At 43.6% G+C, this 65,830-nt stretch overlaps 3 protein-coding genes across 4 annotated transcripts; 1 reads left to right on the top strand and 2 right to left on the bottom strand.

Moving 5' to 3' along the window:
- Window positions 1-10,725: 10,725 nt before the first annotated feature.
- Window positions 10,726-15,143, bottom strand: LOC111951936 (ras-related protein Rab-38). Its single transcript, XM_023970306.2, has 4 exons — window positions 14,351-15,143; window positions 11,963-12,093; window positions 11,491-11,640; window positions 10,726-11,032 (listed from the first exon to the last, which is right to left on the bottom strand). Exons 1-4 carry the CDS (start codon window positions 14,541-14,543, stop codon window positions 10,820-10,822), a joined length of 687 nt encoding a protein of 228 aa, XP_023826074.1. The 5' UTR covers window positions 14,544-15,143; the 3' UTR covers window positions 10,726-10,819.
- A 918-nt stretch (window positions 15,144-16,061) lies between these two features.
- On the top strand, window positions 16,062-20,736 carry rab39bb (RAB39B, member RAS oncogene family b). Of its 2 annotated transcripts, XM_023970325.3 has the most exons (5): window positions 16,062-16,214; window positions 17,743-17,976; window positions 19,195-19,375; window positions 19,561-19,686; window positions 19,997-20,736. In XM_023970325.3, exons 2-5 carry the CDS (start codon window positions 17,762-17,764, stop codon window positions 20,114-20,116), a joined length of 642 nt encoding a protein of 213 aa, XP_023826093.1. In that variant the 5' UTR covers window positions 16,062-16,214; window positions 17,743-17,761; the 3' UTR covers window positions 20,117-20,736. The 2 variants fall into 2 exon arrangements, with proteins under 2 accessions (XP_023826093.1, XP_023826085.1); XM_023970317.2 differs by lacking the exon at window positions 16,062-16,214 and having other exon boundaries at window positions 17,266-17,976.
- Window positions 20,737-36,893: 16,157 nt separating this feature from the next.
- vbp1 (von Hippel-Lindau binding protein 1) lies at window positions 36,894-57,737 on the bottom strand. Its single transcript, XM_023970337.3, is given in 7 exon segments — window positions 36,894-37,028; window positions 37,677-37,758; window positions 37,761-37,816; window positions 55,881-55,983; window positions 56,764-56,830; window positions 57,146-57,270; window positions 57,601-57,737. Coding segments are annotated over 7 exon segments (591 nt in total). The 5' UTR covers window positions 57,682-57,737; the 3' UTR covers window positions 36,894-36,951.
- Between the last annotated feature and the right edge of the window lie 8,093 nt (window positions 57,738-65,830).

Consider the following 65,830-nt stretch of genomic DNA (forward strand, 5'->3'; position numbering starts at 1 on the left):
GGTCGCCCTCCTGTCCGGAGCTGCCAGAGTCGCCCTCCTGTCCGGAGCTGCCAGAGTCGCCCTCCTGTCCGGAGCTGCCAGAGTCGCCCTCCTGTCGGCTCGGTCGCCCTCGTCCGGAGCTGCCAGAGTCGCCCTCCTGTCCAGGGCCTGCTGCGAGGGTCCCCAGTCCGGGGTCGGCGGCGAGGGTCTCCGCTCCAGAGGCGCCACATAAGTGGGCCAAGCCTAAGGTGGAGCGGGGTCCCACGTCCCGTGCCAGAGCCGCCACCGCGGATAGATGCCCACCCAGACCCTCCCCTATAGCTTTAGGTTTTGCGGCCGGAGTCCGCACTTTTGGGGGGGGGGGTACTGTCACGCCCTGACCTTAGAGATCCTTTTTATGTCTCTAATTTTTGGTTTGGTCAGGGCGTGAGTTGGGGTGGGCATTCTATGTTGTGTGTTCTGTTTTCTTTTTCTGTGTGTTTGGCCGGGTGTGGTTCTCAATCAGAGGCAGCTGTCTATTGTTGTCTCTGATTGAGAACCATACTTAGGTAGCTTTTTTCCACCTGTGTTTTGTGGGTAGTTGTTTTCTGTTTTGTGTTGCTGCACCTTACAGGACTGTTTTGTTTCGTTCACTCTCTTTGTTTTTTTTTTTGGTGTTTCAGTGTTCAGTTTATTTATTAAATTAAAATGAACACTTACCACGCTGCGTTTTGGTCTCCTCCCTTAGACGATCGTTACAGCACCTCAGAGTCTACAAATTCAGAATGCTCACGAACCGCCGGCTATTACAGTCGATTGGCTGGTGGCAGCAGAGTTGAGGAAGCAAGCAGTGTTACACACATCCATGATACTGTCCCGTATTCAGTCTCTAGGCTTCATAGGAAACTAGAGAAAGAGGTGTCTAACTCCATCTCAGCGTATTCCATTTCTGGGTCTCGAGGTAGTCTTGATTCGGGGGTATAGAGGCAACTTGATTCGGGGGTAGAGACAGTGGTGCAGAGTGCACTGCATATCATTTACCTGGAGCTCCTAACGGTGTATCTGACGCTCAGACCCTCCTAACCTTGGCTCGCTCCCCATTGCTGCAGAGCAGTGCGCACATGCTCTTTCTTCGGGGTCCCACGTCCCCAATTGCATCAACTCCGGTGCAGATCATCTATCCWGGGGGGCCCTCTCTCCCATGAATGAAGGCTACACCCCTGGGTGGTCTCCCAGAGATGGCAAATGTTCGCAGGGCCGACATAGATCTTTATGCATAGCGAGAAAACACACATTATCGTCTGTTTTTCTCAAAGAGGGACCTGAGTGCTCCGTTGTGAATGGACATACTGGCACTCCAGTGGCCTCAGACCCTCCTTTACACATTTCTCCTGTGGAGTTGATTCAGCCGTTGGAGAGGGTGCGCCTGGAGGGTGCGCCGTTGATTCTTGTGGCTCCTCATTGGCCCTATGGGCCCTGGTCAAAAGTAATGGGAACAGGGTGCCATCTTGTAAAAAACGGGAACAGGGTGCCATCTTGTAAAAAAAGGGAACAGGGTGCCATCTTGTAAAAAAGGGAACAGGGGGCCAGCTTGTAAAAAAAGGGAACAGGGTGCCATCTTGTAAAAAAAGGGAACAGGGTGCCATCTTGTAAAAAAGGGAACAGGGTGCCATCTTGTAAAAAAAGGGAACAGGGTGCCATCTTGTAAAAAAGGGAACAGGGTGCCATCTTGTAAAAAAAGGGAACAGGGTGCCATCTTGTAAAAAAAGGGAACAGGGTGCCATCTTGTAAAAAAAGGGAACAGGGTGCCATCTTGTAAAAAAAGGGAACAGGGTGCCATCTTGGATGCAGACAAAGTAGAATAATGCCAAAGCAATCAGAAAATGAGTCAGCAACATTTATTTATGATTGAACGATGTGTGGTATTATGTACATCCATCCTTGGATTTGCAGATTTGTTTTGTTAATCGTACTATTGAATGCAACATGACTCATCCGTGTGCTGTCGCTGTGTGTGTGTGTGTGTGTGTGTGTGTGTGTGTGTGTGTGTGTGTGTGTGTGTGTGTGTGTGTGTGTGTGTTGTAGAATCATTGGAAACATGTATCCCAATTAATTATATTAGTGGAGCTGTGGTTATTTTCACACCTCTACAGTTGTGAGGGTATAGATTATGAGTATTCATTTTTGATTGTTCATTTCACTTCTGTTTATTATCTATTCCGCTTGCTTTGGCAATGTAAACATGTTCCCCATGCCAATATAAGCCTTTTGAATTAATTTTAATTGAATTGAGTGGAAGGGGAGAAAGGGGGGAGAGAGGGGGAGACGGGGAGACGGGGAGTGTGAGTGAGAGGTACAGAGAGGGGAAAGAGGCAGGGTAAGTTGAAGTGGGAGAGTGGAAGAGAAAAAGGAGGATCTAGCACAGCAGCAGTGAGTTTGTAATTGGCAAAGTAAAGAAAGAGAAAGTGAGAGAAAGATAGAGGATAAAAGCAGGAGAGAGAAACCAGAAAGAAGCAGACAGAGGAAGAGAGAAAGTAGGGAGAGAGAGAAGAGTATAGAAAGAGAGACAAACAATGAGAAAAATAGCAGACGGAGAGAGAGAGAGAGGGTGAGAGAATGAAATAAAGAAATAGGGAAAGCAGAGGGAGTACTCGGCACAGCAGGAGAGTGACTACGTAATTAGCAATGTAAATCCCTCAGCCCAACTGGAGCATATATTAATACCTAAAGAGATGTCAGACCACACACACACATGATTATACATATACAAAGAGACACAAGGGGACCGACTCGTTATTACCTAGATAATTAGTGAACACTCAGTGACCAATTTACATGCTAAGCATACTCGTACTGACAAACACACACACACACACAAACCGACACAAACATAACAGAATACAAATATGTGTTAGTCATGTGACAATAAAGAACCCTTACAATACACAACAAAAGTCACTGCACTTGATCTGTACCACACATTCACACACACACACACACACACACACTAACACAAGCGCGTACATAATTACACAACTACACTCAGTGGACAATTTATTCGGTACACCCATCTAGTACCGGGTCTGACCCCCCTTTCCCTCCAGAGCAGCCTGAATTATTTGGGGCATGGAAACGTTGTTCAGTTGGATTCAAGGGACCTAACGTGTGTCAGGAAAACATTCCCCAAACCATTACACCACCGCCACCAGTCTGTACCGTTGACACCAGGAAGGATGGGGCCATGGACACCAAATCCTGACTCTACCATCAACATGATGCAATAGGAACAGGGATTCGTCGGACTAGGTAATGTTTTTCCACTCCTCAATTGTCCAGTGTTGGTGATCGCGTGCCCACTGGAACCGCTTCTTCTTGTTTTTAGCTGATAGGAGTGGAGCCCCGGTGTGGTCGTCTGCTGCAATAGCCCATCCGAGACAAGGGCAGACAAGTTGTGCGTTCTGAGGTGCCGTTCTGCACACCACTGTTGTACTGTGCCGTTATTTGCCTGTTTGTGAACCCGCATGTTAGCTTGCATGATTCATGCCATTCTCCTTCGACTTCTCTCATCAACAAGCTGTTTTCGCCCACCGGACTGCCGCTGACTGGATGTTTTTTGTTTGTCGCACCATTCTCMGTAAACCCTAGACACTGTTGTGRGTGAAAAGCCCAGGAGGCTGGACGTTTCTGAGATACTGAATCCAGCGTGCCTGGAACCGACGATCATACCTATCCAGAAGCTGTGTGCCAGAAGAAAAAATAACTTATCCTGGCCATGAAAGCTGCCAGAGTGCATAGGGATATTGCTTAAATCCGCTGTGAGAGGGTCATTGTCCATCCTCGCTTCCAAAAGCCTGGAAAGAATGAGAGAGCCACGCCTATGGGTTTGTTGCTTCAACCCCGCAGCGCACACACACACACACACACACACACACACACACACACACCAACTGATTAATGGACTGCTGAATGTTTTTGTTGTCTCTTGCTTTGTTTGATCTTTTCCATATGATGTCCATCTCTGAAAAGCTACCCAGGAAAGGGCTGAAAATTGCCCATATTGATATATGTAGCCTTAGAAATAAGGTTAATGAAATCAATAACTTAGCTAACATCCGATAACATTCAGATACAATATTAGACATTTATGAGACTCATGTAGATAATTCCTTTGATGATACAGTAGTAGCAATACAAGGATATAACATCTATAGAAGAGACAGAAATGCTTATGGGGGAGGTCTTGCTATGTGCTGTATATTCAGAGCCATATCCCTGTAATGCTAAGAGAAGATCTCATGTCAAGTGTTATTGAAGTGCTATGGTTGCAGTTCACCTGCCTCATTTAAAGAWTTTTTTMGGGGTGTTGCTATAGGCCATCAAGTGCTGACAATCAGTATCGCAACGACGTGTGTGAAGTGCTTGATAGTATATGTGTTGTAAACTGAGAGGTCTACTTTCTTGGGGACCTGAATATTGACTGGTTTCCTTCAAGCTGTCTGCTCAAGAGGAAGCTTCTCACTGTGACCAGTGCCTATAATCTGGTTCAGGTTATTAATCAACCTACCATTACCATTAAAAATGGTGTTTGACCAAATAGAATGCTATTTCTCTGTAAACAAACTGTCAACAGACTTTCAGCATGCTTTTAGAGAAGGGCACTCAACATGTACTGCACAGACACAAATGACTGATTATTGGTTGAAAGAAATAGATAATAAAAAGATTGTGGGAGCTGTACTGTTAGATATTATTGACCATAATCTGTTGTTGAGAAAACATATATTTTACAGCTTTTCAACCTCTGCCATATCATGGATTTAGAGCTATCTATCTAATATAACTTTTTATTTAATGGAAGCTTCTCTATTGTCAAACATGTAGGGTGTGGTGTGCCACAGGGCAGCTGTCTATGCCCTCTACTCTTTTCTATTTTMACCATAATCTGCCACTGGCATTAAACAAAGCCTGTGTGTCCATGTATGCTGAGGATTCAACCATATACATGTCAACATCTAAAGCTAGTGAAGTCACTAAAACCCCTTAACAAGGAGTTGCAGTCAGTTTTGGAATGGGTGGCCAGTAATTAACTGGTCCTGGACATCTCTAAAACTAAGAGCATTGTATTTGGTACAAATCYTTCCCTAAGCTCTAGACCTCAGCTGAATCTGATAATGAATAATGTGGCTGTTGAACAATTTGAGGAGACTAAATTACTTGGTGTTACCTTAGATAGTAAACGGTCATGGTCAAAACATATACAGTGCAATTGGAAAGTATTCAGACCCCTTAAATTTTTCCACATTTTGTTACGTTACAGCCTTATTCTAAAATTTATTAAATATTTTTTCCCCTCATCAATCTATACACGATACCCCATAATGACAGAGTAAAAACAGGTTTTTATTATTTTCTGCTAATTTATAATAATAAAAAATACAAAAATGAAATATCACATTTACATAAGTTTTTAGACCCTTTACTCAGTACTTTGTTGAAGCACCTTTGGCAGTGATTACAGCCTTGAGTCTTCTTGGGTATGACGCTACACATCTATATTTGGGGAGTTTCTCTCATTCTTCTCTGCAGAGCCTCTCAAGCTCTGTCAGGTTCTTTCTTGGGCTCCCGAGAGGCGCAGTGGTCTAAGGCACTGCATCTCAGTGCTAGAGGCATCACTAGAGACACCCTGGTTCGAATCCAGGCTGTATCACAACCGGCCGTGATTGGGAGTCCCATAGGGTGGCGCACAATCTACAGCATTGTCGTCCGGGTTTGGCTGGGTAGGCCGTCATTGTGAATAAGAATATATTCTTAACTGACTTGCCTAGTTAAATAAAGGTTACATAAAAACAAATAAATAAAGGTTGGATAGGGAGTGTTGATGCACAGCTATTTTCAGGTCTATCCAGAGATGTTCGATCGCGCTCTGGCTGGGCAACTCAAGGACATTCAGAGACTTGTCCKGAAGCCACTCCTGCATTYTCTWGGCTGTGTGCTTAGGGTCATTGTCCTGTTGGAAGGTGAACCTTCACCCCAGTCTGAGGTCCTGACTGCTCTGGAACAGGTTTTCATCAAAGATCTCGCTGTACTTTGTTCTGTTCATCTTTGCCTCAAACCTGACTAGTCTCCCAGTCCCTGCCACTGAAAATCATCCTCACAGCATGATGATGCCACCACCATGCTTCATCGTAAGGATGGTACCAGATTTCTTCCAGACGTGATGCTTGGCATTTCATCAAAGAGTTCAATCTTGGTTTCATCAGACCAGAGAATCTTGTTTCTCATGGTCTGAGAGTCTTTAGGTGCCTTTTGGCAAACTCCAAGGGGGCTGTCATGTGCCTTTTATTGAGGAGTGGCTACCATGAAGGCCTGATTGGTGGAGTGCTGCAGAGATGGCTGTCCTTTTGGAAGGTTCTCCCATCTCCACAGAGGAAGTTTAGAGCTCTGTCAAGGCCCTTCTTCCCCGATTTCTCAGTTTAGCCGGGCGGCGAGATCTAGGAAGAGTCTTGTTGGCTCCAAGCTTCTTCCATTTAAGAATGATGGAGGCCACTGTGTTTTGGGGACCTTCAATGTTGCAGAAATGTTTTGGTACCCCTTGACTTATTCCTAATTTTGTTGTCTTACAGCCTGAATTCAAAATGGATTCAGTTGTGTAACGTCTGCTTCCAACTCACACCCTCAAACACGTAGATCCCCTGAACGCAGCTCACTTTCCAGCCCACTTTCCAGCTCACACTCTCAAACACCTAGATCCCCTGAACGCAGCTCACTCTCCAGATCCCAATCACCTGAATTCTGATCACCTGTTCAAACACCTGTATGTCATTATCACACACTATTTAGTTCAGTTCTTTGCACCCCATCKCTGAGAGGTATTGTTTGTTTTGTGACACATGTCTTTCAGAGCWCTGTTTTTCCCGTGAGTTAATCCTCCCGTGTATGATAATTTTTGCCTTCCTCACTAATGCCTTTTTGCCTATTCCCTGCCTGTACTTTAGCCTATCGCATTTCCTGTTATCTACCTATTGCCTGATCTCCCGGACGACGTTACTAGCCTTTTCCCTGCCTGTACTGTTGCCTTTTTGGACCCCCTGTGTATGACCTTCTGCCTGCCCCTGGACCCAGCTACCTGCCTCCTCCTGTGGTCCTTTGCAATAAACACCTGCTGTGCCCTGCACTTGAAACCAGCTCTCTGTCTCCCCTCGTGTTCATTACAAAATTGATTATTTTTCTAACCTATCTACAAACATTACCCCATAATGACTAAGTGAAAACATATTTTAGGAAATTGCAGCAAATTTATTGAAAATTAAATACATAAATATCTCAATTACATAAGTATTCACACCTAAGTCAATAGAATCACCTTTGATCCGATTACAGCTGTGAGTCTTTCTGGGTAAGTCTCTAAGAGCTTTTCACACCTGGGTTGTACAATATTTGCACATTCTTTTTTTTWAATTCTTCACGCTCTGTCAACTAAGTTGTTGATCATTTCTAGACAGCCATTTTCATGTCTTGCCACAGATTTTCAAGCCGATTTAAGTCAAAGCTGTAACATTCAATGTCGTCTTGGTAAGCAACTCCAGTGTATATTTGGCATTGTGTTTTAGGTTATTGTCCTGCTGAAAGGTGAATTTTTTCCCAGTGTCTGTTGGAAAAGAGACTGAACCAGGTTTCCTCCAGGATTTTGCCTGTGCTTAGCTCTATTCAGTTTCTTTTCATCCTTAACTCCCTACTCCTTGCCGATGACAAGCATACCCATAACATGATGCAGCCACCACCATGCTTGAAAATATGAAAAGTGGTACTCAGTGATGTGTTGTGTTGGATTTGCCCCAAACATAATGCTTTTTTTATATATTCAGGACATAAAGTGATTTTCTTTGCAGTCTTACTTTAGTGCCTTATCGCAAACAGGATGCATGTTTTGTAATTTTTTATTCTGTAGAGGCTTCCATCTTTTCACTCTCTCATTTAGGTTAGTATTGTGGAGTAACTACAATGTTGTTGATCCATCTTCAGTTTTCTCTTATCACAGCCATTCAACTCTGTGACTGTTTTAAAGTCACCATTGGCCTCATGGTGAAATCCCTGAGTGGTTTCCTTCCTCTCTGGCAACAGAGTTAGGAAAGACGCCTGTATCTTTTAGTGACTGGGTGTATTGATACACCATCCAAAGTGTAATTAATAACTTCACCATGCTCAAAGGGATATTCAATACAGTGGGGCAAAAAAGTATTTAGTCAGGCACCAATTGTGCAAGTTCTCCCACTTAAAAATATGAGAGAGGCCTGTAATTTTCACCATAGGTACACTTCAACTATGACAGACAAAATGAGAAAAAAAATCCAGAAAATCACATTGTAGGATTTTTAATGAATTTATTTGCAAATTATGGTGGAAAATCAGTATTTCAGATTCACACGTACAATTACAGATAATTGTACGTGTGGGGTACAGAGATGAGGTATTCATAAAGAAATCATGTTAAACACTATTAATGCACACAGAGTGAGTCCATCAAACTTATTATGTGACTTGTTAAGCCCATTTTTACTTCTGAACTTTTCAGGCTTGCCATAACAAAGGGGTTGAAGACTTATTAACACAAGACATTTCAGCTTTTCATTTTTATTAATTGTAAAAAATTCATATTTTTTTTATTCCACTGACATTATGGGGTGTTATCCAGTGACACAAAATCTAAATGTAATACATTTTAAACTCAGGCTGTAACACAACAAAATAAGGAAAAAGTCAAGGGGTGTGAATACTTTCTGAAGGCACGTTCTAACTAAGGTTGTCTCAAATGGCACCCCATTCCCTACATACTGCACTACTGAATAGGGCTGGGAATTGCCAGGGACCTCACAATATGATATTATCATGATACTTAGGTGCCGATAAGATATGTATTGCGATTCTCACTATTCTATATGTATTGCGATTCGATACTGCGATTTCATTGCAATTTGATGTTTTAAACCTATGTCTGCTGCAGAGATGCAAGAAAGAGATACTAACATTTGTTTTGATCAGTCATGGAAGTAATAGTGCTGAAAACATGTCTCACTATTTAAAAAGAAGATGGAGAAAAATCTATAGGATAACAACACCGTAATTTTGGTGCAGGTACAGCTGACTAATGTTAGCTAACGCTACCTCGTAAAAATAAATAAAAAATCCATACTTGGAGCCAATTAAAGTATCGATATAATATCGGCCAAAATAATAATGTGATATGTAACTGTATTAAAAAAAATCCAGACCACTACTGCTGAATAGGGTGCAATTAGAGACACAGACTAACTTACACCTTTCAGCCTCCCGATTTCATTATCACAGACGAAAGGCGTCCGCATGCTAGGTTGGTTTGCTCCTAGCAGAACTCAGCTAGGCGAAGTGAACGTCTGTGCCTAACATACTCCCTTAAAATGATTTTTCCTTCAAAATATTACTGTTTGACCCTCTTGAGACACCGTAACAACAACATACAGTAACACTTCCTCAAAATAGTAAAAATCTATTTAATAAGATAAATCAAGAAATCTGTCAAATGTTTACATTTTTGCTGAGGTCTTAGTCACCCAATTTGACAACTAACTAAGATATTTGGTGCAGTTTTTCTCAAGTGAAAAGATTTGCATGAAAACTAGTTGTTTGTCATTGATTGACAACAAACACTTCATTGAGGAATCCCTACTGTTGACCAATCACAGACAAAGGGGCGTAGACGCCGGAAAAAAACCTTCCGAACACTGCCGAACACCAAAACGAACAAAAACGCCACAAAATGTTGTCATAATATATACCGAGTGTACAAAACATTAAGAACACCTGTTCTTTCCATGACGTAGACTGACCAGGTGAATCCAAGTGAAAGCTATGATCCCTTATTGATGTCACTTGTAAATCCATTTCAATCAGTCTAGATGAAGGGGAGGAGACAGGTCCAAACTGTTTCAACTGGGAAGGATTCAGTAAGCTTTAGCATCATTCTCAAGCTGTTGGTAAAATGGGTGTGACCTGGCCATAGCTTGTTGAACATTAATTACACTTTACAAAGCTGTGTAGAGGCAGAAGTTTAATGTTGATGGTTATAACAGCAATCAAGCACCCAAGCTAACTGGCTAAAGTTGGCTAGCTACTTCCAGACACATATGAGAGAACACCTCACTGGCCATTTTACTCGCCCCAGCAGAGCTGGTTAGGCTGTTTTCATGTTATCTAGAGCGTTAGTGACTGTAACTGTGCTCCTGGCAACAATTGAATGACGTTTTTTTGCAGACGTTTATTGACACCGGTCTTATTCAACGGGGTGTTGAAAGTTCGCAAATTCATCAGTTGTTCTGCGCTCTGACACACTCAGACGAGAGTGCTCTGAAATCGGAGTAGATGGCCAGAGTGAATTTACGAAAGCAGCCTTCGTGATGAGTGCGTTGCAACAGCAACGCTATTGATAACATCACAGCAGTTTCCTTGCCGATGTGGATGCTTCTGTCCTCCACCGTGATGTGATTAGATCTCTCATGTCATCCAGCCTTAGCTCAGTTCACATGACCCTTTGTAGCAGTCCATCCATATCTAATGCATCATGCTACTATCGCTCTCTCTTTTACACACACTATATTTCCCATCCCCCTCTCTCTCGCTCTGTCTCTCTATCCCCCTGCTCCTTACCATCTCTCCCCCTCAGTCCCCTTCCATCCTAGCATAGAGAGTTCGTTGGAGTCAAAAGCCGCTGTCCTTCTCTCTCCCTCCATCCCCCCTTCAGATATCGCCCATGTCCCTCTAACTTATTACACCCATCACAACTAGAAAGCTCGCTATCCTCTCTCCTCCCCCCCCCGTCTCTCATCCCTCAAATATCCCCCATCTCCATTCGGCCAGGCAGAGGTCGCTTTTTACACCCATCGCACCCAGGCAGTCCAGCCATCCCTGTCCTATTGTAGTCAAAGCGTGGTAAGACCAGGACACTAGGGTCTCCAGGATCTCCAGCTGGCGGCCTCTCCTCTTCTACAGCCATGATGCTCGCTACCAAACACATGATGGCCGCGTCGATGTTGGTGTTGTCCTGAGAGGGGGTGGGAGATGGGAGAGAGGGGGAAAGAATTGAAGGGCAAAGAGAGAGAGATGTGTGTGTGTGTGAGAGAGAGACATAACATGAGAGAGAGAGAGAGAAAGAGAGGGGGTGAGGGACAGATAGAGAGAGCAAGAGAATGGGAAGGAGAAAATACAGTCTTTATATGCACAGACAAAATCCCTCACTCAGCTAGCAGTCAGTAGGTATAATGACGCTTTTTACATTCCAGAAAGCAACTCATACTAACTCATACAACTCTCTGCTAACACACACAACGTCTCTTAACATTTCCAAACACAAAGCTTGTATCCCCTGATATACACTACATACAGCAACAATAGAGACCCATCCCTATCTATGCCGCGACCCCATGTCGTGACCCTTGACCTCTTACCACCCTACGAAACCATGGTCTTGCTCTCTCACACACACACACACACACACCTCACCTTGGCGGAGGTCTCGTACCACCCTACAAAGCCGTGGTCTCTAGTGAAGTTCTCCAGTTTGGGCAGTTTGGAACAGAGACCCATACTCAGCTGGTCACATTTATTACCCAATAAGACGGCCGGAACTGGCCTCCCGTTACGCAGAGCAACCTGGGAGGGGTGTGGGGTGAGGGAGAGAAAGGGGGGGTTGGAGAGAAAAATGGGGGAGAAAGATGTAAGGGCAAGGAAATATAGAGAAAATGGGAGTGAGGGGTGAGATGGATGAGAGGAGAGAAGGATCTTAACAAATGTTTTTTTTAAAGTCTTTATGAAATGTAAACAACGGTGGAGATGTTTTATTTGAAGGAGGGTAGTACTAGTTGAGCCACTCAGGGTACAGGCACTCACTACCACCTCACTGTATAGTACAACCTGCATGTATAATTCATTATGACTAGTTCTAAACATGTTCAAATAATAATGTATCTCTTACCTTGGAGTCGAGGTCTCCCTTCCACTTGAGGACAGCCTGGAAGGTAGAGGCCCGCGTCATGTCAAAGATCACCAACGCTCCTACAGCCTCGCGGTAGTAAACCCGCGTCATGTTGCCATAGCGCTCCTGGCCTGAGGAAACACAACAACAACAATGATATAACAACAGCACCAGCAGCAACATCTACAACTATACCATCTAAATCAACAACATAACAACAATGAATATTTCTCAATAAAGTGACTTAAGAAGCAAAGCGATACTCCAATGTGTTGAGAAATTTCAAGTGTGTGTGTGTGTGTGTGTATGTGTTCAAGTGAGTGTTGACATATAAATGGCATTTCTCCTGGAAGTGAACCTCTCTTACATGACTGTAATATACCAGTGAATAACCATGAAACAGCTGAGAGAGAGAGCGAGAGAGAAACAGAGGGACGGAGAGAGAGAGAGAGAGAGAGAGAGAGAGAGAGAGAGAGAGAGAAAAACAGGGTCTTTCTATCAACAACACATAACGTACAGAATACAGTTTGAAATATCATTGGTTGTTACTGCCAATAGCCAGCATGTATTGTGTAAAAACCATCACACTGGTTTTCCTGCTATGTTCTCCTACAATGTCTATCTCTGTCTTTCCACAGCCTACATGGATTGTCTAAATGAATAAGACTCAATGGATAGGGGGGTGAAGGGGTGATCCTAGATCAGCAAGAGGCCAGTCTGAGGCCTTTAATTTAACTGTAAAAATGTATTACCTGTTAATGTGCCATGAACCCAACCAGTCATGATGTTTTCATCTGATTSTCAAACAAATCACTTCAAAAAGTAGGTTACCCTTCACACGTTCATCCAAAATAATTCCAGCATCTGAACAGTGCACTGWGCACCCTTCAACTTTCCTTCAATTCGCAAGTGGCTGAAACRATCTCACCGGAGAAAGCATTCAAGTGAGCGAAACAGCGCCCCTCTGTCTTACTATATACTGTATGTAGCCCATGTATCTGATGCTGTGTCTGGCCAAACAGAGTATGACATGCCATTCTGTTTTTGGCCAGAAAGCATCAGATACATGGTCTACACATACATCTGGTTTCTTTCTTTTTCCTTTCTCTGCCCTGCYCTGAAAGCGCTTCATTGTTGCAGCTTAATTTCAATGAATGTCATGTTTGCAATCATATCTTGTGAAACAGTGCATGGGGACTGTCTCAGGGTGGAATAGTCCATTATTATGAACATAATGGGTGATTATTGACCCTTGTTTATACTATTATGAGGAAAAACTTGGATTATATTAATATTGATATGAAATATATGTATATGTATATGTAAAAAACTAAATGATTGATATATTATGAATTATTATTTGGCTGTAAGGATTAATTAACTTTTTGGAGACCTTTTTGTCAACATTGTGGTTTCATTAACCTGGGCACAGTGGAGAGGCAAACCCCCCTTCCCCCTCCCCATTTCCTTTGCAACTTTGAAGATTCCCGCTGGGGGTGGGTGGCTGGTAGACATGGTGTGATGATGTCATTATCTACRGTTGAGATGATACGGAGGAAAGGTCTGCTGACAGTTTAGAGATACAGCACCATGAGGACTCAGACACACCCATASCGTTTGCTGGCGGAGAGTACTTCCTACCTCTGAACGTAATTCACGAACCGAGTGAGCACCGATTTGAACAACGTAATCTTCGCGGAACGATCAGCAGACAAACGCTAGAGCCACATTCGGTGCGATGTGTGCCAGTCTTAAGATGTCTAGTGCATGTGCATTGACTGACGGGGTAAAGTCCACACACATACAGAGGCGCGCATGCACACATGAATGCATACACAGCCAGGCATGCACGTACATACCAACACTCACACTATTACACTGTTTTATAGGACAGTGTATGTCAGGACCTTACATCAGGTCATGTCTGTTATATGTCGATTATCAGGTCATGTGAAATATAGAGAGGCTCAAGAATAGGTCGGTTATGCTACTACTATTACAAATGTGTGTGTGTGTGTGTGTGTGTGTGTGTGTGTGTGTGTGTGTGTGTGTGTGTGTGTGTGTGTGTGTGTGTGTGTGTGTGTGTAACTACCTATTGTTAAAGTTCCATTCTCAAATAAAATAAAGGAGTTATAAAACTAAATGTAGCAGAGCTAATAGGCCTACTATAATAGGCCTACTATAATAGACCTACTCTAATATGCCTACTCTTATTCTATGCGTAATTAGTTTACCAACTGGCGATGTTCCACTATTACAGACACCATACCATGTGCGTGACATATTTTTGCCATATTTTAAACTTGTGTATCAAATCAAATATAACAGTTATAAAAGTAAAAGGTAGGCGAACTGTCGAAGTAGATTACTCGCAATTAGTTTACCAACCTGCGATGTCCCACAGCTGCAGTCGCACGACCGTCTTGTGATCCCAATTGAGGAGTTTGAGGGCGAAGTCGACTCCGATGGTGGCTCTGTAATGTTGGGAGAATATCTGATGGACATAACGCTTTATTATGGACGTTTTCCCGACCCCCAGGTCACCGATGACTAGAACCTTCAGCAAGCGTTCCTGCTGCATGGTTGGGTTATGGCTTGATATATAAAAAAATATAGGCTACAACTTAGTTGTTCACATAGAATTTAATATTCTAATATTACAAAAGTCAGTGTCCTCTTTTTTCAGTTTTCTATTTCATATGGACCCACTTTTCAGCAGCTCTCTTTTCCCGTTACCTGAAGTTGCCTGTATGTCAAAGGTGAATAGTTATCAAAATCTTAGTAGCAACAGAAAACAATATTCATGAATTGACGAAGACAGAAAATAAGAGGAACTTCTCTCTTTTTTATTCAAAATGTGTATGCACAAAAATATTCCGAAATGGTCTTCCTTTCTTGCAATTGTTCTATTCCATACACGTCCTTATATCAGAGTCCACTTCATGCAATGTATCCTTTTGGCGACCCTTCTCTCTTACCAAACGTCCATTATTTCTCCCTCGTTCTTTCTCCTACACAATCTTCATTCCATCCAGAACAAAAAATGAGAACTTCTAAAAAGAGTAGTCAGCGCAAAGTCATCCACAAACTGTCAATTTTGGTCAAACAGTCTACGGTGTGTGTGCGCGCACATCTCGTCTGGAAGCCGTTGCCATTCATCTGCGCACGAAGCTTCTGCCCGTCAGCTGTTTGGAGATTAGGCAACCACAGCCCTTTAGTTTACTGATAAAGTTGTGTACATACAGTAAGTCAATAGTTCACTGTACTTTCTGTCCACCACTTTGCTGCTGGGGGAAAGGAAACGAACTACATGTCCAGCGTATTTGATACACTGTATCCGGKTCAACGCACAAGCAGCTGTTGGTAACCAAACATACAGTACTATGTATCTTTACGCGCATACAATATTGTCAATTTTACACGCACGATTATTAACCGTTTTATCAGTTATAGTCCAAAATATGTTTAATGTTTGGTACGCAGTATATAGGGTGTAAAACTTGAATATTTAGTGTCAGTGGTCCTATCTATATTTTTGCCTTTTAGCTTACTAATATTGATGGATATGCTATAAAAGCCTATTGGTGAGAGGTTCTTTCAATAACCTACCAAAAATGGTAGCCAATAGGTCAAATTAATTACATTTCATAAAACGACTTAAGAACAAGGACATTGATCTACATGTCATTGCTCTAATGGTTTTATTAACACAGTTTTGTGTCGCTGTGTTTTTTTCTAGATATGCGGATAAAGTGTTTGTGCGCGTCGATATTGATGTTTACGGTAGTAGAGGTGCTGATGCGGGCTGGGCGGTGGAATGAGTCAGGGTCTGTGATGGTGCTGCTCGCGCTGCCATTTCATCAGCAGCAACATTTATTTCGTTTAGCTTCCTTCAAAAACACAAAAAGAGATAAGGAGAGGAGTGAAAACTAAACTAACCTTCAGAATTTAGCCATAGGTCTATCACATTTTACAGTTGTGTGATTTCAAAACAACAGTGTAGACCTAGGCTATCATTCACAAATGATAGCATTCTGGGGAGTAAAGCGTGCTGTGAATTTTTCTAGGGAGTCATTAATAGACCGTTATAAAGACATCACAACGAAGACCCGTTGGTAGATTTCCGCAGGGCAATTGTAAACTGCTGTTCATGCGTTGCTGTGAGACGTTCTTTCGGGCGTTTGTTCTACGAAAGCTTCTCAATGCAACGGAACCTGCAGCAATCGGGTTCTGAGCCGCGCAACCAAACCACGTAAGATGAAACCATTTCGTTCTCTCTTGGGCAATAGGCCTTTCTAGCAAATGTGAACTATATAAGGCCTTCTTATTTGAGGATAATGATGCGAGAAATAAGAAAAGCGACACTACTTGGTTTTGGAAGCCTATTGTGAGAGCGACAGAAGTGATGTTGTCTAATGCACTTCTGCATCAAATAATCGTGGAGATTCTATTCTACTGTTCTCCATTCCATTTACCATTACTGACATATCAGGTGAAATGATGCCTGTAAGACTCAAATAAGCAATGATCCTACCATAAGGCAAAATGGAGGGGTCTATTCATTGAATCTGGAATAAATCATTTGATATTTAATCCAAAAACACCTGATGTGAAATATCTAACCTACATCCCTCCATTACTTCTTTACAGTAACGGCTTCTGTACAATAGACTGTCCATGTAATTAAACATATTTGTGTTTATCCAAAAGCACCTGATGTGAAATATCCACGGTATACAATACAATAGACATTATGATGACCAGTAGTTACCATAATAGGGTACAATCTAGCCTAGGCTACTGTCCATGTCAATGCTCCAGAGACCCTATCTGAAACCTATATCCGGTCTCAGGCAACAGCTATGGGGGTGGATATTCCAGGTATTATTTAGGGGATCTGTTTGTCCACGGTTGTGTTTGCATACCAAGCTGACTGTGTGATTCCCGGCCAGCCAGAGTGAGGTAGTGGCGGTGTGCCTAGATGTCACTGGAGGCAGTCTGATGACTGGATAACCAGGCCTGTGCATAGAATGCAATACCATAATAAATCCGTGCATTGTAGGGTTTTAAGTAAGCATAGGTCTATAGAATATGGAATAGAATAGAACATAATAGATTATAGAATAGAGTATGTAAACTGACCTAAGTGCTACTGGCTACAAATAGAATGGAATAACTGAATTCTGCCTAAAGGGAYGTTCAATAGGGCTTTATTCATAGCCTGACGGCTAACAGGCTATCAAATAGTTGCCACAATCGAGTCACTTGAAAGTTGGCCAATATAGGCTAAAGCYGATTTCCAATAGTCACATGCTTGTAATTAAACATGTGGACTATAGTAGGCATTGTGACACCGCAGGAGGGCTTAGGCCTAGATCAAAGCCATAGTCAAATCCAGAAGAGAAGTGCCTTTTTACTTGTCACCAAAGGGAATTTAGACACAAAACAAGGGCACAAAGAGTAGCGGTGTTGTGCTCTATCCAAAGGCCTCGTTATCATTCAGGGGSTGCGCTCTGTTGGGAAGCCAAGCTACGGTGCTGTGGAGGAGGGAGGGCAGTAAACCAATTGAAATCTCCGTTATAGCTGCCCCTCTGTCTGCGAAGTCTCTCTCACAGGCTTGCACCAGGGCGCCCGAGGCTATCTAGCCTCTGAAAACACTGTTGTTATAGGTTAACTGACTCAGGCTTTTGCGCTGTGTGTGTGTGTCCCTGCATGTGTCTGTGTCTCATGGTGTGTGTGCCTGTGCGTGTGTTCCATCCGACCACGATTCCACGGAACAGAAGCTAGACAGTAGTCACCATGGAGGCGATATGGTTGTACCAGTTCAGACTCATCGTCATTGGGGACTCGACGGTGGGGAAATCGTGTTTGATCCGGCGGTTCACAGAGGGACGCTTCGCCCAGGTGAGCGACCCAACAGTCGGCGTAGATTTCTTCTCTCGCCTGGTGGAGATCGAGCCGGGGAAACGCATCAAGCTACAGATCTGGGATACGGCGGGACAGGAGCGCTTCAGGTATGGGGGGGGGGGGGGGGGGCTCCACAAGAACGGTCACACAGATTATTATGCATAAACGTGCTTTCGGTGTAATCCATCACGCTTGCTTGCTCTTGTTTATCAAGGATGCTTCTTGTCCAGCTGCCAAACCATGAAATGTTTGCATCATTTTTATTCAGAGCCCTCTATTAGGCTATCATTCATAATTGTTATCAAAGTATATCCAAGGATATCAAAGGATAGGATAGACCACAATTGCCATTTGCACCAAGGTCTAAACTGCCAGAACTGTTTTCGTCATACCACTACTGATATTGTTGTTTGACTATTCAAAGGTGCCTTATTGAAACAGTGCATAAGGTACAAAGGTAGTCTACATCAATATTGACACATTTGCAACATCAGTGACACAGTTAGAATAGGCCTATAATAGTTTCGTTTTAAAAAGTGAAAAACAAGTATGCAGGAGTCCCTTTTCATAGATAAACATTTATTTTACATATTGAAATAGTTAACAGCTTTTTACACACACACACACACACCACACACACACACAACACACACACACACACACACACACACACACACACACACACACACACACACACACACAACACACACACACACACACACACACTTGCTCTTGGTCACACCCTTGCTTGGTCAGCATTTCAATCATAATCCCTCATCATTCCCTGCTCTTTTGTCTGTGATTCATTTCAACTGGTTCTTTATTTCCTTTGAATATGTATTTTACCACTGTCCTCCTATCTTCATCCTCTCTTTCTGTGTCTTCCTCTTCTTCCATTCTTTCATTGCACCTCCCTCCCTCATCACTCACACCTCGCATGTCTGTCATATCCCTCCTCTCACTTCTTTCCCCCTTCATGTTCTCCCTCCTTCGTTCTCTCACATTCTCTCCCTCTTTTCTGCCAAACTTTCTCTCTCCCTCACTACACACACTCTCCACCCCCTTTCTCACTTTCACATCTGTTGCTTGTTACTTTTGTCTCGCCTCCCAACACATATCTATTTTAATTTCTCCCTCTCTCCCTCCCTCCCTCCCAACAATATTCTAACACTGTATGTCTCCCCTCTCCTTCTAACACTCTCTCTCCTCTCATTCCTCTACTTCCTGTCTATCTCTCCTTCTCTCCCTATTCCCTTTCTCATCTCCTAACATAAACACCCTCTCACCCCTTTCTCTTCCCATTCCTCTCTCCTCCCCTCTTCCAGGTCCATCACCAGAGCCTACTATCGTAACTCGGTGGGCGGGCTCCTCCTGTTTGACATCACAAACCGCCGTTCCTTCCAGAATGTTCATGATTGGCTAGAGGAGGCCCGGAGCCACGTCCAACCACACAGRATTGTGTTCCTATTGGTCGGCCACAAGTGTGACCTGGAACCTCAGCGCCAGGTAGCCTATCAGATTGCAGTAGTTTACGTGTATGTGTGGAGGGGGGTAGGTGGGATGTGTGTGTGTGTTTGATTGAGCATTGAAATAAATACATTTTTCCCCCTACCTTTACTAATGACATTATAAGTAATGCACAACACATTTCCATATAAACAGACAATACTATCGCATGTTTACCTCTCCAGGTAACTCGTCAGGAGGCTGAGAAACTCGCCGGCGCCTACGGGATGCGTTACGTAGAAACTTCGGCCCGCGACGCCATAAACGTGGAGCACGCCTTCACGGAGCTGACCAGGGACATCTTTCAGCTGGTGAGGAGCTCTAGGTTGAAGATACAAAGTTTGAGTCAAGAATTAAAATTGAGTCCTGTACAACCTTTGGCTAGCTTAGCAATGGCAACAGCTGGTCCCATGAATTTGTTTATCATCAAAATGTTCTGCATGTGAATAGTCTGGTCCCAGATCTGTTTGTGCTATCATGTCAACTCCTTGCCATGGCAAACATGACATTTGGCATGACAATGAGTGACAAGGAGTTGATATGATTGCACATACAGATCTGGGACCAGGCTAGCATGTGAACACAACATTGTCCCTTCTAACCTTGGTATCTTCACCCTAGGTGAGGGGCGGTGACATCACTATCCAGGAGGGCTGGGAGGGGGTGAAGAGCGGCTTCGTTCCCAACGTGGTCCACTCCTCCGAGGAGGTCACCAAGAGCGACCGACGCTGCTTCTGCTGATCTAGAGGGATCTACTAGATCCCTGACTCGAGTCTGTTTTCCCTTAGGTCCTCCTGAACTTGCACCCAGATCAATTTCAGCTATCTAGTCTAGCCATTTGCCTCTACTGATCTGCATCTGGATGGAGGGATCCTACCCACAACTAGATCCCTGCCTGGTTTTCATTTGATCCTCCTTGGTCCTCAAAGGTGTCCACTTTTCAGAGTGATCTGCTATCTGGATGGATGATGGATCCCTTCGCTACAAATACCTGGTTAATACCTGGTTTCCCTTTAGGTCAGGGATGGGCAACTTTGATGGGGGTGGGGGCCACAAAAAATCTGAACTCATCATGAGGGGCCGCAGTGGCTCACGGGTCTGTGTACCCACAAAACCACACACCTGTCTCTGATTTGTACAATCAATCTATTTGTGCAGTTAAACTACTTAACTCTTTTAACTAAATGCATTATACCAGTAGCTAGGGCCGTCCCTAGCCTTTTGGTGGCGTTAAGCGAGATTTGGTTGGCATCCCCCTACCTCACAGGTAAAACATTTTACTGGCCCCCGTCCTGACGGCGGAGAGAAAAAAGTTAATTTCCTGCAATTCTACACATTTTGCCATGGTGCGGAGGGAAAAGGTGTGCCATTTTATAACAAATTTCAAGCAATTCTACTCATTTTGCCATGAGACAGAGAGAAGAATTTGCTGTTTTAAAGCTAATTTCCTGCAATTCTATCCATTTTGCCATGAAGTGGAGATACATTTTTGCAGTTTTAAAACTAATTTCCTGCAAATCTACACATTTTGCCATGACTTATGCCATGTTAATATGATATATGAGTGAGAGTGACTAACAAAATCAATTGGGCCCCCCTGGAGGTCAAGGCCCCTGGGCATGTGCCCTGTATGTCTGGTCGGTATTCGGCCATGATTGCTACAAGTAAAACATTTGATAAAATAATTGTTAGCTGACATAGCTAATTGAGTGACTGACTTAAGAGAAAACCTGCTGATGCACAACCACATTTCAAAACTGCACCTTGTGTATTCTACTATTCTAACTCCCAACAGTAAGTTGAGACCCTGACTGAGTTCCTTAAAAAAAATACATGGCCCATCCATGCTTTAAGTAATTTTCTTGAACTGCAACCAGATCTATTTCAGCTCTCTAGTCACCTGCTACCCCGATCTCTTCTCATCCACTATGCAATCCGATAACACAATTGATACGACCAGAAGGCATCACACGTCCCCTTAGAAGGCCATATTGACCCAACAAACCTATCTGATTCAGTTGTTCAAAGGAGACTGAGGAGGAGGGTCTCAGTCTCTTACTTTCCCCTTTTGGGAAATTAAGTCTGGTCCCAAACTCAAACTCTGTGGTTCTATACCTACTTCTCCCATCATCTAACACTCCAATCCTCACCCTTCTCCATTAACCAATGCCATATTGGACCTTATGGACACTTTGGAAAGGGACTGAATGTAAGGGAACGACTGTTTGACTCTCTATCTGACTGTACAAGTGGACAAAGGGACTCCAGGGTCGTATTCACTAGACACCAAGCGGAAGAAAATGCACTGAAATGGGGAGGGAGAATAAGATACCATTTTTTTTGTTTCAAAACGTTTTGCTATGGTGTGCACTAATGAATACAACCCAGTAAAGGCGGACGATGAGATATTGGGCACACCTGAGGCCGACACTACCTGTACATTTTACTGTCCCCTTTGAGACTAGCCTATGAGTGATTCCAGAATCTAGCTGAGGAAACCATGGTAACAGTGGACAGACAGGAAGCTGGGAGAACGCACCCAAACAACACTACATTACCTATAATTCCACATCTGCAGGCATCTAAACTACACATATTAATGATACAGTACAACAAGTATGGCAACAGACATGTGCATTCAATATCTCAATATCAATCAGTCTAGAAATAAGGATATTCATTCCATAAATAATCACATTATCTTTCGATAACGTTATCATGAATGACCATACTGRTGTGTTGAAAGTCATACTTTAGTTTGGCGCACTGGATGTAACTGAGAAATGGTTTCTGGTTTGGTAACTGAGAAATGAAATGCTTTGGCACAATAGGTGGTGGAGGGACAAAACTTGCTGTTTTGAAACAAAAGATGTCCTACATATTATTTTCAGTTCAAAATGTTTTGTAGCCACTGTGTTCAAGGTCAATCTCTTTGTCATCAGCGCTACAAGCTACTTCCTGCTATCAGATAATCAGAATCCAAAACGTTGATTCTTTCTTCTCTACTCTGAGTAATAATAACTGCAAGGATGAACTGCTATCATCCACTTTATCCAAAGAGAGTTTTGGTAGCACCATTTAATGTGAATGTAACATTGTAGGGAAAGGGGGAGTTGACAGTGTGCAAATGCACTTTCATCTAAAAGTTTATCGCTGACAAGGAGGACAGGATGGGAAATGTTCTCAATCATGTATTACAATAAAGGGGACATCTTGCAGGGCCTTGACAAGTGATATCCCATTGAGTMTGACTTTTCATTACTTTTACGGCGTAGATCAAGAATGGGCATCTTTGGATTCCGTTGCGTCTTCCACTTGCCTGGACATTCTGGTTCTAGAATGGAATCTTGGACATCATGATAACTGACATGCTGATAACGGATCTCCTTCTGTAACTATGGTCAAGCCATAACCAGTGCTCATCATTGAACGACAGTGGCTTCACCAATCTCCACACACTTTAAATCTCCAATGCTTAGAGCTCCATTATACCAAATCAGAGAGTTTCAGGAGATTGGATCAGTTGGTCCTCATCATCAAGTAAGATACTCTCTAGGTAGAAGTTTCCCCCAACCACAGATCTAGAATCAGATAACCTTAACCCAGAGCACTAACCTTTACCAGTAGGCTAATGACAAATATCCGGTCCTGTGTCAGTGGTTAGAGGAAGCGTCTATCTAGTCTGTAACAAACAACCAGAGCTCCTAGGCCATGTCAGAACATAGGAGTTTGCAGCAAGTGCTTAGCCTGGTAAAACCAGACTGAATGAAGTGAAACAACAGTGATACCAAGCTAACAGTTGCTCATCACAGAAAAATACGTTAATCAATGTACAGCACTACCAGGGTCGTATTCACTAGACACCAAAATGAAGAAAACAGACTGAAAACAGAGAGACTACCTGACTACCTAATAAAAACACATTTTCCGCTGCAAATTGTTTTGCTATGTTGTGCTCTACTGAATACGACCCAGGATGACTCTTCTTCATTCTACTACTCTACATCATCTTTGACAAAGTCTCTATCTCCAAGCTGTACAATGCCATGTAACTACAGTTCCTTCAATTCAACAATGGCTATGGGACTTTCTGTGCCACTGCTCATCTATCAAAACAACTTGAAATGTACAAAAAAGTATAATAAAATGTGACTGGTAAAACAACCCTGTTCTCCTCTGTGTCTAACGATGTAGCCTCTTGTTGTTTGGGTAAAACAATGTAGGCTAGTCTTGGGGAGAATCTCAATTGGTTTTGCTCGACTCTGTCCTCTCCTCGCCTGCTTTTGAAAAATGTCAGAGGTAATTGAGGAGCGGAGGCGAGGAAAGAAYATGTTGAAACAAATGCGCTTGTATGATATTAGACTCTCCTCCACTCGTCATGGACTCGTCATCAGGCAAATTACCTTTACAGGGGTGGAACCCCAAAATAAATGTGTAAAGTGATAAAAACTAATTTAGCTAGTTGTGGAAGACATGTTATTAATAAAAGTATAAGAAGCTCAGTTGGTAGAGCATAGCGCTTGTAATGCCAGGTTAGTAGGTTTGATTCCCGTGACCATCCATACGTAAAATGTATGCACACATGACTTTAAAAATGTCTGCTAAATGGCATATGTTATGTAAGCGTATCGTTTTTAAATGTGTGCATGATTATCTCTGATTAAACAACAGCTGATTCAAAGGGTGTGTGGCAGATTTCCAAATTKTTCCGTGGAAGATGCACTTCAGTATCCTTCGGGAGAGCAGGCTATCGAGGTGAGGAGGACACTCCTCGGGTTCGCCTACTAACGAACTGACTCTCCTCAACCACTCTACCCACTTTTCGGTTTCCAGGAAATGGAGAGGAAGACGGAAGAGTCGAGGTGAGGACAGAATTTTTCCCCTTTAAGAATCTCTTGGTTATTAGTTGCAGTGCCAGAAACCAACCACAAGATGGCCACTGACTGTCAACCAGCCTGTATCTATGGAGCATCAGTTAGTACCACCTAGAGTGATTAAATCATTAGACACTGGATACATTCCTGATTAAACATGTATAAACTAGGTAATTGAGGGTTCTAATGTTAACAGTTAGATCAGACCAAACTCTTTAAAGCTGCATTTGTGGAGTGCTGGAGGGTTTATGGACATAATCAATCCCTATCCCTGTCTGCTCTCCCCACTTGCTTCAAGATGTTCACCATTGTTCCTGTARCTAAGATGGCAAAAGTAACTACGTGAACTAAATGACTATCGCCCCGTAGCACTCACTTCTGTCATCATGAAGTGCTTTGAGAGACTAGTTAAGGATCATATCACCTTTACCTTACCTGACACCCTAGAKCCACTTCAATTTGCTAACTGCCCCAATAGATCCACAGACGATTCAATCGCAATCGCCATCGCACTGCACACTACCCTATCCCATCTGGACAAGAAGAATACCTATGTAAGAATGCACTTCATTGACTATAGCTCAGCATTCAACACGATAGTACCCTCCAAGCTCATCATTAAGCTCGGGGCCATGGGTTTGAACCCCGCCCTGTGCAACTGGTTCCTGACGGGCCGCCCCCAGGTGGTGAAGGTAGGAAACAACACCTCCACTTTGCTGATCCTCAACACAGAGGCCCCAGAAGGGTGCATGCTCAGCCCCCTCCCGTACTCCCTGTTCACCCATGACTGCGTGGCCACGCACGTCTCCAACTCAGTCATCAAGTTTGCAAACGACACGAAAGTAATAGGCCTGATTACCAACGATGACGAGACAGCCTACAGGGAGGAGATGAGGGCCCTAGGAGAGTGGTGCCAGAAAAATAACCTCTCCCTCAACGTCAACAAAACAAAAGGAGCTTATCGTGGACTTCAGGAAACAGCAGAGGGAGCACGCCCCTAACAACATTGACAGGACCGCAGTGAAGAAGGAATACTTTATGTTCCTCGGCGTACACATTACTGACGATCTGAAATGGTCCACCCACACAGGCAGCGTTGTGAAGAAGGCGCAACAGCGCCTCTTCAACCTCAGGAGGCTGAAGAAATTTGGCTTGGCCCCTAAAACGCTCACAAACTTTTATAGATGCACAATTGAGAGCATCCTGTTGGGCTGTATCACCACCTGGTTTGGTAACTGCACCGTCCGCAACCGCAGGGCTCTCCAGAGGGTGGTAATGGTCTGCCCAACCCAACATCGGGACCAACTTACCTGCCCTCCAGGACAGCTACAGTACCAGTCAAAAGTTTGGACACACCTACTCATACAAAGGCTTTACTTTATTTTTACTATTTTCTACATTGTAAAAATAATAGTGGCGNTGGTTATTAGTTGCAGTGCCAGAAACCAACCACAAGATGGCCACTGACTGTCAACCAGCCTGTATCTATGGAGCATCAGTTAGTACCACCTAGAGTGATTAAATCATTAGACACTGGATACATTCCTGATTAAACATGTATAAACTAGGTAATTGAGGGTTCTAATGTTAACAGTTAGATCAGAACAAATTCTTTAAAGCTGCATTTGTGGAGTGCTGGAGGGTTTATGGACATAATCAATCCCTATCCCTGTCTGCTCTCCCCACTTGCTTCAAGATGTTCACCATTGTTCCTGTARCTAAGATGGCAAAAGTAACTACGTGAACTAAATGACTATCGCCCCGTAGCACTCACTTCTGTCATCATGAAGTGCTTTGAGAGACTAGTTAAGGATCATATCACCTTTACCTTACCTGACACCCTAGAKCCACTTCAATTTGCTAACTGCCCCAATAGATCCACAGACGATTCAATCGCAATCGCCATCGCACTGCACACTACCCTATCCCATCTGGACAAGAAGAATACCTATGTAAGAATGCACTTCATTGACTATAGCTCAGCATTCAACACGATAGTACCCTCCAAGCTCATCATTAAGCTCGGGGCCATGGGTTTGAACCCCGCCCTGTGCAACTGGTTCCTGACGGGCCGCCCCCAGGTGGTGAAGGTAGGAAACAACACCTCCACTTTGCTGATCCTCAACACAGAGGCCCCAGAAGGGTGCATGCTCAGCCCCCTCCCGTACTCCCTGTTCACCCATGACTGCGTGGCCACGCACGTCTCCAACTCAGTCATCAAGTTTGCAAACGACACGAAAGTAATAGGCCTGATTACCAACGATGACGAGACAGCCTACAGGGAGGAGATGAGGGCCCTAGGAGAGTGGTGCCAGAAAAATAACCTCTCCCTCAACGTCAACAAAACAAAAGGAGCTTATCGTGGACTTCAGGAAACAGCAGAGGGAGCACGCCCCTAACAACATTGACAGGACCGCAGTGAAGAAGGAATACTTTATGTTCCTCGGCGTACACATTACTGACGATCTGAAATGGTCCACCCACACAGGCAGCGTTGTGAAGAAGGCGCAACAGCGCCTCTTCAACCTCAGGAGGCTGAAGAAATTTGGCTTGGCCCCTAAAACGCTCACAAACTTTTATAGATGCACAATTGAGAGCATCCTGTTGGGCTGTATCACCACCTGGTTTGGTAACTGCACCGTCCGCAACCGCAGGGCTCTCCAGAGGGTGGTAATGGTCTGCCCAACCCAACATCGGGACCAACTTACCTGCCCTCCAGGACAGCTACAGTACCAGTCAAAAGTTTGGACACACCTACTCATACAAAGGCTTTACTTTATTTTTACTATTTTCTACATTGTAAAAATAATAGTGGCGKCATAAAAACTATGAAATAACACATATGGAATCATGTAGTAACCAAAAAAGTGTAAAACATCCAAATATATTTTATATTTGAGATTCTTCAGGGTAGCCACCATTTGCCTTGATGACAGCTTTACACACTCTTGACATTCTCTCAACCAGCTTCATGAGGTAGACACCTGGAATGCATTTCAATTAACAGGTGTGTCTTGTTAAAAGTTAATTTGTGGAATTTCTTTACTTTTTAATGCGTTTGAGCCAATCAGTTGTGTTCCGGGTAGCCGGAAAGTAGAGCATTGCAGTAGTCTAATCTAGAAGTGACAAAAGCATGGATAAATGTTTCTGAATCTTTTTATGACAGAACGTTCAGATTGTTGCAATGTTACGTAGATGGAAAAAAACTGTCCTTGAAACAGTCTTTATATGTTTGTCAAAAGTGAGATCAGTGTCCAGAGTAACACTGAGGTCCTTCACAGTTTTATTTGAGACAACTGTACAACCATCAAGATTAATTGTCAGATCCAACTGAAAATCTCTTTGTTTCTTGGGACCTAGAACTAGCATCTTTGTTTTGAGTTTAAAAGTAACACATTTGCCACCATCCATTTCCTTATGTCTAAAACACAGGCTTCCAGGGAGGGCAATTTTGGGGCTTCACCATGTTTCATTGAAATGTACAGCTGTGTATCGTCCACATAGCAGTGAAAGTTAACATTGTGTTTCCGAATGACATCACCAAGAGGTAAAATATATAGTGAAAACAATAGTGGTCCTAAAACGGAACCTTGAGGAACACCGAAATATACAGTTGATTTGCCAGAGGACAAACCATCCACAGAGACAAACCGATATCTTCCGACAGATAAGATCTAAACCAGGCCAGAACTTGTCTGTGTAGACCAATTTGGGTTTCCAATCTCTACAAAAGAATGTGGTGATCGATGGTGTCAAAGGCAGCACTAAGGTCTAGTAGCACGAGGACAGATGCKGAGCCTCGGTCTGATGCCATTAAAAAGGTAATTTACCACCTTCACGAGTGGAGTCTCAGTGCTATGATGGGGTCTAAAACCAGACTGAAGCGCTTCGTATACATTGTCTTTAGTATGGTAGCGCAACAGCTTTTTCAAAAAAAATTGAGAGGAATGGGAGATGTGATATAGGCCGGTAGTTTTTTATATTTTCTGGTTTGGCTTTTTCAAGAGAGGCTTTATTACTACCACTTTTAGTGAGTTTGGTGCACATCCGGTGGATAGGGAGGCATTTACTATGTTCAACATAGGAGGGCCAAGCACAGGAAGCAGCTCTTTTAGTAGTGTAGATGCAATAGGGTCCAGTATGCAGCTTGAAGGTTTAGAGGCCATGACTATTTTCATGAATGTGTCAAGAGATATAGGATTTTAAAAAACGTGTGTCTCCCTTGGTCCTAGGTCCTGGCAGTGTTGTGGAGACTCAGGACAACTGAAATACGGAGATTTAAAGAGGAGTCCGTAATTTGTTTTCTTATGATCATGATCTTTTCGTCAAAGAAGTTCATGAATTTATCACTGCTGAAGTGAAAGCCATCCTCTCTTGGGGAATGCTGCTTTTTAGTTCGCTTTGCGACAGTATCAAAAATAAATTTGGGATTGTTCTTATTCTCCTCAATTAAGTTGGAAAAATAGGATGATCGAGCAGCAGTGAGGGCTCTTCGATACTGCACGGTACAGTCCTTCCAAGATAATCAAAAGACTTCCAGTTTGGTGTAGCGCCATTTCCGTTCAAATTTTCTGGAAGCTTGCTTCAGGGCTCGGGTATTTTATGTATGCCAGGGAGCTAGTTTCTTATGACAAATGTTTTTTGTTTTTAGTGGTGCGACTGCATCTAGGGTATTACGCAAGTTTAAATTTAGTTCCTCAGTTAGGTGGTTCACCAATTTTTGTACTCTAATGTCCTTGGGAAGGTGGAGGGAGTCTGGAAGGGCATCTAGCAATCTTTGGGTTGTCCGAGAATTCATAGCACGGCTTTTGATGATCCTTGGTTGGGGTCTAAGCAGATTATTTGTTGCGATTGCAAACGTAATAAAATGCTGGTTCGATAGTCCAGGATTATGAGGAAAAACATTAAGATCCACAATATTTATTCCACGGTACAAAACTTGGTCCAGAGTATGACTGTGGCATAGGACCGGAGACATGTTGGACAAAACCCACTGAGTCGATGATGGCTCCAAAAGCCTTTTGGAGTGGGTATGTGGACTTTTCCATGTGAATATTAAAGTCACCAAAAATGTGAATATTATCTGCCATGACTACAAGGTCCGATAGGAATTCAGGGAGGAACGCTATAGCTATAGAAAAAGTGATTGAGTAGGCTGCATAGATTTCATGACTAGAAGCTCTAAAGATGAAAATGCAGRCATTTTTTTGTATATTGAAATTCGCTATCGTAAATGTTAGCAACACCCCCACCTTTGCGGGATGCACGGGGGATATGGTCACTAGTGTAACCAGAAGGAGAGTCCTCATTTAACACAGTAAATTCATCAGGCTTAAGCCATGTTTCAGTCCGGCCAATCACATCAAGTTTATGATCAGTGATTAGTTAATTGACTATGACTGCCTTGGAAGTGAGGGATCTAACATTAAGTAGCCCTATTTTGAGATGTGAGATATCACAATCTCTTTCAATAATGACAGGAATMGAGGTCTTTATTCCAGTGAGATAGCTAGAGCGAACACAGCCATGTTAAGTTTTTCCCAACCTAGATCGAGGCACAGACACAGTCTCAAAGGGGATAGCTGAGCTGACTACACTGACTGTACTAGTGGCAGACTCCACTAAGCTGAAAGGCTGGCTAACAGKCTGCTGCCTGGCCTGCACCCTACCTCATTGTGGAGCTAGAGCCCTGTCTATGTTCATAGATAYGATGAGAGCACCCCTCCAGCTAGGATGGAGTACGTCACTCCTCAGCAGGCCAGGCTTGGTCCTGTTTGTGGGTGAGTCCCAGAAAGAAGGCCAATTATATATTTTGGGAGGGGCAGAAAACAGTTTTCAACCAGCGATTGAATTGTGAGACTCTGCTGTAGAGCTCATCACTCCCCCAAACTGGGAGGGGGCCAGAGACAATTACTCGATGCCGACACATCTTTCTAGCTGATTTACACACTGAAGCTATGTTGCGCTTGGTGACCTCTGACTGTTTCATCCTAACATCGTTGATGCCGATGTGGATAACAATATCCCTATACTCTCTACACTCACCAGTTTTAGCCTTAGCCAGCACCATCTTCAGATTAGCCTTAACGTTGGTAGCCCTGTCCACTGGTAAACAGTGTATGATCMRTGGATGATTCTTTTTAAGTCTAATACTGCGGGTAATGGAGTCGCCAATGACTAGGGTTTTCAATTTGTCATAGCTAATGGTGGGAGGCTTTGGCGTCTCAGGCCCCGTAATGGGTGGAGGACAGACCAAAGGAGGCTCGGCCTCTGACTCGTTGCTTCATGGGGGAAACCGGTTGAATGTTTGACYGCTGAATAAGTGACACCGGTTGAGCATTCCTACAGCATTTCGGTCCAGAAGCCATGGCTATCCTCAACATAAGGCGATCGTCCTCCTGTATATTATGAGTACAGCGACTGTAATTAGAGGGCATAATGTTAATGTTACTACTTAGCTTCGACTGGTGGAGGTCGTGTAGAACCATGTCCAGATAAAGCGTCCGGGGTGAAAAAGTTGAATGAAAAGTCAAGCAAGGGAAAAAATAAATATATAAAATGGTAATTAAAAAGTAAAAACCGTAAAGTTGGCAACAAACCGCACAGCAGCACATAAACAAGTCCACAAGTTGTGACCGGAAATGTCAGAGTTCAATTGGAGTTTAAATGTTTTAACATCTTAATGTTGCATTTTAACACTGCTGTATCAAAATAGGAAACTGTGGTTGATTATTTGCAAATAAGTGATAACAAGATGTGGGACTGGACTGAGCCCAGGTGTAGGGCAAATCCACGATAACAGAGTGATGCATGCGGACACTCAGATTTTTCACTTTAAAATGTGTCAAACAAAAACCAATGATTTCAAAGTAAAACAAACCATACAACTCTATGCACAATGACTACTTTTAACAATGTGCAATCATTGATTTGTTTGACACACATTTTAAAGTGAAAAATCTGAGTCTCAGCATCACTCCAATASCGCGAAATTGCCCTGTACCAATCCACGGCACTTGTCAGTCAGCATGGCTCAGRATRGAACAGCTTGCCATCAWTTCAAGCCCAATCCACCTCGTGGAGAGCTATCCTCCTATAGGTTCACTTAATCTCTTACCTACACTACTCATATTGTTTAGCAATGATTATCACATACATTCAGTACAGAACCATCTTTCTAACCAATAATAGAAGCTTTGGTTAAACCACATAGCTAGCTAACATTAGCTAGTTAGCTTCCTAGCTAGCTGACGTTCACCTAGCTTGCCTCATCAATAGCCAGTTTTAATAACACAAGACCAAATAACTGCCCACCTTAATTTCAATATTGAAATTATAGTTGTTCAACCCTAGTATGAAGGATATTGAGTTACACTCTCCAATGTATTTAAGACAGTGAAGCTAAATYTTTTAATTTGGCTCTATACTCKAACATTTTAGATTTGAGATCAAATGTTTTGCACAAGTGTCACCTTTAACGTGGAGGGTATTTTTATACATATGTTTCACTGTTTAGAAATTAAAGCACTTTATGTATCTAGTCCCCCCATTTGAAGGTGCCATAAGTATTTTGTCATATTCACTTACATTTACATTTAGTATTTGGTCCCATATTCCTAGTGCGCAATGACTACATCCAACTTGTGACTACATACTTGCGGGATCAAATAAAATGTTATTTGTCATGTGCCGAATACAACAGGTGTAGACCTTAGTGAAATGCTTACTTACAAGCCCTTAACCAACAATACAGTTAAGAAATATTTTTCAATTTGTGTTAAGTAAAAAACAGATACTTTTATTTTTTACTTAACAAATAATTAAAGAGCAGCAAGTAAAATAACAATAGCGAGGCTATATACAGGAGGTACCGGTTAGTCAAAATAATTGAGGRAATATGTAGATGTAGGTAGAGTTATTAAAGTGACTATGCATAGATAATTAACAGAGAGTAGCAGCAGTGTACAAGGGGGCGGGGGCAATGCAAATAGTCTGGGTAGCCATTTTATTAGCTGTTCAGGAGTCTTATGGCTTGGGGATAGAAGCTGTTTAGAAGCCTCTTGGACCTAGACTTGGCGCTCTGGTACCACCTTCCGTGCGGTAGCAGAGAGAACAGTCTTTGACTAGGGTGGCTGGAGTCTTTGACAATTTTTAGGGCCTTCCTCTGACACGGCCTGGTATAGAGGTCCTGGATGGCAGGAAGCTTGGCCTCAGTGATGTACTGGGCCCAGTACACTACCCTCTGTAGTACCTTGCGGTTGGAGACCGAGCAGTTGRCATAACAGGCAGTGATGCAACCAGTCAGGATGCTCTCGGTGTTGCAGCCGTATAACATTTTGAGGATCTGAGGACCCATGCCAAATCTTTTCAGTCTCCTGAGGGGGAATAGGCTTTGTTTTGCCCTCTTCACAACTGTCTTGGTGTGTTTGGACCATTATAATTTGTTGGTGATGTGGACTCCAAGGAACTTGAAGCTCTCAACCTGCTCCACTACAGCCCCGTCGATGAGAATGGGGGAGTGCTCGGTCCTCCTTTTCCTGTAGTCCACAAACATCTCCTTTGTCTTGATCACGTTGAGGGAGAGGTTGTTGGCCTGGCACCACACGGCCAGATCTCTGACCTCCTCCCTATAGGCTGTCTCATCGTTGTCGGTGATCAGGCCTACCACTGTTGTGTCATCGGCAAACTTAATGATGGTGTTGGAGTCGTGCCTGGCCGTGCAGTGAACAGGGAGTACAGGAGGGGACTGAGCACGCACCACTGAGGTGCCCCCTTGTTGAGGATCAGCATGGCAGATGTGTTGTTACCTACCCTTACCACCTGGGGACAGCCCGTCAGGAAGTCCAGGATCCAGTTGCAGAGGGAGGTGTTTAGTCCCAGGGTCCTTAGCTTAGTGATGAGCTTAGTGGGCACTATGGTGTTGAACGCTGAGCTGCAGTCAATGAATAGCATTCTCACATGGGTGTTCCTTTTGTCCACTTGGGAACGGGCAGTGTGGAGTGCAATAGAGATTGCATCATCTATGGATCTGTTGGGCGGTATGCAAATTGGAGTGGGTCTAGGGTTTCTGGGATAATGGTGTTGATGTGAGCCTTGACCAGCCTTTCAAAGAACTTCATGGCTACAGAGGTGAGTGCTGCGAGTCGGTAGTCATTTAGGCAGGTTACCTTTGTGTTCTTGGGACAGGGACTACGGTGGTCTGCTGAAACATGTTGGTATTACAGACTTAGTCAGGGACAGGTTGAAAATGTCAGTGAAGACACTTGCCAGTTGGTCAGCACATGCTCGGAGTACACGTCCTGGTAATCGTCTGGCCCTGCGAATGTTGACCTGTTTAAAGGTCTTACTAACATCGGCTACGGAGAGAGTGATCACTGTCATCCAGAACAGCTGATGCTTTCATGCATGTTTCAGTGTTACTTGCCTCGAAGCGATAGAAGTGATTTAGCTCGTCTGGTASGCTCGTGTCACTGGGCAGCTCGTGGCTGTGCTTCCCTTTGTAGTCTGTAATAGTTTGCAAGCTCTGCCACATCCAACGAGCATCGGCGCCACTGTAGTACAATTCAATCTTAGTCCTGTATTGATGCTTTGCCTGTTTGYTGGTTCGTTGGAGGTCATAGCAGGATTTCTTAAGCTTCCGGGTTAGAGTCCCACTCCTTGAAAGAGGCAGATTTCGTGCACCAGCTGTTTACAAATATACATAGACAGCCACCCCTTGTCTTACCAGAGGCCGCTGTTCTATCCTGCRGAAAAAGCGCAAAACCCACCAGCTGTATGTTATTCATGTCGTCGTTCAGCCACGAATCGGTGAAACATAAGACAGTACAGTTTTTATTACGTGTCCCGTTGGTTGGATATACGTGCTCGTAGTTCATCTATTATATTATCCAATGATTGTACGTTGACTAATAGGACCGATGGTAAAGACAGATTACCCACTCGCCCTTTGATCCTTACAAGGCACCCAGACCTACGTCCCCGATATCTCAGTCTCTTTCTCCTGCGTCTCTTTCTCCTGCGAATGACGGGGATCAGGGCCTTGTCGGGTGTCTTTAGTAAATCCTTCACGTCCGAAGAAAAAATCTTCCAGTACGGGTGAGTAAATCGCTGTCCAGATATCTAGAAGGTATTTTRGGTCATAAGTGACAATGGCAGAAGCATTATGTAGAAAAGAAGTTACAAATAATGTGAAAAAAAGCACACAATAGCACAATTGGTTAAGGGGCCGTATAATGGCAGCCATCTCATATAATGACAGCATTTGCAATTAGTTTTGGTTGTTTTAGATTGTTGTGCCCAATAGAAATGAATTGTAAATAATTTAGTCATTTTGTAGTACATTTTATTGTGAAGAATATATGTTTACTACATACTTCTGCATTAATGTGGATGCTTCCATGATTACATAGTGCCTAAGGAAAGTATTCAGACCCCGTGGCTTTTTCCACATTGTTACGTTAGAGCCTTATTTTAAAATCGATGAAATAGAACAATTTCCTCAGCAATCTACACACAATACCCCATAATGACAAAGCYAATAGTTTTATAAATGTTTTCAAATCGATGTTAAAAAAAACAAAAACATATTTACATAAGTATTCAGACCTTTTGCTATGAGATTCAATTTAGCTCAGGTGCTTCCTGTTTCCATTGATCATCCTTGAGCTGTTTCTACAACTTGATTGGAATCCACCTGTGGTAAATTCAATTGATTGGACATGATTTGGAAAGGCACACACCTGTCTATACAAACCAAGCAATGAGGTCAAAGGAATTGTCCATAGAGCCCCGAGACAGGATTGTGTCGAGGCACAGATCTGGGGAAGGGTACCAAAACATTTCTGCAGCATTGAAGGTCCACAAGAACACAGTGGCCTCCATCATTCCTAAATGCTATAAGTTTGGAACCACCAAGACTCTTCCTAAAGCTTGCCCCCTGATCAAACTGAGCAATCGGTGGAGAAGGGCCTTGGTCAGTGACCAATAACCTGATGGTCACTCTGACAGAGCTCCAGAGTTCCTCTGTGGAGATGGGAGAACCTTCCAGAAGGACAACGATCTCCACAGCACTCCACCAATTAGGCCTTTATGGTAGAGTGGCCAGACGGAAGCCACACCTCAGTAAAAGGTACATTATATTTACTGTGCGGGTGTGTTCCCAAAATGCACCTAAAGACTCTCAAGACCATGAGAAACAAGATTCTCTGGTCTGATGAAACCAAGATTGAACTCTTTGCCCTGAAAGCCAAGCGTRATGTCTGGAGGAAACCTGGCACCATCCCTACGGTGAAGCGTGGTGGCAGCATCATGCTGTGGGGATGTTTCTCAGAGGCAGGGCTGGGAGACTTGTCACGATCCAGGCAAAGATGAACGGAGCACAGTACAGAGATCATTGATGACAACATGCTCCAGAGTGCTCAGGACCTCTGGGACAAAGGTCCATGTTCCAACAAGACAACGCAGGAATGGCTTTGGGACAAGTCTCTGCATGTCCTTGAGTGGCCCAGCCAGAGCCCGGACTTGAACCCGATCGAACATCTCTGGAGAGACCTGAAAATAGCTGTGCAGCGACGATATGAGGTGACATTCTGTACAGTCTCCTCATATCAAACATTTGATATCAAATCTAAAACACTGYAAAATACTGCCAAATGAAGTTGCAGCTTTAGCCAGACTACCACCCTGCCTGTGAGGTGAAGTGAGAGTAAAATGTCTGAGCACGCATGTTTCATGTCACCCACACAGGACCACCATGTAAAGTTTATTTTTTGTAATTTATTTTTATCACTCAAGTGTCTTAATGGATACAACGTGACGAATAAATACATTGAGGAAGTGGACAGAGGAGCAAACAAGACAGGAGGAAGATAAAATAAACAAAACAGGCAGGTGGTAGCAGAAGAGCGACAAGAAAGCTGAGAAGTTGTCTAAAATGGCACCCTATTCCCTATATATATAGTGCACTACTTTTGACCAAGGCCCGTAGGCTTTCGGTAAAAAGTAGTGCACCATATAGAGAATAGGGCACCATTTCAGGCTCATGCAGGGAGTAAGGAACAGAACAGAGGAGAGGAAAGAGGGGGCATGGAACAACCGTCTGAACATTCAGAATCCGGAGTGCACCGGATTCAYAAGGATTCATTTTGACATCACACACTCATGAAATCACATCAGAGGAAGGTTTCCGCTTTGACTGGTGAGCTGTTTCTCCTCCTCACTGCCATTTCCTGCTCAGCGAGGATTATGGGTAGTAGCGCAGGGTGTTCCGAAAGCAAACCAAGTTCCCAAACTAGTACCGAGTGAAGATTATTGTCAATAACAGATTGAAAAATAATCAAAGAAAAAGACAAAACAGTGAGAGGAGGAGAAAGTGGAGGACAGTGAAAACCTACAGTCGCAGGTGGTCAAAAAATATGAGTGCTTAATAATAGTAGTAACATCATACAAAAAAAACTGCTGTAGTAACTTCTGTTTTGTCTTTTTTTACTTGAAAAAATAATTTTAAAAAGTAACAAATCAATAGAATAAAGCTTGGCCTTTGTCCCAAATGGCATCCTATCCCGATACAGTGCACTACCTTTGATGTTAAAAGTTGTGCACTATATAGGGAACAGGATGCAGATTTGTACTGTAGAGACTAGAGATGTGAACATAGACATGGAGTTTGGGTGGGTTGCAGGGGCGGGAGGACATCCCTATTTCTTAAGACTTCTCGACTGATTTGAGGAGGTTGTCCTTGCTCCTTCTCTTTACGTCCCAGTTGTAGACTCGTGCCATGTCTGAGAGGGGAAATGGGTTAAGGATGACACACATCTCAGTCTATGAAAGTGAAGTTGTCTAGTACTTTCATACGGAGAGTACCACGCCTTGTGTTTGCACGCCATGCGGCATCTCTAATTTAGTTGTTAGAGCACCCAACACGATCTTTAACAGTCTATCAAAACAACAGTACTTACCCCAACAGTTTGAACAAGATCAAATTGCCAACGTTAAGTATGTACCTCATCAGTTTCAATGTGTTGTTTTCCTCTGGTTCGTGCCTACTGAACACAGACTTGCATTCCATGCTTTGAAACAACCGTCTGCCACAGCTGTCACCTGTCAAACGCCTGCAGCATTCACCTCAGCCCTACCAGACCATAAAACTGTGATAATGTTAAAACAAGCAGACATTTCAGCTCCCAAAAACCTGGGCCTATTACCCTATAGTCTGTCCGAATAGAAGTGTTGATCTAGGATCAGTTTTGCCTTTTAGATTATAATGAATGGACAGGGAGGGGGGGGGGGGGGGGGGGGCACCTGACACTTTATGTATTAATGTCCAGAGTTACACATCCCTGATTCAAACATCGTATCACAGATTTTTCTTCCAGCCTCCAGGCCTGTTAAATGCTAGTCCCTGGGCCTATATTTAAGCATAAGGATACTGACTTCGGTGGTGGTAAACTGGTCTCGCAGGAAGTCCAGGTCTTCTTCCAGGGAGTCCAGGTTGCGTGATGCGGGTCGCCAGGATTCTTCTCCAGCAGAGACTGGGCTTCGTCGATGTCGTACTCCAACATACATTGGCCTGGTAGAGGAGAGGGGATGGAGGGAAGCGAGGAAAAGTGAGTGAGCATATATAAACAGTAAACTTCAATAGTGCTTGCTTTTATTCTATGTCGTCCTCCAACGTCACATTGGCCTGGAGAGGAGGAGGCGGAGATGAAAACAGAGTGGGAGGTTAAGAGTGAATGATATTAAAGTAAACCGTATCTTACTTATTGTTAACTTAGAGACGTATGATATACCAGGTCCCAGGGATATCTCTTGCTGACTCAGGAGATCTCCACTGAGTTAGGTAAATACGCTTTTAGTTTTTTTTAGTACTTTACATGTAGAAAAATCTCCAAGATTTCTAAAATTTGGATGAATTGATGCCTCTAGGGCAGGGATGGGCAACTCCAGTCCCGTGGGGCCGGAATGGTGTCACACTTCCCCCCCATCCCTAACACACACAGCAGATTAAACTACACTGAACAAAACATTTAAATGCAACAGTTTCAAAGATTTTACTGAGTTACAGTTCATAACTAAATCTGTCAATTTAAATAAATAAATTAGGCCCTAATCTATGATATTCACATGACTGGAAATACAGATATGCGTAAATGGTCACAGATACTAAAAAAAAAAAAAAAGGTATCTGAGACATCCGTGGCATTGTGTTGTGTTGACAACTGCAGAGTGGTCTATTGTCCCCAGCACAAGGTGCACCTGTGTAATGATTAGGGTTGCAAAGGGCCTGAAACTTTCTGGGAAATTTCCCATGGATTTTGGAATTTTGCTTATAACAGTGAACCTTTTTTTGTGGGATACACATAAGGAAATTCTAGGTCCTGTGGCATATTTTGGTTAAACTATCCCCAATTCAATGGAATTGCAACACAGTACTACACTGTCTGAGCCAACYTGCTTTCTGGTAAGTTTTGATTACAATACTGGGTGGGGTGAATATATTTTATATGACATACATGCTTTTTTGTTAACTAGTAAATAGTAGCCTCCACAAAGTGTGTTTAAATCATTTCTAACTTGTTAACAATTTCTGCTAGTTAATTTTTGCTACCATGTGGGTTTCAGCTTGCATGAGCCTGCTAACTGAGGAGTGTTAATTCACCTGTTTCCATACATGTTTCATTTAAAAACATTTCTTACAAAGGAGTTGTTTAATCTAACTGCTTAACTATTTATCAGTACATGGAATTGTATTTTTTATTTTTTTTTACAAATTGTTTTCTAATCTTTACAGGAAAATGCTACGGCACTATCTGATGTGTGGAGACATTTCAATGCAACTAATATAGAAGGAAAAGCTGTATACATTTGCAAATACTGTGCCAAATCATATGTGAAGAATAAAACAAAGACAATGAATCATCTGGCCAAGTGCATAAAGTCCCCTCAGCACTCACAACAAGTAACCTCTGACAAAATACCCTCTATTTRGAGGTGAWAATGATGAATCACACACCTTTTCGATAGCAACAAATCATGGTCCTCCTGGAATCAGAKGTTTTTTGACTCAATGGAGGAATGTAGTCAGAGAAATGCTGATGAATGTATTGCTAGAGCTGTGTATGCAACTGGTTCACCTCTGATGCTCACAGGCAATGTGTATTGGAAGAGATTTCTGAATGTTCTTCCCCRWGCATACACCCCTCCAACCAAACATGCTTTATCTACTKATTTGCTAGATGCAGAGTTCAGCAGAGTTCAAGTGAAGGTCAAGCAAATCATAGAGAAAGCAGACTGTATTGCAATAATCTCTGATGTGTGGTCGAATGTCCGTGGGCAAGGAATAATTAACTACATCATCTCCACCCCTCAACCAGTATTCTACAAGAACATAGACACAAGGGACAACAGACACACCGGTCTCTACATTGCAGATGAGCTGAAGGCAGTCATCAAGAAGGTATTTGCAKMGGTGASAGACAATGCTGCAAACATGAAGGCTGCTTGGTCTAAAGTGGAGGAGTCCTACCCTCACATCACACCCATTGGCTGTGCTGTTCATGCATTGAATCTGCTCCTCAAGGACATCATGTCACTGAAAACAATGGATACACTCTACAAGAGAAACAAGGAAATGGTTAGGTATGTGAAGGGTCATCAAGTTATAGCAGCAATCTACCTCACCAAGCAAAGTGAGAAGAATAAGAGCACCACATTGAAGCTGCCCAGCAACACCCGTTGGCGGTGGTGTTGTCATCATGTTTGACTTGTTGAATGTTTGTCTCCTGACATGTTTGTCTCCTGAAGGGAAAGGAGTCTCTCCAAGAAATGGCCATATCACAGTCTGCCGATATGGACAGCCCAATCAAGAGGATCCTCCTGGATGATGTATTTTGGGAGAGAGTGGTAAGCAGCCTGAAACTCCTGAAACCTATAGCAGTAGCCATTGTATTGATTGAGGGAGACAATGCTATCCTGTCTGATGTTCAGACTCTGCTTGCAGATGTAAGAGAAGAAAACTGTACTGCCCTGCCCACTTCACTGTTGCTCCAAGCAGAGGAAACTGTAGTTCTGAAACACATCAAAAAGCATGAAGACCTCTGCCTGAAGCCCATACACACCGCAGCGTACATGTTGGACCCTAAGTATGCTGCAGAGATCAACAAGGCCTATGGTGTCATCACTACGGTGTCTCGCCACCTTGGCTTGGATGAGGGCAAGGTTCTTGGCAGTCTGGCGAAGTATACATCCAAGCAAGGGCTTTGGGATGGAGATGCAATAGGGTAGCCGTGCCAGCATATCTCATCAGCCACCTGGTAGAAGGGACTTTGTYGATCTTTCCCCTGTTGCCTCCATCATCCTCCAAATCCCACCAACATCAGCCTCCTCAGAGCGCAACTGATCCTTGTTTGGGAACACACACACCAAAGCACGCAACAGGCTGATCAATACAAGGGTTGAAAAATRGGTMGCCATCTGGGAWTTTTTTTGGCTTTTTCAACAAGGTTGGAAAGTGACAGTGAAGATGAGGCCTCAGAGTCTGATGTTCAAGACGTGGACATTGAGACAGTCCAGGGAGGAAGACAACCTAAGAAACCTTTAGTTTCTAGACAATTTTTTTTACAGATGTATGTTGAAATCATTTTTGGGAGATGCAATGGATCACTGGGGATCATTCAATATTCTCTTTCTTTTGTTGTTCAGTGAAATCATCCCATGTGAAAAGTCAACTCATTTAATTAAAGTTCAATTTGTAACATTATTATTATTTTTTTATTCTATTGGAAGGATTTAATAATTTGCATGTCTACTTATGATAAGGTAAAAAGTTTATGTTTCTGTATCCATATGATATGGTAAATATATCCAATGCAAAAAACATTACATTTAAATGGTAGCAATATTAATTTGCATCTATTCCCATTAATTTCCACAGAAAGTTTCTACCTCTGAATATTCCCCAAAATGTGCAACCCTAGTAATGATCATGAAGTTTAATCAAATTCTTGATATGCCACACCTGTCAGGTGGATGGATTRTCTTGGCAAAGGAGAAATGCTCATTAACAGGAATGTAAACATGTGTGCACAAAATGTGYGCGAAATAAGCTTTTTCTGCATATGGAACATTTCTGGGATCTTTTATTTCAGCTCATGAAACATGGGACCTAGGGCTGTCCCCTTCTAAAAATATATATATGTATATATATATCTTGGTCAACCGAAAGTAGTATGTTCTTTCGACCAATCAATTGGTCAACATATAGATTTTTTGTATTTTACCCCCTTTTTGCCTTGTCTCATCGCTGCAACTCCCCAACGGGCTCGGGAGGCAAGGGTCGAGCCATACGTCCTCTAAAACATGACACGCCAAACCGCGCTTCTTAACTTCTTATGGCTGGGGGCAGTATTGAGTAGCTTGGATGAATAAGGTGCCCAGAGTAAACTGCCTGCTACTCAGGCCCAGTTGCTAATATATGCATATTATTAGTATATTTGGATAGAAAACACTCTGAAGTTTCTAAAACTGTTTGAATGATGTCTGTGAGTATAACAGAACTCATATGGCAGGCAAAACCCTGAGAAAAAAATCCAACCAGGAAGTGGGAAATCTGAGGGTTGTAGGTTTGCCTATCCAATATAGTGTCTATGGGGTCATGTTGCACTTCCTAAGGCTTCCACTAGATGTCAACAGTCTTTAAAACCTTGTTTGAGGATTCTACTGTGAAGTTGGGGCTAATGAGAGCTGAATGAGTCAGGGCTCTGCCAGAGTGGCATGAGCTGATCATSCGCGCTCACGTGAGAGTTAGCTTTGTTCCATTGCATTTCTACAGACAAAGGAATTCTCCGGTTGAAACATTATTGAAGATTTATGTTAAAAACATCCTAAAGATTGATTCTATACTTCGTTTACTGACATGTAATTTGACTTTGTCTGAACTTTCGCCTGGATTGCCCGCGCGTCGTGAGTTTTGGGTTATGTACTAAACGCGCAAACAAAAAGAAAGGAGAGTATTGTGGAACTGGGATTCCTGGGAGTGCATTCTGATGAAGATCATCAAAGGTAAGTGAATATTTATAAATGTTATTCTGACTTCTGTTGACTCCACAACATGGCGGATATCTGTATCGCGTGTTTTGTTGTCTGAGCGCCGTACTCAGATTATTGCTGGTGTGCTTTCGTAAAGTTTCTTGAAATCTGACACAGCGGTTGCATTAAGGAGAAGTGGATCTAAAATTCCATGCATAACAGTTGTATCTTTTATCAATGTTTATTATGAGTATTTCTGTAAATTGATGTGGATGTTTTCACTGGATGTTTTGGAACTACTGAACATAACGCGCCCATGTAAACTGAGATTTTTGGATATAAATATGAACTTTGTCGAACAAAACATGCATGTATTGTGTAACATGAAGTCCTATGAGTGTCATTGATGAAGATCATCAAAGGTTAGTATTAATTTTATCTTTATCTGCTTTTTGTGACTCCTCTCTTTGGCTGGAAAAATGGCTGTGTTTTTTCGTGACTAGGTACTGACCTATGTAACAGTATAACTTTAAACCGTCCCCTCGCCCCGACCTCGGGCGCGAACCAGGGACCTCTGCACAACATCAACAACAGTCACCCACGAAGCGTCGTTACCCACGCTCCACAAAAGCCCGGCCTTGCAGAGCAAGGGGAACACCTACTTCTAGGTTTCAGAGCAAGTGAGTACTGATTGAAACGCTATTAGCGCGTACCCGCTAACTAGCTAGCCATTTCACATCAGTTACACCACCCCCCTTTCAACCTCCTCCTTTTCCGCAGCAACCAGTGATCCGGGTCAACAGCATCAATGTAACAGTATAACTTTAGACCGTCCTCGCCCCGACACGGGCGCGAACCAGGGACCCTCTGCACACATCAACAACAGTCACCCACGAAGCGTCGTTACCCAGCGCTCCACAAAAGCCCGGCCCTTGCAGAGCAAGGGGAACCACTACTTCTAGGTTTCAGAGCAAGTGACGTAACTGATTGAAACGCTATTAACAGCGTACCCGCTAACTAGCTAGCCATTTCACATCCGTTACACTAACATAATCGTTTGGTGTGCTTTCGTCGTAAAGCCTTTTTGAAAATCGGACACTGTGGTGAAATTAACAACAAGTTTATCTTTAAAATGGTGTGAAATACTTGTATGTTTGAGGAATTTTAATTATGAGATTTCTGTTGTTTGAATTTGGCGCCCTGCACTGTCACTGGCTGTTGTGAAATCGATCCCGTTAACGGGATCTTAGCCGATCTCAGCCATAAGAGGTTAACACCCACCAGCTTAACCCGGAAGCCAGCGGCACCAATGTGTCGTCAACTGACGACCGAGGTCAGCCTGCAGGCGCCCGGCCCACCACAAAGAGTCAATAGAGCGCGATGAGCCAAGTAAAGCACCCCCTGCCAAAACCTCCCCTAACCCGGACGACACTGTGCCAATTGTGCGCCCCCCTATTGGACTCACGATCACGGCAGGTAGTGATACAATCCGGGATCAAACTTGAGTCTGTAGTGTGCCTCTAGCACTGCGATGCAGGGCCTTAAACCGCTGCGCCGCTCGGGAGGCCCTGGTCGACATTTTTAAACGTGTATTTTCCGATATATACACACATACACAAACATGTGTTTTAATTAAATCTACTATATGCATTCAGCTTGTCTGATGCTTTAAGCTTACTGTTTGATGAAATAACAGTAAGCTTAATAATAATAATAATGACTCAAGAGGGAGCCAGAGATCTAGATAAACAGAAGAAAAAAACTTAACTTGACCCAACCATTCTCCTCCCACTCCTGCTGGCTTTCACAGATTCTGACATTACTCTCCTGAAGTTGCCGGTAATAGGCTACACGAGGAGTCATGTGGAATGCCAAGTTATCCTACCATTTCTACTGATCTGTGTGCCAGGTATGATTTTCATATGCACATTTTAGTGGAACAGTTTCATTTAAAATGTCTTCATATTGCAAAATCATTGTCATGTGGTTAAGCAAAATTATATCCAAATCTAAATGAAAATAAACCACTGCCAACTACGGAAAAATAGCCTACATAAAGCCAACACCTAAAAACATTGCAGAGTGCAGGTAGAAAATATCCGGACAAAATAAATATCCTATAAATCACTTTGGCTTGCGTTGTTTTTCTTCTTTGGTTTAGTTTTTTATCAATTCCTCTCTTGGTTTTTGAGATATTTTCATCACTGCAGCATTTTGAGTTTTGTCCTTGTAGCCTAAACAAAAAAAGAAAAACAACAGTGTTTTGCACTAAGTACACAAAGTGTTGGGAGAAAATGAAAGCAACCCTGAAAAAGCACTGGCTTATTCTGCAATTCAACCAAAACATTGCACACCTCTTCAAGGAACCCCCACTGGTGGTCTATAAGCGTGGTCGCAATATTGGGGATAGCTTAGTGAGATCTGACCTAACCCCTGAGCCCATTCAGACACTTGACACCCATTCCAAATGGGAACTACAAATATGGCTCATGCGCAATAGCAATAAAAATAAACATTGTTCTTCAGACACCCACATACAGGTCGAAAAAACCCTGTTATGGGTATCATCTCAAGCAAGACAAAGGGAGTAATCTCMCTCATCATCTGCACATGTGGGAAAGCCTACATAGGACAAACGAAAAGACAGTTAAAACGCATAGCTGAACACCTCAGCTCAATCAGGTGAGAACACTGACTATCCAGTAGCAACACACTTTATTGAAGCTAACCATCCTCTTTCTCCTCTCTAAAATACAGGCATTGAGCATGATGCTCTACCAAGGAGAGGAGGTAACATTGAGTTCCTACTAGGGCTGGGCAGTATACCCGTATTTTACTATATACACCGGTATTTATTCACGGCCCAGTTAGGGTTTTTACTTTACCTTCTATAACGGTATTTTAATGTTTGGTTTGTTAAATGTGATACGCGTGTGTAAACGTCCATTTTTATAGTTTACTTGGCTACTTGACTTGGCTACTCTGCTCTCYCCATGCCAKTTTCCACACAGACCTAGTCCCACCCCCTTTCACTCAAGGAGCGCATGTTGTTGCTGCTTGGCCACGAGACACGTTCGTTCAGTCTGCATGGTCAATGCAGCACATGCAACAATGTTGATGTCAAATGTTGTATCCACTTTGATCTTCATATAAATCCCCAAGCGTTCTATAAGTACAAMATTAGTTTGCATTTCTTACATCTGCAAATAGCTAGTTTGTATTTTCTTAGCAAGTTAAGCTAAATCGTGTTAGCCACTAATGCTAATCGCTAGTTAGCTGGCTAGCTATGTTGCATGTTGTTTGTGCAACAATATCTTTTAAATCAAAGAGGAATAGGCGAAGCATGAATATGTTGGCTATATGAATAAAGATTTAATGTAGCCAAATATTATAGGGTCCCATAGGAAACATCACTTTGGTTCCTACAATGTCACAATAACTCGTCCATGGCATTTTCATTCTTTGTTATGTCAAACACTGTATTCAAAGTGCTCACTATTATTTATATTCTAACTATAGAATTATAATAAACATTATATTGCCATGATTKCAAAAGTTCACCCAAGTGTTTTGATCTAAATGCAATAATAACAATAATAATAATTAAACACAAGGCCTAGTATTTTTGCCCATATTGTGGCAGTGTGGAAATCATCTCAAATGAGTGCAGGAAATGCAGAAARAGCGGGAAATGAAGGAAATTATTTTAGTTTGAAGTTGAATTGAACAGTATAAAACAATTTGAATGGAGAAAGTCCCTTTGAAATAACACACATATATATACACACACGTTTCCACCCTAGGGTCACGCACTACTAATAGTAAACAAAAACATAAAATACAGTCAAAAATACCATATGATATTTTGGCCATATCGCCCAGCCCTCGATCCTACTACTACAGAGAAACATTAACCCCTAGTGGTCTAAATATTGACTTTGATCTCAGGCCCTTCTTATGACCAATTATATTTTCTGTGAACAGGTCTTGTAAATTAATGTATTCTTCCTACAGCTTATCAGCGTACACCCAATATGTTTCCACCTGTTGATGATGCTTATTATGCATTATGGTTGAACCAAAAGACTGCATGTAACAAATATTTTTAATTAAATTCAAAATATTTAAACATATACAGTACCAGTCAAAAGTTGACACCTACTCATTCAAGTGTTTTTCTTTATTTTCTACATTGTAGAATAAACTATGAAATAACACATATGGAATCATGTAGTAACCAAAAAAAGTTAAATTAAAATATATTTTATATTTGAGATTCTTCAGTAGCCAAGCCTTTGCCTTGATGACAGCTTTGKKKACTCTTGGCATTCTCTCAACCAGCTTCATGAGGTAGTCACCTGGAATGCATTTCAATTAACAGGTGTGCCTTGTTAAAAGTATATTTGTGGAATGTATTTCCTTCTTAATGCGTTTGAGCCAATCAGTTGTGTTGTGACAAGGTAGGGGTGGTATACAGAAGATTTGGTAAAATACCAAGTCCATATTATGGCAAGAACAGCTCAAATAAGCAAAGAGAAACGAAAGTTCATCATTCCTAAAAGACATGAAGGTCAGTCAACCCGGAAAATTTCAATAACTTTGAAAGTTTCTTCAAGTGCAGTTGCAAAAACCATCAAGCYCTATGATGAAACTAGCTCTCATGAGGACCGCCACAGGAAAGGAATAACCAAAGTTACCTCTGCTACAGAGGGTACGTTCATTAGAGTTACCAGCACCAGAAATTGGAGCCCAAATAAATGCTTCACAGAGTTCAAGTAACAGACATCTCAACATCCACTGTTCAGAGGAGACTGCGTGAATCAGGCCTTCATGGTCAAATTGCTGCAAAGAAACAACTACTAAAGGACACCAATAAGAAGAAGAGACTTGCTTGGGCCAAGAAACACTCGCAATGGACATTAGACCGGTGTAAATCTGTCCTTTGATCTGACGACTCCAAATGTGAGATTCTTGGTTCCAACCACCGTGTCTTTGTGAGACGCAGAGTAGGTGAACGGATGGTCTCCGCATGTGTGGTTCCCACCGTGAAGCATGGAGGAGGTGGTGTGATGGTGCTTTGCTGGTGACACAGATCTATTTAGAAATCAAAGCACACTTAACCAGCATGGCTACCACAACATTCTGCAGCGATACGCCATCCCATCTGGTTTGCGCTTAGTGGGACCATAATTTGTTTTTCAACAGGACAATGACCCAACACACCTCCAGGCTGTGTAAGGGCTATTTTACCGAGAAGGAAAGTGATGGAGTGCTGCATCAGATGACCTGACCTCCACAATCACCCGACCTCAACCCAGTTGAGATGGTTTGGGATGAGTTGGACCGCAGAGTGAAGGAAAAGCAGCCAACAAGTGCTCAGCATATGTGTGAACTCCTTCAAGACTGTTGGAAAWTCATTCCAGGTGAAGCTGGTTGAGAGAATGACAAGCGTGTGCAAAGTTGTCYAGGCAAAGGGTGGCTACTTTGAAAAAGGCAAAATATAAAAAAMATTTGGATTTGTTTCACACGTTTTTGTTACTACATGATTCCATATTTGTTATTTCATAGTTTTGATGTCTTCACTATTCTTCTACAATGTAGAAAATAGTAAAAATAAAGAAAAACCATTGAATGAGTAGGTGTCCAAACTTTTGACTGGTACTGTATGTAAATAAATGCAGTGTAATTGCATGCTAAACTGAAGATAATGATTAGTTGATTATTGGAGTCAGGGGTGTTAGCTGGGGCGGGGGCAAAAGTTTGACTGTAGTTTCCCATCCATGCTCTTGGGCAATTCAAAAGGCTGATTGAGGATCTTTTTACAGAGGAGTGTGTTTTCCATGATTGTGTATTAATGTGTATACAGTAGTGATGGGCGGGTCAGCTGTTTGTCCACCCGCAATTGTTAATAACTAGTGATGCACCGATATTACATTTTTGTCCGATACCGATATTTTCCTTGCCRCAAAAACTGATACCGATTACCGATATMAAACATTTTAGCGGCCTTTTAAGCATTCTAGTACAGTTAAATAGTGATCACACACACATGGACACATCGGTCTAAGGCACTGCATCTCAGTGCAAGAGGCGTCACTACAGTCCCTGGTTTGAATCCAGGCTGTATCACATCCGGTCATGATTGGGAGTCCCATAGGGCGGCGCACATTTGGCCCAGCGTTGTCCGGATTTGGCCGGGGTTGGCCGTCATTGTAAATAATAATTTGTTCCTGACTGACTTGCCTAGTTAAATAAAGGTTACAAAAAGTTGTTTTGTTGACCAAAAAGTTATTTTGTTGGCATTTATGTATGTCCCCATTACCAGTAAAACATAATCAAAACCTATTTCTTTCACTTACTTGCTGTGCTGTTTAGTTGTTTCATTCTCAACCAGTATTTCTATGGAATGGCGTTTGTGTCTTCGCGTGTCAAAAACTATACTATTTAACACTATTTGAAGTGTCAAATAAGCTTGTTGACCAATCATGACCTGAATAAGACTGCACGTCACAATAATTTAACGCGTTCATTCATTTTTTACGTAGTTATTACACATTGATTACACCATCACTCGTATTTCATGTCACAACGACTCATCAATACGTATGCTATGATGCTGGTAAAGTTGTCTCGCGCACCTAAAGTGCTGGTCATAAAAAAAAGCTAGCTAGCTCATGGGTGCAAACAATGTCGTTTTGCTATGTTTTTGGGGAAGAACAATCTGTTTCAGTAGCTATATAGTTAGGTGTCATCTACTAAAATAACCCGAATTTATAAGACAGTTCTTGTTTGATTAAATGGTGGTCAGACCATCTGTGAAGCTAGCCACAATAAGGATTAGCCACAACAGTGGACTTTGCGGTTAGCCTTCAAAATAAAAGTATGGCATAATTCTACTATTTGTATTCATTTGCATCACTGTCAATGACATACTTTTATTTTGAAGGCAACCCTCAAATTCCACTATTGTACCTAATCGTATTGTGGCTAGCTTCACAACATATAACCCGTTCCGGTCTAGCCTCACTAGCCAGATGAAGCTAGCTGGCTGCTTATAACATTAGCTTTGGGAAACAGGATTAAGTAGCTGACTAGCTATTTATTTTCATTAACTGAAGTTCATGTTCAATAGGCGAACAACAAGTGGCAACCTAGCTAATACTTACAAGAATTCCTAAATCATTGCTAAGAATAATGAAAATGACTGCAGTTTCTACTGGTCATTGTTTTCAGGCTGGTTGTATTGGTGTTAGCTAGGTACCAAGCTAAAGTTAGCTACCCCAAAAGTTACGGTCGAACAAATTATGCTTTATTACCAACGCGGTATTGTAAACACATCGTTCGTGGCCGAGGTTTGCAGACTTTTTTTGTACAGCTTTGACAGTGCTACTGTATCTTTGACACGCAAAGACCCAAATGGTGTTCCATAGTATGCATGTCGTGAAGCTAATGGCAGTGACGCTATTACTGTGTAACTCCGGTAGGGCAACAATGGAAAAATAGCGCACTTGGTAGTGTTAACAGGTGCTCGACCAGTCGGCGAAGGCCAACATCACCCACGACAGAGAACGGTTGATTGTCAAGGGCAATGAAATCCATTATCTAGACTAATGGATTTCGCCCGAGTTGTCTCGCTGAAATGTTGTTACTCTTGTTACTCTTTCAAATGACTGCTCGACTTGTTGACTGCTCGATCCACACAGCAGACATTGTGGGCTAGTTTAGGAAAGCTGTGGTGCACGTATGGCGCAAAATTTTACGTGACGCCATTACATCATGTACCTATGTTATATAGGTATGCACGTCAGCTTTGACATCGGTTTTGCCCATCAGCGTTAAACTAGACATTGGCTGATACCAGATGTTGGCATTTTTAGCTAATATCGGCCAATTCCGATATATTGTGCATCCCTACTAATAACACATCTGAAACTGCCCGACTATATGTGATAAGTGAAAATCTGGAGGACCGCACCCGACCCGCTAATATAGAAAATAAGCTGTCAGACTTTTTCGCACCAATTTCGTGATATCCAATTGGTAGTTACAGTCTTGTCCCATCGCTGCAACTGCCGTACGGACTCAGGAGAGGCGAAGGTCGAGAGCCATGCGCCGTTCAAAACACGACCCTGTTCGCTTAATCTTGAAACCAATGTGTCGGAGGAAACACATTACAACTGCCGACCGAAGTCAACGTGCATGCGCCCGGCCTGCCACAAGGAGTCGCTAGAGCGCGATGGGACTAAGACCTCACCTCCCCTAACCCGCACAACGCTGGGCCAATTGTGCGCCGCCTCATGGGTCTCCCGGTCGCGGCCGGCTGCGACACAGCCTTGGATTTTTACTCAGGTCTGTAGTGACGCCTCAAGCACTGCAGTAACTTAAACCACTGCGCCACTCGGGAAGCCCTAGCCAAAAAAATTGGACAGTGGATGACGGATATTTTTTTGCCTGATTTAAATATGTTTCTGCTTATCATTTCCGACATTTCGTTAGGCTACTTGTTAATCAACTTGTCTATAAACAGATACACGCAGCTTAAATTCTCTTATGTCATTATATGTAGCCCTAGAAGACCAAATAAACCCTTGCTCACCAGAAAGAATGCTTCAATCTAGTTGACATTAGTAAGTTATCTGTTATCTCTGCTTCTTTTGTGGAGCAAGATGTTTAGGGACTGGGGAGAAAATGCAGTAACAAATAAAATGGGAAAGATTTTTTGTGCATAATTTCCAAATTATACTGAACAAAAATATAAACACAACATGTAAAGTGTCAGTTCCATACTTCATGAGCTGAAATGATGCCAAAGCTTATTTCGCTAAAATTGTGCATAAATGTGTTTAAATACCTTTTAGTGAGCATTTCTCCTTTACCAAGATAATTCATCAACCTGACAGGTGTGGCATATCAAGAAGCTGATTAAACAGCATGATCATTACACAGGTCCACCTTGTGCTGGGGACAATAAAAGGCAACTCTGCAGTTGTCACAACACAATGCCACAGATGTCTGCTAGTCAACGCGCTCCACCCCCTGCCCCAGATAAAACAAAAAATAGAGATGATACAATCTTATATCAACGATGTTTGGACAGGTTGATGGGACGATGCGTCATTTCAGACGTCGCCCAATCCTATTAGCGCCTCACAGCCATCACACATAACATAGCCGGTACTGCCATGATCCTCTTCTACCACGTCACCAAATCTTTTGGATTACGCACTAATGCCAGATAGCCTAAAATAATTAAAGAAAAACCTCAATATAGCCTGTAGATATACACTGAGTATACCAAACAGAGTAAAGCTAGCTACATAGTTGTCTTTGCTGTCTTCGTAATTTACCGGGGTTAGCTAGCCAGCTATTTGTCGTCCCTCTTAACGCTAGGACAACACTGGCTAGCTAGCCAGCAGCTAGCCAACGTCTACCGAAAAGCAGCACTGTAGAAACTATTTTTCAACGGAACGACTTGATTAGCGTAGTGTTAGCTAGCTACATAGTTGTCTTTGCTGTCTTCGTATCCGAGATATTGCGTAGTTTAGAGTGTGTTGTTAGTTTAGAGTAATTATCGTAATTTACCGAAGTTAGCTAGCCAGCTATTTGTCGTCCCTCTTAACGTAGGAACACTGCTAGCTAGCCAGCTAGCCAACGTCTACCGTCTACCGAATAGCAGCACTGTAGAGACTATTACATTTACATTACATTACAACGGAACGACTTGGTTAGTGTAGTGTTAGCTAGCTCACTAGTTTGTCTTTGCTGAAGATAATTGTGTAGTTTTGAGTATTTGTCTAGGTTTACCTAGCCAGTTACCGAGGCTACCTAGCACGCTACACTTTCAAACTAAGTCAACAACGCAGCCACTGCTAGCTAGCCTACTTCAGCAGCACTGTATCATTTTAGTCAATAAGATTTCTTGCAACGTAAGATTTAACTTTCTGAACATTCGAGACGTGTAGTCCACTTGTCATTCCAATCTCCTTTGCATTGGCGTAGCCTCTTCTGTAGCCTGTCAACTATGTGTCTGTCTATCCCTCTTCTCTCCTCTCTGCACAGACCACACACAAACGCTTCACACCGCGTGGCCGCCTGCCTGGTGGTCCCAGCGCGCACGACCCACGGTGGAGTTTCCAGGTCTCCGGCAGCTCTGGAACTGCCGATCCTGCGCCAACAAGGCAGAGTTCATCTCAGCCTATGCTTCCTCCAGTCCTCGACTTCTTGGCACTGACGGAAATGGATTACCACAGATAACACTGCTACTCCTACCGCTCTCTCCTCGTCTGCCCACGTGTTCTCGCACACGCCCGAGAAGCTTCTGGTCAGGCGGGGGTGGTGCACTGGATCTCATCTCCCCAAGTGGACATTCTCTCTTTTCTCCCTGACCCATCTGTCTATCGCCTCTTTGAATCCATGCTGTCACAGTTACAGCCTTTCAAGCTTAACATCCTTATCATTTATCGCCCCCTCAGGTTCCTTGGAGAGTTCATCAATGAGCTTGACGCCTTGATAAGCTCCTTTCCTGAGGATGGCTCACCTCTCACAGTTCTGGGTGACTTTAACCTCCCCACGTCTACCTTTGATCATTCCTCTCTGCCTCCTTCTTTCCACTCTCTCCTCTTTTGACCTCACCCTCTCACCTTCCCCCCTACTCACAAGGCAGGCAATACGCTTGACCTCATCTTTACTAGATGCTGTTCTTCCACTAATCTCATTGCACTCTCCCTCCAAGTCTCTGACCCACTCTTGTATCCTTTTCCTCTCATCTAACACTTCCCACATGCCCCTACTCGGATGGTATCGCGCCGTCCCAACCTTCGCTCTCTCTCCCCCGCTACTCTCTCCTCTTCCATCCTATCATCTCTTCCCTTGCTCAAACCTTCTCCAACCTATCCCTGATTCTGCCTCCTCAACCCTCTCTCCTCCCTTTCTGCATCCTTTGACTCTCTATGTCCCCTATCCTCCAGGCCGGCTCGGTCCTCCCCTCCTGCTCCGTGGCTCGACGACTCATTGCGAGCTCACGAACAGGGTCCGGGCAGCCGAGCGGAAATGGAGGAAAATCGCCTCCCTGCGGACCTGGATCCTTTCACTCCCTCCTCTCTACATTTCCTCTTCTGTCTCTGCTGCTAAAGCCACTTTCTACCACTCTAAATTCCAAGCATCTGCCTCTAACCCTAGGAAGCTCTTTGCCACCTTCTCCTCCCTCCTGAATCCTCCTCCCCTCCCCCCCCTCCTCCTCTCTGCGATGACTTCGTCAACCATTTTGAAAAGAAGGTCGACGACATCCGATCCTCGTTTGCTAAGTCAAACGACACCGCTGGTTCTGCTCACACTGCCCTACCCTGTGCTTTGACCTCTTTCTCCCTCTCTCTCCAGATGAAATCTCGCGTCTTGTGACGGCCGGCCGCCAACAACCTGCCCGCTTGACCCTATCTATCCCCTCCTCTCTTCTCCAGACCATTTCCGGAGACCTTCTCCCCTACCTCACCTCGCTCATCAACTCATCCTTGACCGCTGGCTACGTCCCTTCCGCCTTCAAGAGAGCGAGAGTTGCACCCTTCTGAAAAACCTACACTCGATCCCTCTGATGTCAACAACTACAGACCAGTATCCCTTCTTTCTTTTCTCTCCAAAACTCTTGAACGTGCCGTCCTTGGCCAGCTCTCCTGCTATCTCTCTCAGAATGACCTTCTTGATCCAAATCAGTCAGGTTTCAAGACTAGTCATTTCAACTGAGACTGCTCTTCTCTCTGTGTCACGGAGGCGCTCCGCACTGCTAAAGCTAACTCTCTCTCTCTGCTCTCATCCTTCTAGACCTATCGGCTGCCTTTGATACTGTGAACCATCAGATCCTCCTCTCACCCTCTCCGAGTTGGGCATCTCCGGCGCGGCCCACGCTTGGATTGCGTCCTACCTGAAAGGTCGCTCCTACCAGTGGCGGTGCGAGAATCTGTCTCCGCACACGTGCTCTCTACCACTGGTGTCCCCCAGGGCTCTGTTCTAGGCCCTCTCCTATTCTGCCTATACACCAAGTCACTTGGCTCTGTCATATCCTCACATGGTCTCTCCTATCATTGCTATGCAGACGACACACAATTAATCTTCTCCTTTCCCCTTCTGATAACCAGGTGGGAATCGCATCTCTGCATGTCTGGCAGACATATCAGTGTGGATGACGGATCACCACCTCAAGCTGAACCTCGGCAAGACGGAGCTGCTCTTCTCCCGGGGAAGGACTGCCCGTTCCATGATCTTGCCATCACGCTTGACAACTCCATTGTGTCCTCCTCCCAGGCGCTAAGAACCTTGGCGTGATCCTGGACAACACCCTGTCGTTCTCAACCAACATCAAGGCGGTGACCCGTTCCTGTAGGTTCATGCTCTACAACATTCGCAGAGTACGACCCTGCCTCACACAGGAAGCGGCGCAGGTCCTAATCCAGGCACTTGTCATCTCCATCTGGATTACTGCAACTCGCTGTTGGCTGGGCTCCCTGCCTGTGCGATTAAACCCCTACAACTCATCCAGAAGCCGCAGCCCGTCTGGTGTTCAACCTTCCCAAGTTCTCTCACGTCACCCCGCTCCTCCGCTCTCTCCACTGGCTTCCAGTTGAAGCTCGCATCCGCTACAAGACATGGTGCTTGCCTACGGAGCTGTGAGGGGAACGGCACCTCCGTACCTTCAGGCTCTGATCAGGCCCTACACCCAAACAAGGGACTGCGTTCATCCACCTCTGGCCTGCTCGCCTCCCTACTCTGAGGAAGTACAACTCCGCTCAGCCAGTCAAAACTGTTCGCTGCTCTGGCACCCAATGGTAGAACAAACTCCCCCACGACTCCAGGTCAGCGGATCAATCACCACCTTCCGGAGACACCTGAAACCCCACCTCTTTAAGGAATACCTAGGATAGGATAAAGTAATCCTTCTAACCCCCCCCCCCCCTTAGAGTTAGATGCACTATTGTAAAGTGGTTGTTCCACTGGACATCATAAGGTGAATGCACCAACTTCTAAGTCGCTCTGGATAAGAGCGTCTGCTAAATGACTTAAATGTAAATGTTAAATGTAAACCCCCCCTTTAGCCCTCAGAACAGCCTCAATTCATCAACCAAAACCAAACATGGAGTCCATGTTTTCCTCACTTTGCACGCACACCAGTTCTTGTTTCACACCTGTTTGTCTAGCTAATCAGCTTCGCAACATGGGTACCATGCTACCTCCAGACGGGAAGTAGAGGAAACGTAATGGCGCAAAGCCAGAAGAAAGCATTGACATCCATATTAGATTTAGATTTGGGGAGGGGGGTAGCATCTTAAAGGTGGATTTAATAGTTTCTTGTTCACTGCTCAGTGATACAATCGGCAATTCTTCAATTGAAACACTCTACAATTTTATGGATGTTGCAAGCAGGTACTGGCATTTGACCACGACTTAACTCACACGATGTCGCTATGGAATGCCCTTAGACCTAGACTCATTAATTAAGTAATAATCAGAGGTCTAATATTGGGCTAACCTCATGGATAAGGAGTGGGCTCCATAAATAGGGAACAGGTGATCAGATAATACCAAACAATGTTACTTAGGAACACGACATGTAGTAGTACTCACCCCTAACCAGAGGCAAACTTTGTCGGTGGGCGGGACTGAAGCCTTGCAGTAAACATTGTCAGCCAATAGGAAGTGTGTCTCCATAGGGTCTGTGGTTTCCTATAGGGTGAGGGATTTGGAAAGCAAACAAAGCAACTCAACACCACATACGGTGCACTCCGCTGATCGTGAATGCAGTTAGTGATCAACAGCTTATAGTGATCAAATTGTCCTGCAAGGATGTAATCACTGTAATATCCATTTCAGACAGAAGATGTGGTATATTACCTGTAAAAAATACAAGGCAATGTTTATATGACCCCATTTCATACAGCACCTTATCTACCACTCTTATACATATTAGTGGGTAAGTGGCAAATTAAGAGGAGTAAAAGGTGTTAAACCATGGGGGGTGTTTGCATTACAAATTAGAGAGGTATCAAACAACGGAAATGTATTTACTTGCAAAAAATCTGAGATCTATTTACAGACCTGATACAGGTAATTTTTTTAAACCTTTATTTAACTAGGCAAGTCAGTTAAGAACAGATCCTTATTTTCAATGACGGCCTAGGAACAGTGGGTTAAGTGCCTTGTTCAGGGGCAGAATGACAGATTTTTACCTTGTCAGCTCGGGGATTCGATCTTGCWACCTTTCGGTTACTAGTCCAACGCTCTAACCACTAGGCTACCTGCCGCCCCTATTTTGGTTACAGCGTCTGTGAAAATGCAGGAATCATGACTAGGTCTTTAGGTGGCTTTTAATTGGCTTTGTTTTTTACCCCCTACCCCACTCAGATATACCAAAAAGTAGGTAAAAAGAAGCAGGCATGGTAAACTTGTGGGATCTTTGCCTGTCTATGAAAAGGGTATAAGAGGAGTGCACTGAATGCTGTTTACCTTCTTCTTCTGCATGTGTCGTAGGATTTCTAAAGTCTGCTTGATCTGTGGGATCTGGCTTTTCAACCTGGGCACAGCAGAGAGAAACACCATAGAAGCAGAACTATAACACTATCACATATTTATCCATCAAAAACGCAGGGTCATCCTATTAGCTAAATAAAGCTAATGATATCACAATAGCACACTAGTTRACGAGTTTGTAGATTGGCAAATTCCTCTCTTCTGTGAATAGTAGTAGCTAAATTTGATACAATAGAACCAATGGAATAGTCCAACACGTGCAATCCCACAATAACATGCCAGGCAAACTAAATCAAGCATTTCTCTGTTTTGACATTTGACTAGTTACCGTTAATAACTTATGCTGTATATTAGTTACCTTTGTTTCTTCTGGGCCAGGTTGAGCTCCATGTATTTATATTTCTGATACTGCTCATCCAGTTTTCTCAAGACGGCGTCTGCAGTGTCGTTCCCTGGTTGCTTCATAAACGACTCGACATCCTCCTACAACGGTTGACATAACGTTAACTKGCTAGGTTACGCGTTAGCTTTCAGACGAGTCATTCACACAGTATAGTAAACTTATTGTGAGCACACAAGATTGCTGAAGATAGCCGTTTCATTGCATTTGGATGACAATATACATTCGATAGATAGTTAGCTAGGCCTAATAGGCTTTCTAGGCGTCATTTCCCTAAAAGGATGTGAATGAACATAGCTAGCTAACATTCGTGACAGGCTAGCCTAGAGGCTGGACAGCATCAATTACACATTCGAGAGTGTTATTTCATATAGTATAATGGCCACAACGTATATCATTCATATTTTACACACCACAAATATTGCTTCGGGGATTCCGAGATGTTTTTTCTTTGTCGCCTGTACGGCATTGCAGCTGTCTATGGTCGTCGCCATCTTGGAAAATACTCAACTCCCTCCTTCGTTACGTAGAAGTTGGGCGTTACCGACTGAAGAACTTGCCAGTCTTGAACGCTTGAGACGAGTCCTTGTCGGTGTAAGAGTGGTCATAAATGGGAAAGAAATGCGGCCAAATCTTAACATTCGAGAGAGAGCCAAAGTCTAACTCGGACAAAACTGGTAGGCCTAAACTCTGCACAATTGCCAGGTGAAAAGCAGCCTTTTATTGTAAAGAATTTACTCAAACACTTGAATGAGAAAAGGCTGACATGAAAACTGGTAAACTTAACACTAACTATGGGCGAATAACCGCTTATTGTAAGGTCTACACTTCCACCATGTCTCCRCCTTGTGGGAGTAAGAATCATTTGGTAACTTTGTGACCAGTATTTCTTAGTTTTTTTTTGGAGGTGTTATTAATGGGATGGAAATCCTTTTGACTTACATATCCTTAGGAAACGCTTATATTAGCATAACAAGGTTTTTGGTGGAAGTTTATGTCTATCTCTTTGTTAAATTCATCTCAGTGGTATTCGTCATTTACTCAAACGTAAGGCTATTTTCGTGTATTGCAAACGGTTTAATGCAGACTTTTACATTCTACAAGACTCATGCTTGTTCTTCCGATCTAGCTTTTTGGAAAAATCAACGGGGCAACAACCACTCTGCATGTCAAGCATTTTTAAGATGTCCATTTAAAAGGGAAGGTCATCAGTAGTAAGACTCACCACTCTGGACGTTGGTTAATTTTAACAGTGAAATGTTTTTTTTAGGGAACATTTGTGCATCCAACAACAAACAAAACAACATGATATTATTTCAAGAATTTCAGTATATCAAAATTATCTTAGGTGGAGATTTTAATTATGTATCTGTGATGATTGATAGATATCCCCCTCCTAACAGATCCAGCATTGTTAATACTGAGTTTAATAATCTATGTCTTGGTTTAGTTGATATTTGGATATCTAAATATCCTGAAAAAAAGGACTTTACTTGGAGTAACAAGGACATGTCCAGACAGTCAAGAACTGACTTCTGGTTGATTTCTAATTCATTAGATAACGCTGTAGTAACGGTATCCATTGAACCATCAATTATTACTGATCATAATGTTATATTCGTATCTTTAAATATTAATGGATCTGAAGTTAATAAACCGAATTGGAGTTATTGGAAACTCAATAGTAGACTGTTGGAAGATGATCATTTCAAGATGGATGCCAAAGATATTATACAAGAAAAATATTTGGACCTTCCTCCAGTTAAGTCTTATGGAAAATATTGGGAATTAATAAGGTATGAAATAAGACAAACAGCCATGAAATGAGGTAAAGAAATCGCTGAACTTAAAAGATTGAGTGAAGATAAACTTAAGGAAATACTTTCCCTAATCTCTATGGAGGACCTTGATGAAGAAGGAAAGGGTCGGTTATTCTCTTTACAACTAGAAATGGACTGAATGTATGAAGAGAGAGCAAAAGGGTCATTTGTAAGATCAAGAAGGAGAAAAAAACACATAATACTTTTACAATTTAGAGAGAAAAACATCTGAATTTACCTCTATTCATAAGCTTAATATAGATGGCAAAGAAAATGAAAACCCCAAAGATATTTCAAAATATGTTTCAGAATTCTGTGGTAATCTTTACACCAGTAATGCCTGTTCTACTAGTGACATATCTGCCTTTCTAGACTCTGTCAAAGATTATGCAAAATTCATAGATGAAGACTTCCAAAAGTCTTGTGATGAATTTATTTCTATGAATACATTTTTTWAAATTATCGGCAAGGTAAAAGAGAACACATCTCCAGGGAATGATGGCCTTATTAGTGAATTCTATAAATATTTCTCAGGAGGATATTGTTGAATTTATATTTAATGTTTTTAAGGAGGCAATTGACTTAGGGGTCCTGCCTGTTTCTATGACTCAAGGCCTCATTTCTGTAATACCCAAACCAAAAGATCCTATYATGTTAGAAAATTGGAGACCAATCACATTAATGAAGAATAATGGAAAGCTACTTGTGTCAATCTTTGCAACAAGACTTAAAAAAGGTCTTGACTAAATCATTGATGATAGCCAGTCTGGTTTTATGAAGGGTAAACTGTATATACTAACACGCTTGGGAAAGAGTCATAGACAGGTTTGCACCGACAGTTTCATTTAGTTTAATTTCTAATCTTTATGGATGGACTAACATCCTAGTATTGTGCAATATAACTCGCAAACATTGTGACTATTTAGTTGGAGAAAGGATTATATGTATGTGAAAGGATTGTATGTGTGTAAAATTGTGAAGTGTTGTTACTACAGTGGGGTTGGAGGGGGTGTTTTTGTGTAATTAAATAGGTAGAAATATTGTCCCGTAGCTAGTTGACCTTGGAAACTGTGATGTATTACCACAAAGAGTACAAAATCATGATTTCTAAGAGTGTTTGGTGCCTGCGTTTGTACATATTATCTGCAAAAGTTATCTTCATGGAAAATGACGATATAGTTATGCACTTGTAATTTGTACTTGCTAATAACATTTTATGAATATTATTAACACCATATTCCATGCGTTTACTCACCACAATCCATTTAATTAATATTGAGAAGTGTTCATTATTTGGCGTCAGGAGAGCACAGTGCATGGAAGAAAGCAGTGAGATATGCAACATTGCATTACAGTGGAGATTTTAGCATGTAAATCTTGGAGGGGCAAAAAAAAAAGTGGGATATATGCCAGCAAAGCCACTACACAACTCAACACTAAACAATACATAAATTGCACTATAACGGTGACAAATGGTGCCCACAAACTGTTAGGGCCAACATAAAGCTGTCTCAACAGCAGTCCCACCATTTTACCGCTGCTACACCTGGCTATCATCGGAGCCTTGTCTGGCAGCGAAACAGTTCATTCAGCCTCATTTACTGCCTTTAAAAAAACATAGCTGATATGGCTGACTTGCTTAAACAAATGTGGTTTCTACTGACAATTGAGATGTACAAACTATGGCATAAGGGAACGACAAGTGGATAAGAGGCAATCCGTAATTTCGATTATGACAATGAGCATGCTAGGACGGACATAGTCAATGTAACTATTTGTTTAGCACTTTTGAAATGTACAGCGACAGAATTCAGAACATGGGTCGTTCTTACAGTGTTCTCCCTGTACACCAAGTCAGAACCGTAGGATAAATAAAGGGGGCATATAAGCAGACAATGAAAGCTCTTACAATATTCAATGATTACATTTCTCTAAAACAGGTTATAGGATACATGTGCACCACCAAGTCAGAATAGTAGGCGAAATTAAGAGGGGTAAATAGACCACAGTATTAGGGTGAGGCACATGGGCTCCTAACATCTTCCTACACAACATACACTTAGTATTACATTTTAGCTACAGTATACATATCTCCCTGGCATATTACATCATTTATGCAGCAGCATACAATACATTTTTGGACTCACATTGTTGTGCTGTGCTTACTTGAACAGGAAAGTGGCGTAACGGTCCTTTGTGGGCAAATTTTGTCATCAAAGTCTGGCATTCTCTGGATTTATGGCGCTTTCAAAACAACTGGGAACTCGGAAAAAAACAAGGTCGAATCATGAAGATGTCATTGATCTTCAGGCCGTGGCTCTAGAAAGAGGCTGGATTTACAATTCCAAGTTGGATGACCGTTCAAAACGTATTTTCCCAGTCGTAGCTTGTTCATTCCCGACTTCCTAGTTGTCTTGACTGAAGTCAAGTTTTCACAATTCCGAGTTAACAGTTGTTTTGAGCGCGGCACAAATCATGCTTCATTGACAGCATGGCCAATGTTGAATGTTTGTCATTTTAAACTTGGAAAGAGCCCCTTAATCCCAGATTTGGGACCACACAGCCACTCCACTGAATAGTAGGCTAGTGATTGCTTTGCAATGCTTGCAGTTAGCCACTGTCACTGATTCCTTCCAAACCACTGTCGTGACGTGACTATCATTAATGTGATGACTGCTATTTATCGAATAATTGCCTACAACGTTTAATTATTACTAGATTAAATTAATAATGTAACAATTAACTCATTATGAATTTGGGGCACCACAGGAAAAGTTGTTTACAGAGTTACTATCTCCCGACTTAAACTCTAAAGATCTATAAATATCTCTTACATTTAATAACAGTCAATTATGAATTATTACCTCATCAGTCTCATTCTGAACGTCGCAGTATTCCTGGATCCGCAAGAACCCTAACCTAAGTGATGAATCAGCAATACACAAATTGGCTTATTTATTTACTAACTAACTAACTAAATAATCACAGAAATGCATAAACACACACACACAGTATAGGTTATTGATTATTAACATAATGCAATGAAAACAGGTCCCTAGTGGACTAACAAAAGCATGACCATTTGGTTACCCAATGGAAAGGGAGGGGTGGTAAGGAGAAAGGGAGAGACAAAGAGAGTCAACTTATCGTACATACATTTGGAAGCTACGCTCATGGGTATATGAATATAAGCACCGTAACAACCGCTCATTCGGATTAGAAATGCAATATATATTTACACGTAGATGTCTTTCTCTGTCGTCTCTCTGTTGAAACCACTCGATCCGTCTATGGGGAGTAGTTCGATGTAAGTCTCTGGTTGTCCACCAGAGGTCACAATGTCCTTCTTAGTTGTAGGTTTCTTTGTCTTGGAGTGTTCTTAGAATGGATACTTCAGGTGTCCCACACAGTGGTGAGAGGGAAACTTTTCTTCCCTCTCGTCTTTGGTCAAATTTTCCTAGACTACTTCACATACCCAGCTGCAGACTGTGAATGTTTGGTCTAGTCTTTACCTTCTTCACTCGTCGAGAGTTTCAGAGGGTCTTACCAATGAGGAGATGGGAGAGGCAGGACTTGCAGCGCGATCTGCGTCAGAAATAAATCAAATCAAATTTTATTTGTCACATACACATGGTTAGTATCATGTGTCGCTGCACCTTGACTTGTGTGTTGTGTCATCTGCGTTTTGTGTCGTTGCCGTCGCGTGTGGCTTTGTGGTCTTGCTCGGGCTGTTGGGTGTCTGTTGTTGTTGTTGTTCGGTCGTCGGGGCGTTCGGTGCGGTGGCGTGGTCGGCTTGGTGGTTGGTTGTGGGCTGGGTGGTGGGCGTTCGGCTGCGAGTGTGTCTGTTTGGTTGGGGTTGCTTGTGTTGTTCGGTTGTTGCTGGGGTGGCCTTGGTGGGGGTGTTCTCGTGTTGGGTGGGTGTTGGCTGTCCGGTGCTCGTGGTGCGTGTGTTGCGCGCTCCCTGTTTGCCGGCCCTGGGTTGGCGTTGGTCGTGTCTGGTTTGCTTGTGGTCGTTCGTTGCGTGGCGGTTGCGGGTGTGGCGTGGTGGTTGTGGGTGGGTGCCGTGGTGGGGCGTTCGTGGCCGGCTTCCTGTTGTGTGGGTGTGGCAGGTCGGTGTGTGGTGCGTGTCGCGCCTGCGTTGGCGTGTTCGTCTGTTGGTGCGGTGTGTGCTGGGTGTTGCTGCGCGGGGTGTCCTCCATGTGGTGTGTGGTTGCTTGCTTTGTGTCTCTCGTGCGTGTGTGTGCGGTGTTGGCCTGGCTGTTGGGGCTGGGGTGCGGGTCGGCGCCCTGTTGTTGTTGAGGTTGTGCGTCGCACGTGCGCGGGCTTTTGTTGCTGGTGGTGTGTGGTCGCTCGCGTCTGGCGGCTGGCCGCGGTTGCGTTTGTTCTGGGCCGTGTGGCGGGTGGCGTGTCGGTCTGTCCGGCGGGGGCTCTGGGTGGTGTCTGCGCTGCTGTCGTTTGGTTGTTCGGTCGCTGCGGGGCTGGTCTGGCTGGCGCTGGTGTGCTCGTGCGCTTGTGTCTCGTTGCTCTTTGGTCGCGTCGCTTTGGCGGTTCTCTTGTGTGTCTGCTCGTTGTGTCTGTGCTTCGCTGCCGGCGCTGTTCGTGCTTGCGCTGGGTCGCGTCTGGCGTGCGCCGCTGCGCGCGCGGTTGCCCCGTCGTCGCTGCTGCTGTGCTGCGTGTGGCTTGGTTGCGCTGGGGCGTCTCTGTGCTCTGGTCTGGGCTTGTTGTCCGTTGGGGCGGGGCGCTCGTCGTGCGCGCCGTGTGGGGATGGCTCCGGCGGTAGGCTTCCGGCTGGGCGCTGGGTGTGCCTGGGTGGGCCGTGTCGCCGCCTGCGCGGCGTTCGCGTGTCCTGTCCGCTGCGCGTCGGGCTGCTGTCTGCGCGTTAGTCGGTGCTGCGCGGTCGCGTGTCGCGGTGGGCCTGCGGCGGCGTCGTTCGGCGCGGCGGGTCGCTCCTATGGCGGTCTGCCAGTTCCGTTGCGCTTGCGTGGTGTTCCGTTCTCGGCGTCGGGCGCGTTGGCGGCCAGGGTCCGCTTGCGGCGTCCGCCCGCTGGCCGGCGTGTTCTCTCGTCGTCCACTGTGGGGTTGGCTGGTCGGTGTGACCTGGTCCCCGCCGTTCCTAGCGTCTGCGCTGTGGCGGCGTTCCTCGGATTCGTCGTTTGCAGTGGTCGCGCCGCGTCTGGTTCGCTCTGCCTGTCGCTCGTCGTTCGGGTTGTGTCGTCGGGCGCCGCTGCGTTGGGCTGTTCGTGTGGTCGCGTGTCTGTTGGCCTTTCGGGCCTCGACGCGGTCGGGGCTCGCCCTAGGTATCCGGTCTGCTGTGCTTTTGTGCTGGGTCGATTGTTGCTGTCCTCCTGCCGGTGTTTGTCCGGGGTTCTGCGATGGTAGCCGGTGTCTGCGTGAGGGCCGCGTCGGGCGTCTCGCTATCTGCGTCTGCGCTGCGCGTAGTGAGTCCGGATCTGGTCGTGATGTGTCGTATGGGTGCTGGTGCCGTTTGCGGCGTCAGACAGCTGTGACATGGCGGGAGTGTAGGAAAATGCTTGTGCTGTGCCTATGGTTGTGCGGAGGGATGCACGTAATAACCAAACAAGTAATCTCACCTAACAATTCCACAACTAGCTACCTTATACACACAAGTGTAAAGGGATAAAGAATTATGTACATAAAGATATATGAATGGTGAATGCGTACAGAACGGCATAGGCAAGATGCAGTAGATGGTATAGAGTACAGTATATACATATGAGATGAGTAATGTAGGTGTATGTAAACATTATATTAGTGCATTGTTTAAAGTGGCTAGTGTACATTTTACATAATTTCCATCAATTCCATTATTAAAGTGGGCTGGAGTTGAGTCAGTATGTTGGCAGCCGCCGCTAAATGTTAGTGGTGGCTGTTTAACAGTCTGATGGCCTTGAGATAGAAGCTGTTTTTCAGTCTCTCGGTCCCTGCTTTGATGCACCTGTACTGACTCGCCTTCTGGATGATAGCGGGGTGAACAGGCAGTGGGCTTGGGTGGTTGTTGTCCTTGATGATCTTTATGGCCTCCTGTGACATCGGTGGTGTAGGTGTCCTGGAGGGCAGGTAGTTTGCCCCCGGTGATGCGTTGTGCAGACCTCACTACCCTCTGGAGAGCCTTACGGTTGTGGGCGGAGCAGTTGCCGTACCAGGCGGTGATACAGCCCGACAGGATGCTCTCGATTGTGCATCTGTAGAAGTTTGTGAGTGCTTTTGGTGACAAGCCAAATTTCTTCAGCCTCCTGAGGTTGAAAGAGGCGCTGCTGCGCTTCTTCCACAACGCTGTCTGTGTGGGTGGACAAATTCAGTTTTGTCCGTGATGTGTACACCAAAACGGTTAAAATTTCCCACCTTCTCCACTACTGACCCGTCGATGTGGATAGGGGGGTGCCCTCTGCTGTTTCCTGAAGTCCACATCATCTCCTTTGTTTTGTTGACGTTGAGTGTGAGGTTATTTTCCTGACACACTCCGGGAGCCCGGTCCCTCCTCTCTCCTTTAGGCCGTCTGCTCGTGTTGGTAATCAAGCCTACCACTGTAGTGTCATCCGCAAACTTGATGATTGAGTTGGAGGCGTGCATGGCCACGCAGTCGTGGGTGAACAGGGAGTACAGGAGAGGGCTCAGAACGCACCCTTGTGGGGCCCCAGTGTTGAGGATCAGCGGGGTGGAGATGTTGTTACCTACCCTCACCACCTGGGGGCGGCCCGTCAGGAAGTCCAGGACCCAGTTGCACAGGGCGGGGTCGAGACCCAGGGTCTCGAGCTTGATGACGAGTTTGGAGGTACTATGGTGTTAAATGCTGAGCTGTAGT

Source organism: Salvelinus sp. IW2-2015, linkage group LG3 (genome assembly GCF_002910315.2).
Source record: "Salvelinus sp. IW2-2015 linkage group LG3, ASM291031v2, whole genome shotgun sequence".
NCBI lineage: Eukaryota > Metazoa > Chordata > Actinopteri > Salmoniformes > Salmonidae > Salvelinus > Salvelinus sp. IW2-2015.

Excerpts from the sequence above, each read along its gene's own strand:
- LOC111951936 (XM_023970306.2), bottom strand. The coding sequence starts at position 14,543 with ATGCAGCAGGAACGCTTGCTGAAGGTTCTAGTCATCGGTGACCTGGGG. Across the intron at positions 12,094-14,350 it reads GCAGCTGTGGGACATCGCAG|GCCAGGAGCGCTATGGCAAC; the intron begins GTTGGTAAACTA and ends GTGTTTCCTCAG. Across the intron at positions 11,033-11,490 it reads GGTACGAGACCTCCGCCAAG|GACAACACCAACATCGACGC; the intron begins GTGAGGTGTGTG and ends ACCCCCTCTCAG.